This window comes from Idiotropiscis lumnitzeri, chromosome 1 (genome assembly GCF_059441095.1).
Source record: "Idiotropiscis lumnitzeri isolate Australia: NSW breed Sydney's pygmy pipehorse chromosome 1, RoL_Ilum_1.0, whole genome shotgun sequence".
NCBI classification, from domain to species: domain Eukaryota; kingdom Metazoa; phylum Chordata; class Actinopteri; order Syngnathiformes; family Syngnathidae; genus Idiotropiscis; species Idiotropiscis lumnitzeri.
The window spans coordinates 19,717,645-19,789,277 of record NC_142391.1 but is presented as its reverse complement, the minus strand read 5'-3'; the positions used below and the strand labels follow the sequence as shown (position 1 = coordinate 19,789,277).

Here is a 71,633-nt window from a genome sequence, read left to right as displayed (position 1 = left end):
AGAAGGAGACAGATATCAGACGCTCGCTCTCTCGCGAACACAATATTACCTTTATGGACAGGGAAATACCAGTAGTCGAAGAAACAGAACATATTTGCAACCCCTCATTGGCAACACGTAAAAATAAAACACATAATTAAGTTTGTTGCAATATACTATGTTAGGCTGCAAAAAAGTAAGTATATAAGTAAAGTATGTTCTTCCTAATATTCATTAAAGGGAATCCTTTCCAAATTTGGGTTTCAGACTTGCCATAGGCCTGTTTAGAATTTTCAAATTTTATAGGTTGTACAAATCTTATTCTCCATCTAACTTGTGTGTGCGTGAGTGTGTGTTGCCTGTCCCACTTCTTTGCCTTGACCTAGTTGTCTCATTGAACAAGTACATCGTACACCACAGGGGGTCTACTAGGTACCATAAATGAAAGGTGCACCATCTGCATTCTCTTCTGTCTATAAGATCAGTAACACATTTTTTTTATTTTTATTTGGGTGATCCAAGTCAAAGCTGCCAATATAAATATTTTCTGCAACTGCTGTCAAAAGATTGTGATCTGTAGTCTTTATCAAAATTATGCCTTGATGGCCCAATGTGATGATGGCCTGCTATCTATGCTTTCGTTTCCTTTACTGCAGTCTAAAAACAGGCACTTGAGAACCTAGAAAAAACTTAAATACATTTTTAAACACAATTTTGGTCATTTTTCAATTTCTGTGAGGATAAGCGGCTCGGAAAATAGATGGATGGGTGTGATTAATGTTCTGCAAAACCTGCTTTTTAGATCTGGCCCAGTTATCGTTTATAAATAGCAGTGTCACAAATGGAAAGCAATCCACTATACGTGGAAACAATTTGAGATTGGCTGTTTGGGGGATTTATGACCATCGACCGCTCACTCTGTCATCATGGCGGTTGAAACACATGCAGCCAACTATACAACATAAACGATAGTAAAAGTCTTTCACTACACTGTACTTGCACATTTTTGTGCTGTTCACAATTTTACAAAGAAAAACATGGACTGCTCTGATAAGAACAATTCAGACGTTCATAGAATCTCAACAGGGAAATAAAATACTTGATGAAACCACAGCTGCAGCTTTGCAGAAGTACAATCAAAACAATACAAAATCAAAACATACAAGATGCTCAAGTAAATATATTAATTTATTGGCTAACGACTCCAAAGTCAGACATTGTTTTGCTGTCAGATCTGACGATGCAATCCAATACAACTTTATTTATAAAGCACATTTGACAACACCTGGAGCTGTAACAAAGAACTTTCCATAAATCAGCAAGAAGCAATCCCATAAAAGGGATAAGGATGTAGCCATTTTTCAGGGGTAAACCAACCTTTTTGAGTAAATGATCCTCCTGAATTCCCAGATGATCTTAAATTAAATTAATAACCAGCTTGTCCAATTCTGGTTGAGGTAAAACACAATGACAGCAAAGCATAAGAAGCTTGGTAATTAAATGCACAAAAAGATTAGTGAAACAGGAATCTTATGAATCCAAAATGTAAAGTAAGGAAAATCGTTTTGAGGCATTTTATGATTTATGAGTCTAAATCCTCTGAATTCATCTAGAATGCTTGTAGATTTACTTTGTCCTATGTTAAAGAAAACTCATTAAATTGCATTAAAATACAAAACAAAACAACATTCTCAATCATTCACAAACTAAATGCAGCACCCACCCCCACTTCCTTTAAAAAAAAATAAAATTACACCCGCATGCCCATGATTAGATCCACAGCATCATCTTGTGGATGCTCGACAACACTGCCCTTCATTTGGCCCCTTGGCAATTCATACCATGGGTCATTGGATGTCATGCTAATCTCGACCAACATCAGACCAGACAAAGAGATGAGCTGGTGGCCAGCAGGGGTTGTTCATTTAGATCAAAATTGAAATTGTCACATGCTGTTTGCAATTGTTGTAAATGATGAAGCCAAGCTTGACTGCTCTTTTATAGTCCACACATTTCATAACATTCAATTTTTTTTTTTCATTTAGGTAAAGCTCCCTTTTCCTGTGGACCAGATCACCAACTTGCCACGCAATGACTTCCAGATTCTCATCAAGATGCACAAACTGACCTCAGAGCAGCTGGAGTTCATTCATGACATTCGCCGTCGCAGTAAAAACCGCATTGCTGCCCAACGCTGTCGCAAGAGGAAGCTGGACTGCATCCAGAACCTGGAGAGCGAGATCCGCAAGTTGGTAAGCTCAAACAACTTTTATATGTTACGGCGGCCGACAGGGGCGTACATGCTGAAAATAGCCGAACGCTGCGTACTCAGAAACAAAAAAAAACCATAAATACATTGATGAAAAAATAAAAAACAAACCCAAAGAAACAAAAACGCTGCGGCAATCCAAACACACCAACTCAAAAGCGACGACAAGAAAAAAAAGATTTTTATATATATATATATATATATATATATATCACAGAATGTTGTAACATGCCTGCACCCATTATGAAAAAAACGGTATTGGCTGTACAAATAAACTTTTCTTGACTTAATTTTACTCTTTCAACTGCTGTAGGTGTAACTCCTATTTAACTTTGATAGGTAAATAGACACAAATAAATCAAAGAAACACCACACTTGAAGTGGTAGCTTCTCGGGCCCTAATAATAATAATAATAATAATAGTTAAAAGGTAGTAGGAAAAAATAATCACAAATGCGGTAAAGATTTTAGTCAGTTATTAAAGTTCAAAAACTGCTGTAATGTACAATACATCAAGCATCTCAATGAATAACGGCACTTACCCTCATTCGTGTGGCAGGTGCGCTGGAGCTTATCCCATGTGACTTGGCGAGGGGTGCGCTCTATCCTCGAATAATTGCCAGCAAATCGCAGTGCACTTCCAGTCCACTAAACTGTAGACAAACAACCATGAACTTTTACACCTACAGGCAGTCGAGATCAGTGGTCCGCATCCGCCCTAACCCGGGTCACGTTGAACTGGGCCACACAGAGGGAAAAATAACAAAACAAACAAACTTGCAATTGTTTAACAGCCACGAAGAGTCTTCAATTAACCTTGGCATGTTATTGGAACGTGGGAGGTGTACTCGAATAAAAGGCACACACATGCACAATATTTAATTAACCACTAGGTCAGGTGATTCTGCTCATTGACTGTATTGTTCCCCCACACAGGTGTGTGAGAAAGAAAAACTGCTGAGTGAGCGCAATCAACTGAAGGTGTGTATGTCTGAACTGTGGCAGAACCTCTCCTTCCTCTCCCAGCAAGTCTGCAGAGATGTGCAGGACAGCCATTCACCTCCCATCTCCGCCAGTATTGACCTCACATCCAACCGACCTTCTTCACCTGCTGACGAGGCCTCATACCACCCAAAGTCGCCGAAAGAAAAGCAAGCTGTAAGCCTCTCGGATGTCTGCCCAAATGCAAGGGAGCTGAAGGATGGGCATCCGGGGGTGGAAGTCCCAAAAGGCTCACTTGTGTTCGAATCAACAGAGGAGATATTCAGTCCCACCGTAACTGTGGATTTCTGTCAGGAAATGATTAAGAAATGCACAACAGAAGAACAGAAGAGACATGACGGCACTTAAAGTTCAGTGGTAGAAGATTCTTTTTGCGACACATTCGTACCTGTCGTTAAAAATGTTTAAACTGTTACATTTCGAGATGTTTTGGTATGGACGTTAAAATTGTCTGCTCAGCAATACTGTTCCACAGGTATTTTCCGCATTGGGTCAAAAAAAAAAAAAAACAAACAAACAAATACCGGCAGCTTTTTCTGTCTCTTTGTCTGTCCCATCTTGACTGTTTCTTCCTGTCAGCTTCACTCCCTCCTTTGCGCATCGCGGGAGGTTAAACTCAGGAATTTCTCAGAATGTTCACCCAAGTCCTTTTGAACATGTTTAACATGCATTTTACCAGTTGGCTGCGCTCATACAGCAAATCTGGAAACTTGATTGCAGAAAACACACTGCTCAGCCCATTGAAAGTCCAAGTACCTTTTCTCATTTTATTAACCATCCGCATCTCTGTTGGGCTCAGGATGCTCAGCTTAAGTTACCCAACCCAACTGTTTCTCCCCAATAAGTGCAAACCGAGGAGGACACAAAGCATTTTGGTTTCATATTTGCAGTGGCAGTTTAGAAGGCACTCTTTCGCTACAGTAGATGGTATGTCTGTGGTTGGGTACCCTCTCAAAAGGGGACAAAATCTGGTCGAGATGGAATAGTTTAATGGCATTTTGATAATATATACATAAAACATTGCGCACCACACCAAACTAGGCCTAAGCTGCATGGTGGGAATAGGGCTCGTTTTTTGTGGGTCCTATTTTTCAAGAAATACAGTCGTTAGAATGACAGCCTTGCCAAAAGACCATTGGAAGTTGTGCACAGTCACCGTGTCCACATGGAAATCATACTCCACTTTCGTTTTCATCTTCACATTTTGGATTATATCTGTGATATGGTGGTTTCATGAAGTTTCTCTTTGCTCAAGCCTCCCAATCAGTTTGGTTTCAAACTGGGGTTTTCTATATGCGAACCGCACATTAAGTGAGGCGCAGAAGTATCGTGGGTGGGAAGGGGGGAGGGCTCTGATTTAAAAAAGAAAAAAAAAAAAAGATTTTTTTTTTTAAACGTATTTTTTTTTAGTTCCCTCTCTGAGATAAGAGTTCCTTCTTAATTAAGGTTGTCATCAATTTGAGTCGATGTGAACACATTGCTTTCAGTTATATATTTATTTCTTTTCAAATGAATTCCTGAAACACGTATCGCAACAATGACAACAACAATAATGGTCACAAAAAGTTAACCTCCAAATTAGCGGACGCCGAACCGCACGTTGACTCTTAACAAATTGCGCACGCTGTTGATGGGCGTGTTGCATTCGATCAACTAAGATTGCAGTCTTCAACTATTGTGAGGCTCCTTATAGCATGAGACAAATTTGTTTTTCATTATCGGCTCTGGAGATTGATGTGGAGACTGCTGTATTACTATTTGGGTTGCTATGATGGTTTCCACCACAGAACAGTTAGGGGAGCACTGCAAGCGCAAAATGAAGTTCGAAGTGATGGAATTGGAAGTATTAGTGGGTGACAAACAAATATACCGTTGAGTTACAGCAATTTATCATACCTCTGATTTTGGGGAAGCCAGTAACGTCAAGCCACGTTTTGTTTGATAGAATTCATCCACAGTGCATTGTGATTATATGTGGCGTTCCTGCATAACAACATGACTTTGAAAACTTAGGAAAGAGCACTGAAATTACGCAAATGCGCGGGAATGCCGAGTTGAGACAACTTTTGTGATACGGGATGATTCCTTCTTGTGACTGGCTCCCAGTAGGTCTTTAAATCATTGGCTCCAAAATTCCATCGCTAAATAGGCAATATGTCCCAATAGTTTTTTTTTTTTTTCTGGGATTTCAACGATGCTTATACGAGTGGAAAAATTCTCGCTACCTCTAATTACCAGCTCTGCTTTACATGCTGGTGTGCACCTGCCTTTCAGATGCGTTATTTAGAAACACAAAAGCAACTACAGTAATTTGTCATAGAGTTGGTCAATTCCTTTGTGGGTGCCGCATTCATTTATTTGCATATTAGCTGATTGGCAAACCACATTATCACGTGACTATGTGCCACACTTTGAAAATCCCTTGTTTCAGCAAGATGCCAAATTTGTAATCTCTAAACTCCACATCCTTCTTAATAATGTTTCGCTCTTGCGCTCGAGTGATTTCTACACCACAAAGGTTAAGGATGAGGTGACTGCATCCATCATAGTGGAGCTAAAACATTAATACACCTGCATTTTTATTTTATTTTATTTTATTTTACAAGCCTCCCAAAAGTGTCTCCTCATACAGCACTTAATCAAATGGTTAAGCTTTGTCTAACTTTTTTTTGGGGGGGGGGGACAATACATATGTCAACTTGGCTGTAATTGTTGAGTGACACAAGACTTTCAGTGTTCTCAAACGTATGCATATACTTGATGTGTTTACATGAAATGGTTAAACGAACTCTCATTATGCAACATTTCTCTCTCAAACTCCATTTCTTGCCTACCATGACCTACTATTGCTGTATTTTCCTTTTTGTCATATCTGTGCCAAGACTTGATCACCAAGTTGGAACACTGCCAAGCACTTCCAAGAGGTCAACTTGGCGCTGATATTGAGCAAACAATATCATAACAATGGCACTTAAATAGTTTTAGGACTCCACACCGATTAAAGACCATGCCTATCTTAATAGTTCTACAATCCATCTTCCACATTATGCAGAAGTGTTTCTCGAGGGTTTCATGAATTTAAGTATCTCACAAAAGTGACTGCACTCCTCACAATTTATCTAAATATTTGATCATGTGTTTTCATGGGACAATGCTGAAGAAATTACACTTTGCTGAAATGAATGAAATGAAAGTAATCAGTGTACAGATTATATGACATTTGCATTTTTACTCTCCCTTCAAAATAACACAGTACACTGCCAATAATACCCAAACACACTGGCAACAAAAGTGAGTACATCTCGAAGTGAAAATGTTTAAATGGGGCCAAAGTAACCATTTTACCTGCCCGGTGTCTGATGACTTGTTATAAGATCTCCGGTATGGATGGGGAGAAGGTCCTGTTAATTTGGGAACCAAAATTCGTTTGTAGGGCTTTAGGTTTTGACATTTAAAGTGTATTTTAAATACATATACCTCGTTTAATATGTTTACTAAAATTGACGTCAACGTGCCCTGGGGCTCTCTGACAGCAGAGGGAGATACAGGACAAAATGACCGTGCCATGAGATGGATGGATTTGTCTGCTTAGTTATTATTCCACATACACAACATTCATTTTGGGACTAGTAACGTCTTATTGCAAAGAAGGATTTTTTTTTTTACTCTCGAGTCCCGCTTTAAACAACAGCAGTCAAACGCGAGATGGGAGAAGCCTTCACATCGCATAATAGCAAGCTAGCAACCAATGCTTACGGATCAGAAAGAATTATGTCGGGTAAAGGTTAATGTAACCAATCAGAGTTAATGTTGTTATGCCAGCCAATCAAAGGGCTTGTTACAGGAATGTGGTGTTGTAAGGAAAATAAGAGTCGTCATAGTAAACGTTAACAAGCAAGTCAACCTCTCTCTCGTTATTTGGTCACACAATAACGTAGCAAATTATGCAAGCCAATCAGCAATAGACAGATGTGATGAAAGAGCGCGAACGTCCATGGTCAGTGGAATTTCACTCGCAAATCTTTTTGGTTGATATGAAATGATAAACGCGCTGTACAAATGTTTACATTCCACAAAATCCGAAACGTTGTCATTGTCTGCAGAACATCTTTAGGCAAATGCTGTGTTTTCAACAATATATGCAATTACGTGAGTAAAAGGTTGTCTCTAGTCGATGTTGTCCAAGAGCATGGATATCGTCACGTAAATGTACGAGGGATGAAAATGTCGACTATTTTACTTGAGAATTTGTCACTTTGGTTTAATTCCTAGTGAGAAGGTAACAATTTAACAAAGTAACTCAAACCAAAATATTGCTCATCTATCAATGATTTGAGGTTTAAGAAATGTCAAATCTCTTTCCCATTAATGAAAACTCACTATTGCATACTTGGGAGATGGTTTGTTTAAGTTTGTTTAAGACGGCATGCGTTACAAATGGAAAAAAAAAGACCAATGATGCTTAATGCAAGTCAGAACTCTTTTAAATCTGAATTTATTGTCATTTCTCTGTTAATAATTTGATGTTTGTACCAATCCAACTTGTGCCGTGTACAAAGAGCTGCCCTGAAAAGAGTTTGCAACACAATCTCACGTTATCCAATTCACACATGGTACATTTGTGGAGACACAAAACAAAAGTATTGATGTCAACGTGTGAATCTTTCTCCCAAATCGTGTATGTTGTGACGTTCAATGCGAAAAACAAACACGGTGGCACATTATTGAGTTAGGATGATGCCAAATTCATCTGCTGTTGAAAAGTCAATGGAAAGGCACGTGGCAAGGGTGTGTGTTGCTGCGGTCAACACTCTGCTGCCGCTCTGACGGCGATGCAGACGAGCGAGTTAATTCCAGATTGAAGCCGTTGTTGAAGCAGTTGGAGATACTGACTAAAAAAAGTGTTCCGCTCAATACTACAAGTTGAATTAACTCCTGTCACATTTTCCCTTTTGGAATGGATTGTTTTTCACAGTAGTTTCTGATCGGCTTCATATCATACTGTATCATTTCCTTCCTAAATGTGAATTTTATTTGGGCTTTGGGTGTGGTGTGTAGATCAAATGACATAGATGGGTGGGGGATGGGGGGGTATATGGGTGGGGGGCCGACGAGGGGTTAGGGGTGCTTTTCTCAGAGTTGTTATAGTTAACAATTTCATGGAATTACACATCTTTATTTCCTAGTCACACGTGTACTTACATGTAAGTTGTAATCATTTTTCTTAAGACGAGTGAGCATGTTTACAATTTTTCTGTATTGCGTTTTATTTTTGTTATGTAAAGGTACTCTTAAGACCTCAGTATTAAGTAAAATAGTTTTCCTAACAGTAAGTTGGCGAAATGTTGAGGAATTTCTAAGAAACGTAACAAATCGGACACGTGCAGCTAAGTTTTCTTTCTCCTGGCGAAGCAGGAAGGTTAAGATTTGATTTCATGTCAGTTGCTTCACGATACTCATGAATTGCTCGTTTGCCCGAGCTTTGGCCACCCGAAAAAGGGAAACCACAATTATTGTATATATCTTTCCTTATGTAGATATGGAGAACAAAATTGTTCAATCGTAAATAAATAACCAAATCAATCAATCCAAATGAAGTAATTGTGCTTCACGTGAAAATGCAATTGCAATTAAAATAGTCGGTGGTCCGTCCAAATTGTATCCCACCTCTTGCCCGCGGTAGAAATCGGATAAATACGTGACTGTCAATATATTATGTGCTTTCTTTCCTTGTTGTTGTTTTACACAAAAAGTTAAATAAAAGAAAACTTTATAAGACCGTTAATAATGATGGAAATGATTTGTCCTTATTTTTACTTCCTATATTTATTCATTTTGGACGATTTTGTTTCTCCAAATAGTTGACATTTGCGACGCTACTCCAGACCACTGTAGTAATTTACTTCAAAGGTTACTGAGCTCAAGTAAACAAAATAAAAATGCAACGGATCCAATCTGAAAAATGAAGAATCCAAATTTTGTGTTTATGAAATAATAAGGTTCACATTTTTGTACTGTTTTTGTCTGCTTTGCCTTTCGGTTCTAATGAATCCAGTCAACAGATGATGACGCACTCAGAGGTGTTGATAGAGAAATAACCACAGCGATGTGTTTTTTCTGCACAACCGATTCCCGTGTTGCCATCCACCTATTCTCAATGGATCATTTAAACCAATTGTACTCTCGGGAAAGAGGAATTGTTGCTCCAAAATGAGATACAAAATGCTCGCATGGCCCTCTGTGAGCATTCATGTTCATGTTCATGTTTTCGATCAATGTTGTTTGGGACTCGGCGCACCAGCAGTTTGCAGAATTACTCTCAAACAAGCCTTGAAAATATTTGGCTGATTTTGGATTCATTGATTAAAAACTGCAGGACTTATTTATTGAGGTTTTTTTTTGTGTGTGTGTGGTGTGCCGTATCAATATTAATGTAATATCATACGACAGAACAGATTTTACGGGGAAGTGCTAACACCTCTGAATGCAGCTCACACCTACTGTAATTATGACAAATGTTTGCAATGTCTTATGCCTTTCTCTTGGTGGTGACAAACCAGGGCGGAATAGAAAATAAGTACATGAATCTGGATCCATTCCAGTTGCAAACAGCATCATTTAGTTCTCCGATTGTGGCTTTGGAGATTTCTGAAAACCTCAGTTGAACTGACTTGAAACGTATCTACCTGGATAATTCAGCATACCTCTTTTTGTGGGTAAGAACTGTATGATAGACATGTAGTTTCTGTGGAGTTGTTTCTAACTTTTTACAATTCTAACATTGTATTTGTAGATTTTGGTGGTACATTTTTTTACATGTTCTTTTTGGAGTCCCTACAACATGACTGTTATATGCACATTCTGCATTATTGATTTGATTTTGTACCTCTGAATGTCCAAACGCCATGTTTAGTTTCGATATATATTTTTTTTTCGTAAATGTGCAACATGTCACATTTATTTGATATGGAAACATGTTTTAAGGACAAACCAACTCTTTTGTCAAGGCAATTTTTTTCCCGTTGAGAAATAAAACAAAAAGCATGATAATTATGGTGTAGTGTGTATTTTGATGCCTTTGCCATTTGAAAAAGCAGTAAGAAGCATTTGTTTTAACAACTTATCATAGATCGACTGTATGCAAATGCTTACACAGAATTACAAAGGGATTATAATTAAATCTCATTTAGAAAAAAAACTGTCCATGTTACAGAAACGATCAAACATCCCTTTAGGAATGTGCTTTGAAATCCACAATGTTCGTGTGGTTTTGTTGCTTCAAAAAGTCAACACAGAGAGCGTCTCCAAAGAAAAAAAAAAATACAATCCTGCTTCATGCTCACATACAAGCAGTTTAAGGTGCTTCTTATCCCCAAAAAAAAGAAATGTTCAGAAATGTGCAGGAGCAGCCTCAACATGACTGACTCGAGTACGCCGTGAGACCCGTGCGACTTGAGTCGAGCATCATTGTTGACGGATGAATCTTTGATACCCAGTTTGTGATGTTAGTGAGGTGTTGAACACAATTTATGTGGTCAGGATGCTGACCCTGTCTCTTTACTTCTTCATGATAGATGAAATATCCAGAAACACACTCTATGGAAGAAAAGAGGACAGTTATTGCTCTATACGCTCCCTGTAAAGCATGTCAACAGAAACATCTTTTCAAATCTCAAACCACATTTAGTTGCACTATTAAATTTTAGAATCTGGGTGCTCATAAGCGATGTAACGCTGCAAATTAATTTTTGCACTCCAGTTCAAGTCTGTCAATAATGTTGCTCAGTCAGTCAGCTTGACTGCAATCAGGCATGTACCTCCTACTTGTTGAACTTTTATGAAAAAAAAAGGAAAGACAATAAAGTCATCCATTTAGACAGGTCACTAATACTAGTATCAGAATACATTTTAAATGTAATTTTGGAAACAAACCTTAGAATTCTCTTGAATGCACCGTTTCGTGATTTATTTTAATTCATGTAATATTAAGATTCTAGTCTAATGGACTAGACTTGTATTTAAAGAAGAATTTATCATTCGCTAACATAAAAAAATGTAAGACTTTTCTTCTTTCAACATCACAACTTTGATTTGTTTTTGTTGTTTTTTCTTGTCATCATTGCCCCCACCAGAGGCCTCAGGGCCGCCCCAGCCCCAAGTTATGCCACTTCTTCTTTCTTCTCTTTCAACGAACCACTCATTTCTATAAATGAATTGAGCCTCCTGCATGTTGACCACCATTTAAAACAGGGGTGGGCCACAATGGGTTCTAAAATTTGACAAGAGGGGCCAGACCAGGAGCAGATGGATGGAGTGTTCTGGTAACTTCACCTCATCGGAGAAAAGAAAATACATTAAATTTTAAATGAAAATGAACAAAAGAATTACAACAATATATCTGTGCTTGACACACCAGAGTATTTAGAAAATAAAACATTAACAAGGGTATTCATTTAATTTTTTTTTCAAATTTGGTGGGCTGGATTCAAACGTTCAACGGGCCGCATGTGGCCCGCGGGCCATAGTTTGCCCACACCTGATTTAAAAGAACTGTTTCTCACTGTAGCTCCCTAAGTTGTAACCTGTAATCTCAGTAAAAGTCGATCCCATTTCCCGGCGTCTTTGTGAATTCCATTCATTATACGTGATACTGATTAAAACTCTAAAAAACACACTTGGCAATTCTATTCAAATATTTGGGTGACACATTTGTTACTTGCCATTGACATTCTTCGGCCCGCGGCAGGCGGCATCATGAGCGTGTCCCCCTGGAGTGAGCCGAGCTCATCTGATTCTTCTGAGGAATGTAAGGAGGAACTTGTGGAGCGACTGATTGATGACAAACTTTCAGATGGTGGTCTGAACATGAAGCTGGTTTTTCTAGCTTTGGGTGGAAGGATCTCACTCTGCACTGAGTCCCTGCGATCACCCTGAAGGTTATTAGTAGAAGATGGTTGTACGGCGCTATTACACAGAAGAACCTCTAAATGGCTGGTGTCGCCATGTTCTCTCTGATGGGCGTCCTTGTGAGGGCTTCCCTCTGTTTTGGAAAGCACCGTTTCCAAGCCATGATAGTTATCCACTCTTGCTGTGGGCACCTCTGGACTTTGATGAGTTTGGGAAATGACAAAGTTGTGGGTAGTTTGGTGTTGTATTCTGGGTTGGGAGCAGATATAGTTGGTCTGAACGTGTGTCAGATGAGCCATGCTGTTGTTCCTTGGAGCTTCATGGCTGGTTTTGAGTCCGGGGTAATGAGGAGGCGTGACCTCTTCTTCTGGTATCACGTTGAAGCTCTGAGTCAAAGGCCCATTGTAAGGCGCAACGTGGCTCATCACACAATGATGTGACAACGATACCTTCCTCTTGGACTTGAAAATTAAACTGTCATCTTCCATGTATTTGTCACCAGATAGGGCCGTTTTGATTTTCCGGATGCCGAGGTGAGATATTTCCAGAATGTTGAGGAAAAGTGAGACACCAGCAATGGCGATCATGAAAACCATAAAGATGGTCTTCTCTGTCGGCCGAGAGATGTAACAGTCTACACTGTTGGGGCAAGGCATCCTCTCGCATTTATACAACGGGTCAAGTTGGACACCGTAAAGAATGTATTGTCCAAGGATGAAGAACACCTCTACCAGAGAGCGTGCAAGGATATGAATGATGTAGGTTCTCAAGAGGGATCCTCGAAGAGGTGCCTTTTTAACCTTCCGCTGTTCGTCCAGCTTCCTCAGCTCCCTTTCCATTCGTTTATGTTCATCCAATGGCAATTCCGCCTCATCCATCTCCTCCTTCAGCTGTATCCGTTTCCTATGGCGCTCCTTCTCCAGTGCTCGGATGCAGTAAAGGGCATGGCCCATGTAGACCAGTGAGGGAGCAGAGACGAAGATGACCTGCAAGACCCAGAAGCGAATAAGCGAGATGGGGAAGGCACCATCATAGCAGACTGCCTTGCAACCTGGTTGGTCAGTGTTGCAGACAAATTCAGACTGCTCATCATCCCATACATCCTCAGCAGCTGCCCCCAGGATCAGCATGCGGAAAATGAAGAGAATGGTGAGCCAGATCTTGCCCACTATGGTTGAATGTATGTGGACCTCTTCCAGGATGCTGCCCAGTAGGTTCCAGTCACCCATCGTCAGGTTCTCGCGACTTTATTGCCACATGTCTTCAAGCTGAGGAGACAAAGGGTGGAGATCTTGATCAGCCTTTTTACATGTACTCACTAAACTCTAAAAGCCAGTCTTGGTATTTTTGCCCATACCATTTATTTGCAGATATACTTGCAAGGCCATTTTGAAGACGGACATGTCAGGAGACGCGAGCTCTCGTGAGCCGACATCCAATGCCCCGAAGTGCCCAAGTGTGTGTCGGTATATTATTTGTCCAGCTGTGGAGTCATAAATGATGGTATAATGTGGGGTGTTTATTCAAGTCGGACTAAGGGGGAATTCACAAAATTTTCCTTCTCCTCTTTTGCAGGTAAAACTCAATCGGGTTTAATTCTTTTTGCCAGTGAGCTTTGAGTCACTATCTTATTGCATGAATGAATGATCTGTGGCCGCGTGGCTCAGTGGTAGAACGGTTTCCCAACCTCGAGCTTGTGGGTTCGATGGGTGTCTTCAACCTAAAGGTGTGGGGTTATCTAAGCAAGCAGCTGAAGACACGTGATGTTGTTTTTCTATGCAATAAAGCAAATGTGTGATAACTATTTCATAATTATCCTTTCATTTCCTTCCTGTTTATCACACATTTGTACAATTTATTTAACTTAATTAAACTTAATTACCTTTCAGTTTTTTCTCCCCCCCCCCTCTCGAATCTTTGGAATTATTAATTGCTCAAACTTGACAATGCTCAGAAACCCCTTTAAAAAGATATTTAACATCACAATGTTTACTTGACCAAACAATGTTTGTAAACCCGAACATCTGTTTTACCGGGGCCAAATTTATTTACCTGTACCAGCAAAGGATATACCTCTTCCAACCTGGCTGCAGCAGGAGAAATTGTTACAGTTATTAATCGATTAAAAAGAGCCCAAATACATGGATTGCAAAAATATCCACACAAACTTAAGACAGCTGCGAACATAGCAAGAGAAATTAACCCGTGAACGCCAGATTCTGGTACTTGCCAAACATTTTGTCCCACCACTCTTGACCACATGGTTGTGTGACTCCAGAATGCTCCTTCCTCTTTCTGTTTAGGGACAAAAGGCCTGTAATAGCTCTTGTCAGCGACCCATCAGAAGAGGTGTGCTCGATAGGCCACCATGTTGCGCATACACCATTGGTGTCAGCCAGGAGCATAGCTACCGCAATGCGCTTCCGAAAAGCCATCCGATGTAGCTACCAATTGTTCTTTAATGGCCAAAAAGCCCTCTTCAGTACAGTTACCCAGCTTCTAGATGGTGTAGTGGACTCAATTACTTCTTTAAACTTTTTGTTCGGCGTGACCCACTCAGAAATGAACTCCCAACCTGGCAGCAATTTCATCTATCAATTTGAAGCTCCTCTGGGTATCTCAATTGCATCAATATATGCGGGATCCCCATTTTTCCAACAGCAGAGCTATGCAAGGATGCTCTTTGTGGACTACAGCTTGGCATTCAACACAATCATCCAGGACATCCTCGTCGCCAAACTGGACATTCTCGGCCTCCCTGCCCTCACACGCATCTGGATTAAGGACTTTCTGACCAACAGACCCCAGACTGTGTTGCTCGGCCCCTACACGTCCTCCACCCGCACGCTGAGCACCGGTTCCCCTCAAGGATGCGTGCTGAGCCCTCTCCTATACGCCCTCTACACCTACAACTGCAGCCCAGCCCACGGCAACAACACCATCGTCAAGTTTGCTGACGACACGACAGTGGTCGGTCTGATCTCGGAAGGTGACGAGACAGCCTACAGAGAGGAGGTCCAGAGAGTGACGGCTTGGTGCGAGAACAACAGACTGCAACTCAAATTGCAAAAACAAAGGAGATCGTCATCGACTTCAGGAGGAACAAGACGGTGCCGCCCCCCCTCTGCATCGAAGGCGTGTGTGTGGAGAGGGTCCACAAGTTCAAGTTCCTGGGAGTACAGATCTCCGACGACCTTTCTTGGACTCACAACACCACAGCAGTGGTAAAGAAGGTCCGCCAGCGTCTGCACTTCCTGAGAGTCCTCAGGAAATTCTACCTGGACAGGAAGCTGCTGCTGGCCTTCTACCACTCGTCCATCGAGAGCCTGCTGACGTACTGTGTCTCCACCTGGTACGGCGGCTGCACTGAGGCGGACGGAGTGAGGCTCCAGAGGACAGTCAAAACAGCGCAAAGGATTATTGGCTGCCCTCTCCCCTCACTGTCGGACATCTACACCGCCCGGTGCCACAGAAGGGCTCTCAACATCGTCAAAAACAATACCCACCCAAACTCACACCTGTTGTACCTGATGCCCTCTGGCAGGCGCTACAGGTGCATCAAATCAAGGACCAATAGACTGAGAAACAGTTTCTTTCCAAGAGCCATCTCCATTCTAAACTCTCACACACACACACACGACCACCCTTACCTTGCAGAACAGCAACGTGATGTGTTCTTATATAGCCTATTCAGTATTATTTTCCATTGCACTAACTATTCTCTTATTTATCTAATTTATATATTTATCTGAATTATTGTTGTATTGCACCGGAGAGGGGAGCTCTCTAATCCCGTTGCACACTTGAGTACAATGACAATAAAGGGATTTCTGATTCTGATTTCTGATTCTGATTTTCCAACAAGACACTTCGCTCTTAGGTTCCCCCTATTTGTCCCGTAGGAAAGTGCCGCCGTCTCAATCCGTTTTATCGTGGATGAAAGCATAGTAACAGGTAAAAGCAGTGACTCGAATACACAGGCACCAGTAAAGTTTTAAAGCGTATAGCTTATTTGGTGGATTTATTATTTATTGTTTTCCTTTTTAGCTGTCATCACCTCCTCGAAACAAGAAAGACATCAAAACTGAAGTCACATGTCATAACGGTCATGGCCTCATGCGAGTAACACAGCTAGAGTTTTTCAGTTTCATTAGACAAAAACAATTATTGCCTTCCAGTGAAACACCAAAATTTTGTCGTCTGTAGTAAATTTACTCTTTCACTTAATAATGAAAATTTTAGCAGTTGGAGCCTGAACCTTGATCACGGTTTGCGCATCTTCCGCTGTCAGAAGAGCAGAACATACACACATACAGATTTTACCATACGGATGAGCAAAGCTACTATGTGGACATAAATAAAATTTTAAACATGAAATATATCCTTTAGTTGTTACTTCCAAATGAATTCCAATGAGTGTACTTAACATTTTAATCAGTACCCAAACTGACTTTGCACATCTGTACATACTACATATACATTCTTCTGTCTATAAACCTCAGCAAGCACCTGCCTGGCCTCACTATGATGGCCACCAGCGGTGCCTTCAAGGTCAGGTGATGTAAGGAAAATCTTGTTCCACTTAATCATCACCACAGAAGTGGCGTTCTCTCACAGCAAAACATCAATTTCTGATGATAACATGAGAAAAATCAAAGTAGCTATGAAGACAGCAAAACTACAGATATTCGGTTAACAGAACCACCTAAATATCGCCATGTCAGACAGAGACCCCCTAATACGGAAAGGTGTCTTGTGTCAAGCTCCCCTTTCTGTCCACTTTTAAAATCGTTTGAAGATACCCTTTTTATTCTTTAGCTTTCTTTTGGTATCTTCTGTATATGTATATGTGTCTGTGTTTTAGTTTGTTTTCTAATTTCCTGCTAATTTATAATACACGAAATGGAAAGCTCTTTGCGACAGCTCCAGCTTGTTGTGTCGTATTGTAAATGTAAGCTGGGTGATTTGTATATGTGTCATATATGGTTGCTTTCGTTTCGCTCTTCCACTCTTTCCATTTTTTTTTTACTTACGTAATAATCACATGGTTTTGTTTACGTAGTGACTCTACTATTAGTTTGCTAGCGCTACGTCTGACGTCATTTGACATTCAATTCAAGGCGCAAGTCGCACACCAGCATCGATCTGTTAACGGTACGTGACTTTTAATTCCTCCAAAAGTATTATTCTTGTGCGATTCAGACTATTCTAATAAGATATCAACTGATGGGTGCTTCAACCACAGAACGGTCATATCACTCGGTACCCCAATATACGGGAAAAAGTAAACAAGAGGGTACTGGTGAGCTCAATCATTTGTTTGTTTAAGCGTGCTAACAGTAGCCGCTAATTTCTTATTTGGTTGAACGGGACCCGGACGGATATTAAGGGGAGCTAGCACCGATAATGTCGTCCTGAGTTACCGGTAGTTTTGTTTGTTAATACCTACATGATGTTATTTCGGTATTCGTTTTCTTAAAATAGTTTTGAGTTGATTATGTTTAGTATTTATGCCGTTGTTTTATTTCATTTGATTTAGAAGTTGACACCATTGTCCAGAATGTATTTTGTAGCGATTATGAAGTACTGATTTGAAATGAGTGACGAATATATTGCAGATTCTTGAACATTTGATGTACGTTAATTAGATTTAAATTGACAAAAGTTGTCATTTAGATAACATAATTATTATTAATTGGTCCTGTTTCACGCAGACCTGGTTCCATTTATCTACCTCAAAGGGAATTTGGAAATTGACAGCGAACGACCACAGACTTCCTCATGAAGAGCAACAACTACAATAATCCAGCAGTGTGGTAGGAGGCGCTACAGCCAACTTTCCTTCAACATCGGCCACTCAACTACTTCCACGGACATCAATTACATTGATATTAATATATTAATATGGACTATACAACTGTGCAGGACTCTCTATTCGGGATCATGAATGTTTTTTTTCTGTAAACTGTGTGTGTGTGTATATATATATATATATATATATATATATATATATAATCTTCCAAGATAATGTCAGGTAAAATTGCGCTGTACTTGAAACCGGCATGCTCACAAAAAGCATTTTCTGCCTCTGTTGTTGATTCTAACAATGACATTTTCAAATCTATTCCATACATTTTAGGTTGTTTTTTTTTGTGATAGAGGGGTGGAAATTTATGCATAATTTGGAATCCACCCCCTGCAATAATTTGTAAGTCCCGGAAAGGGCACAATTTGCCTTTTCATTTATTTATTTACTTCACAAAGTTATTTTTCTAACCCCCCCTAATAGCCCAGCCCCCCCATGCTCAAACTATGTCCCAAATCTCATATCTGATGCCTGCACAGCTGCAATTTTCTTCCTCTAACTTTATGACCCTGATCAAGCAAAGGCATACTTTTCCTCCTCAAACCAAGGGACAGAGAAAAAAACTACTTAATATCTACCCTGAAACAAGAAGACACTTTCCATGAATGGCTGAAGTCCTCCCTGCTATCCCTTAATTCAATATTAATTTTATCCAATGACGCAATGCATATTTTCTCTTGTCTTCATAACTTTCGACCAAGGCCCACCTCGCGGACCAGTTTATCGCCCACAGTCCTCATGTTTGACACCACCTAAAATTTCATTTCATTATCTTTCAGCCTGCAGCTCTGATAGCACATACTTTATCAATCCTTCTTTTTTTTCCACAATTTCTACGTTTATAACTGTCCTTTCCTTTTGACACACAAATAGATACAGACCAACGTGCACACACCAACGTGCAAACGGGCCCCATTCATGACTCACACAGTTGTCAACACTGAACAACTACAAACAATAATATCATAGCACACATGTGCCTGTCTTATCGATTCCCCTATCTTTTTCAGGGTTCTTCCTTGACTTTTCGAAGATAATTATTTCTTGCAGTACTGCTTTTTTTTGTAAGTATTTAACTACCCCCGTTTATATTTAGTCACGCATTTAAGACATTGGTTTCACTGCAGCCTTCCAGTCCTTACAAGTTAACATCTTTTTCGGATCCTTTTTTTTCGTTCATACTGTTTACTTCCCCCATTTTGATTTAAGTCAACAATTCACCTAGGGTGCTCTACGCCAACTTTACCCTGAACAGGGTGACATTTATCTCCTGTTTGGGGTAATTCTCAAGCTTCTACCACAGAATTCTTGCCTCTGCTTCCCCAACAGTTGTCACGCAAAGGCCTGTTCAAAATGGCAGCCATTAGCTATCAGCCAACCTCCCCTCACACGTTACGCATCCACTCTTCATACCACTAGTTATTTACTTGCTCAAGAATCACACTCGGAACATCAGTGCGTCCACCTGGGGCTCCGTCACCCCCCCCCCTCTCTCTCAGTTTTAACGACTAACTCTGTCAATTACTTGATAGGGACTAGTATTCTCAAGGTTTAACTCAGTTTTATAGACTCACTCTGTCTTCCGCAGTTTTAAAGACTACCCTGTCTCTCACAGTTTTAAGGACTACACTGCCTCTTACACAGTTTTAAAGACTGCTCTGTCTCTTACATGACCGCACACATCCAAACAACTACGCATCCACCACACCTGCCATTCCTAAAAGGTGTGAACTCACCAGAGCCGTCTTCCTCTTTGGCCTCACGTCAACCCTCGGCTCCCAGAAGCAGAGCTGAGGTCCAGTTCTTCCAAAAAAAAAAAAGGATCTTTAAAGTCTTACTGGAAGTCAACTCAGCTCCAGGTATGTTGTGGGTCGACTCGAAGGACCGAGAAAATTTCAGGTTCACCAATTGCACATTTCAGAAACACACCATCAATGAAGAGAAAGACGCTCAAAATTTGTCTGAATCCAATGCTTGGCTCTCTCCCTTCCCTCCCTTTTTTTAATTTCCAGAAGTTCCTGAACATAGATGTCTTCAACCTAAAGGGGGGGGGGGTTATCTAAGCAAGCAGCTGAAGACACGTGAAGTTGTTTTTCTATGTGTGCGCATGTCTTAAAAGATTACTTTATACATGTGATGAAAAATGTGTCAAAGCATTACTCAGCAGAAACATCTCAGTCTCGTAACAATCTTCTAACTTCAAAACATTGCGCTGCCACAAACAGATAAGAGAAGCCATCATTTTGCTATCTTCCTTTAACATTTTCATTGGGGTGATTTTTATGAAGACTAATTATGAAAGCAGAAGCAAGTTTCTTCAATGCAAAGCGAGAACATTTCCCATCGATATTTATTGCAATCTATCAATAGTATTGCTCTAGTTTTGAACTACATGTAATATCCTAGCAATAAAGCAAAGGTATGATAACTATTTCATCATTACTCTTTCAGCATGTCATCAGTAGGTAGATGAGGTAAAAGTATGAAGCGCTTTGAGTACCGAGGGTAGAAAAGCGCTACAAGTGAAAGCCAAAACCATCAAGATACCTCCATGATGTTTCACAATGAGACTTAAATTTGTGATCATGAGCGCAACTCCTCTCTCAGCTTCACTAGCTTGTTTTTCCACCGAGAGACCGTTCTCTGGTTTTCATATTGTTCGCAACTCTAAATATAAAACCCAGTTCCAATGAAGCTGAGACATTGAGTTGAAGCTCAAGAAAACTGATAAACTCATTATTTCATATTTTTTTTTGCAAATATGCACACATGAAACAAATTCCCCAAAAGCGGTGCCAGGCATGTTTCCCACCCTGGTACATCACTTTTCCTTTTAAATAACACTCATTGAGCTCTAAATATATTTGTGGACAGTGCACATGCGTGAAAACTGATGCATCTTGATTTTTGTGCATGTTTGGGAATTTGGCAGCCCACCGTGCAATTCTGGGCATTCCAGCAGGCCGAGGGTGAATTTCTCACAATTTGGTGGCTGAAAGTAGACTCAACTCCAACGCCTGCTGTAAACATGTCTAAATTGTGGAACAGGTGGTGTGACGCAATTTTGGTGAATTTGGTCAAGTTGCAGACAGACACATTTTGAGCTCCGCAGACCTGTGTGGTGGATATCATCCTATTTCATTCATAATTGCGACCACCGCGTGCATGGAACCCTTTGAATCATTGTAAAAATGTATTGAGTGCATCTGTTGCGACCGAGAAGTGCATTCTTGTGTGAAAAAAAGATTAATTTAGTCATTATTCTGTCATATTGGTATTTTCACGCATTCTGTAATTATCTTAGCTTCGTTAGGACCCGAAAGTTTGAAGTTGAAGTGGCTCATGACGGAGGAGGGGACAGAATCGACAAAGGCCGAAAAAAAGACCTATGGAGTGACTGTTGTCAAATGCTACACGAAAACTCCAAATGAACAGAAGAAAAAATTAAAGTTGCTCAATCGAAGAACGGAGATGTCTTTTCAGCGTGCAACACCTCACATCACACTTCTCACAAGAGTTGCAGGGGGGTGCTGGAGCCTATCCCAACAGTTTTCGGGCAGTAGGCGAGATACACCCTGGACAGGTTGCAGACAAACAAACATTCACACTCACAACCACACCTAGGGCCAATTTAGAGTGTTCCATTACCCTGCCATGCATGATGTTGGAATGTGGGAGGAAACCGGAGTACCCAGAGAAAACACACGCAGGCACCGGGAGAACATGCGAACTTCACAGAGGAAGGCCTGAGCCGGCATCAGACCCTATACCGCTAACCAGTCGTCCACCTGCCGTCTCATTAAACACATAATAATAATAATAATTATTATTATTATTATTATCATTATTATTATTATTATTATTATTATTATGCGATTGGCTGGCAACCAGTTCCGGGTGTACCCCGCATACTGCACGAAGATGGCTGGCAGAAGCTCTAGCACGCCCGCGACACGTGTGGGGAGAAGGGGCTCAGATAATGAATGGATGATAGATTATTATTATTATTATTATTATTATTATATTTAAATTCAAGCTACTTAACTACAGCACAGAGATGGGAGGGGTTCGCGCCCAGACACGAACAATTGGGATGGAAAACGGCCTACACGTTCCCACTTGACTGCAGTGATCCATGACAGCCTGGGCCAACTTTACATCACCCACCCATACAGTTCTGCTTGCAGTTCCTCATAAACGTACATTGTGACTGCACATCAAATTTAAAGGGAATACGTGGCGCCGCTTCCGTTGGCCATGAAGCTAGTCAACTGTGTTCACGCCCACAACGGCGCAAACCACCCATGTCTGGCAAAATACCAAAAAAAATCAAACTCCATCCATGTACACAGTAGCTCGCGCTTTGCGTTAGATTTGAACTACGCATAAAATGGATCCCAATAAGCATTTGCGAAATGAGGACACGAAGTGTTGAAGCTTTCCAGATAGAATTCTTTCCCATCCTTGCTTGATGAATTTCAATTGGGTCTTGGTTGTCATATTTTGCGTTTCATAATGCACCACATATCTTAAATGGGAGACAGCCCCCGGACAGCAGGCAGGCCAGTGTAGTGCTTGCAGTCTTTTAATTTGAATCTTTTAATTCGCGTTTCTTGTGCATCATGAGCTTGGGCCCAGAAAAGCGGGTAGTGTTTCTGGGTGTTGTTCTTATACAGTATGGCTTTTGCTTTGTATGGTAGAGTTTTGCATTGTGATTGCAAATGTTGTGATGCACTGAATGATCTCACAATAATTTACTTAATTGTGGGGCCCAATATGGCAATATGCTTTATTCCATGATGCTGTTTTTTAATGATTCTGTTTCAATTTTAATTTCAGGATACTTTTTTTTTCTAATTGGACCTAAAAAAATCTCAATTGAGCACCTGTGGGCAGTGGGGCAGCGTATTGTACAAATTAAATTCAAATTAGCTCAGTATCAATTTAGCTTCCTGCCACAAGTTGACAATAAGGCGCCAGCATGTTATTTTCCTATACGTAGAAGTTGAAATAATAGAAGAAAAGTATTTAATGGGGAAGTCAACACAAAAACATTATTTGCAATAATACACTTTAAACCCAGACTTAATATCTGCTGAGTAATGTGTTGCAAACAAGCGTGTCTCTTTGTTAGCATAGCAAGCTATGCGCTAGCTTGAATGGCATTGATGACGTCTAGCGAGACGATTTTATACAGACCCCTCTGATATAATGAATGACGATTTACACCGTTGAAGTAGTGATCGATATGCTGTGTCACCTTTCCTGTCATGAGACAAAGATTAATTGAGTTGAACGTTGAATCCATGCATGTTGAATGCAGCCAACATGTTTCACCAAACCCGAGACAAAGTTAATTAAAAGAGTTGAGGCGCTTGATGGCATCCTAAATGTCGTATTTCTATCAAGTGGCCATCCCAGAGCTATATAATAAACAAAGCAACGTCTTCCCAAACAGAGCTATTTGAGTCATCTGGTGAAATTCTCTCTAGTTTCAATATCGCAATGTACATTGCAGCCTCCCCAAAAATCGCAATGTCATATTTCCAATATCGTGCGCTCTCTCTCCCTTAGAGATAAGATGAGGTGTTGGCATGTCCCACGTGCAGGAGGCCCCGGGTTTGACCCCCGACACGCTGGAGAGATTATGTCTCCAGGCTGGCCTGGGAATGCCTGGGGAGAGGGAGGTCTAGGCTTCCCTGCTGAAGCTGCTGCCTCTGTGACTCAACTGCAGATATATATTGGATGGATAGATGATGGATATTAAAGGCGTTACAACTTGAGGGAGGACAAAATCAAAGATGGCCCATTTTTCACTAACTAAAACTCTGAAATTGGAAACTGGAATAAGTCATCATTTTCTTTTTTTTTCTATTTATTTTGGAGAACTTGGGAAATAAGTGACGACTTGAAAAATTTCTGCTTTTAATGAGGAATATGGACACGCCCCCCTCCACTCTCACCATGTTCCTGAGAGAGTCACTTCAGGGACCTATTAAAAACTTTCCATTGGAAACCATTGTACTTTCATTGCTTATGATGCCCAAAAATGGTGATCAATTGGCACCAAAATCCATGTGGTAATCCCTTCCTATGACCACGTCGAAATATCAAAAGGATGAACCTCTCTGTGTCTGATTTATATAAGAATGAGGAACTGCGGAAGTGAGCAGAGGTACATAGATTATGCTGTTCGGATGCGGCACACTGCTTCTTTCTTCGCTGATCACAGCATAATGATGAGGATTGGCTGCCGTTTTTTTTCTTCAGGTGACCTAACTTCAACATGCCTACTTATTCTTTGGAACACTTTATTTCCCAACAGCACTTAGAAGCAGTAATCTAGACCTCCGTTATATCTTGGCTAGATTACTGTAATTGACTTTATTTTGGAGTCAGCCAGTCCTCCCTTAAGCACCTCCAACTGGTCCAAAATGCTGCTGATCGTCTTTTAACTGGAGCTCGGAAGACGGATCACAAAACCCCAATCTTGGTCTCTCTTCACTGGCTTCCAGTGCACTTTAGAATTCGTTTTAAGATACTTTGGTTTGTCTTCAAATCTTTTCATGTCCTGGCCCCAGCGTACCTCTCTGAGCTCCTCCACCCCTACGCACCTGCCCGCTGCTTCAGGTCTGTGGAGCACATTCTGCTGGAGGTGCCGAAGACTAAGCGCAGCCTCAGGGTGTAATTGCACCTTTTTATATGAGACTCTCGCCGTTCTGCTGTTCTTCTGGTTTCTATTGTTTATGAGTTTTACTTATTGTTCAAAATCCCCGCTAATTTTTATGACACCATATAGAAAGTGCTTTGTTACAGCTCCGGCTGTTGTGAAATGCGCTATACAAATAAAGTTATATTGTATTATATTGTAAATCCCATCTAGGATAAGGTGAACAATAGTTCTATACCTAGTATCTGTGCGTCACAATTTTGCATGACTTCTGAGCTATCAGAATCAGAATCAGAAATCCCTTCATTGTCATTGTACCCAAGTGTGCAACGAGATTAGAGAGCTCCCCTCTCCAGTGCAATACAACATCAATCAATTAAAATAGTTGACAATATGAAGTCACTTGACCTGGCAACTTGATGGTGTCTCTTCATGTAGAAGGATTTCCTACTCATATGGACCCTATGAGGAAACTGTGATGAGGCCTGCGAAAATAAGTTTGACACCCCTACACGAGAAAGTAGCCCACACTTGGAGAAGAATTGCTCTCGGCTCCACATATCTCTAAAAGAACAGCAGATTGACGCATAAAAACAAACAAAATCTTTTAACCCCAAAAATGATTTGTGTATAAATATAGTATTACTCAATGATAATTAATATTAATGGGAGGAGGCGGAGGGCACGGTAGTCGACTGGTTAGCACGTCCCTCACAGTTCAGAGGTTTGCGGATTTGATCCCGGGCTGCGGCTTTCCTGCGTGAAGTTTGCAAGTTCTCCTCATGCCCGCATGGGATTTCTCCAAGTCCACCGGTTTCCGCCCACATTCTAAAGCCTTGCATTGTAGATTGATTGAACACTGAATTGTTCCGGGGTGTGATTGTGAGCACGGATGGTTGTTTGCCTTTATTCGCCCTGCGATTGGCTGGCAACCGTTTCAGGGTGTGCCCCGCCCACTGCCCAAAGTCAGCTGGGATAGGCTCCAGCAGCCCTGCGGCATGGCTATTTCGTCTTCTTACTCTATTTATTGAATAGGCAAATGTAATAGGACACACCAGGGCAACAAAACACATCTGTCAGTAATAACCCAATATTTTGTTCACATGATAAATGGGTGGGTTGGAACACTTAATGCTGTCTTCTAAATTATGCATCAGTCCCAGATGTTAGTACCGGGATTAAAAAATTCAAATGTTGATCTCTAGTCTGATTTTCATCTCTCGTCACTATTCCAATACTTTTGTCAGGAAGTGAAGATATTTACAGCATGCGCTTCACTGCATCACAATAAATCATAAAAATCAGGTAGCAAATTTTATTATGGAATAAAATAAAAAAACTTTGTACCGATTATCTTCATTTGGGCCGCATGTTTGTTTCTCTATTCAATCTGGCTTTTAAGATACACATTGTCCATGTTTTTTTGTTTTTTTTTAGTGCTTCAAAATCAAGCTCATGAAAAAGTTTGACTGCGAGATTCTCTTCTTGGGCCATCATCTAAGTCTTACGGAAATCAAGTTATTTCCATTTGTCAGTATCTCTGTTTCAGTGTAACAGAACTGTTTGGTTTGTATTTTTGTCAGAACATCACTTTTGTCCAACATTTAAAATGTATATTTATTTAGTATTTGGACCCGGGGAAAAATGTTACATTTAATAATAAACTAAAATACACAATAAAATGAATAGTTGTGAAATCATGTTTATATGTGTGACTTATCAGGAAACAAATTACTCACAAATATATGGGATCCCTTTTTGCTTCTTGCCGTACTTCATGATGATCATTTAAATATCCAAGGAATCCGCTGCGTCTGCCCGGCTACCCCATGGAGGTCAACTTTTGTTGATATCAAGTTATAATCCACAATACTTTGCTCCGCGCTCACTGTGAATGTGTTTGCGATGGCAGGCAGTAGGCTGGGAGTGCTCTCCCGTGTTACGTGTGGCTCGGCTCACAGGATGTGTGCATTGATTGCATCTCGACGGGACAATGTACCCATCCCCCTCCGATCTCACACGCCAGCAGTGCCAACTCCAACCAGTGCCATCAATATCACCCTCTCTGACAGAGAGCTGTGATTGTTTATGCTTCATCTTTCACATGCAGCAGAATCCTCATCTAATGGCCGGAACATTGACAAAGTGGGAAATTAGCAAAATCAAACTGTCCAAGAATCATGATGATGTTCTTCGTATTAGTCATACAACCAGTTACCAAAACAGATTTTTTTAAATTTTTTATTTATTTGTAGAAATTGTGGCAAAGTAGTCAAAATGACACCTTTGTGTGTTCTGTTTTTCAGGGAATGTCATGATCTGTGTTTTGATTATCTTTTGGTTTTCATTCATTCATCTTGGAAAAGATCATTTTTGTTTCGTTCAAATTTGAATTAGAATAGGAAAAAATATTCAAAAACCCACACCTCCTATCACATAATATAAACCCATACGAAAACACATCCCCTCAACCTTAAACAGAGACGTCACTTGTCTCCGTGATGGCGAGCCTGTCCTAATTCTCACCCTTTTCACAGTACGCTATTTATATATATATATATACATATATACAATACATTAGTATTTTTTGGTACTACTGGAATTTGTTTTGCACATTTTGGTCATTTTCAAACAAACAATCTCTCCTTGAAACAAATCTACTTGTATAAATGAACACACCTTAGTATTTGTAACCATGTCCTGGGCAGCCAAAGTCTACAGACTCCATGAAAGTAAGGCAGTAGTAGCTATTACTGGCTTGATTTGAGACCCATGGTGGCTCCATAAAATGACCAGCTGTGCCTAGAGGGCCTTTAATTGGGTTTCCATTGTGTGCTGACAGAGTCAATGGAGCATCGATTTGATTTTCCCTTCAGATGCTGCTGCTGTTGTTGCTGAGGCCAAATGCTAGATGTCACACCAGGATCATTGGGTTATACAACCAATGGTTGTCTCCTCTTAAGCTCCGCCCAGTGGCTAAGCAGCAAAGGCGGGAAAATCTGTTACGTTCATGCTACACCTAAACCAGGGGTGAAAAACAAAACCAAAAAAAAAAACAAAGAAAGTGGGGATATTTTGTTTTCCAAAATTAGCCAGTTTGCTTAGTGAACATTAAGTTACAATACTCTAAATCAGGCATCACCATCACCATCCCGCGGGATGGTTCGGACCGGACCCATGACCAATCTATGATGATTTTTTTTCAGGGCGCATTCGCAAACGTTGGCGCTGCAATTGTAGTTAATACGGAAAAGGCGTCACTGATTTGAGCCAATTAAATCTTTTGTTTACGATCCACTGCCAATTGCGCAGCAGACCGGAAGAGAGTGCTGCTGACAGTTTGCCATGCTAAAAAAGTTAGCGAGGTCGATGCGTGTTGGTTTAAATGGACGGAGAAATTTAGTTTCGTTCTGGCTGCAGCCGATTCAAAACCAGTGTGCATCATATGCTCCGAAACCGTCGCAACATTTCGAAGCGCCACTTTGAGAAAAGGCAAAAGATTTTAACTCAATGCTTGGCACTTGATATATATAGGAGATATTTTACTATTTTTTCCGGAAGTGGCACCCTTAAGTTCCTGGAGCCACATTTTCTTGAATGTGAAATAAACGCCTTATATTTGTTTGACTGGAAAAGGTGTTTAATGGGAACATTGCTAAATATTTCGTATATAAGTGCGCTCTGTTGAAAATGACAAAATATTGAAACTATATAAAAATGTGAACATAGGCGAGACATTACGGGAAGTCGGACTTTGGTTCGGACCTTTTAATTGGAAGAAATTTTCATCGTGGACCTCTGTGACTTTCAATTGAATACCTCTGCTCTAAATCATGGATGACAACCGGGCAGATATGGCAAATTCAGGTCTATAAATAAATAATAACCTATCAGGTTTATATTGCGCTTTCCTGGGCAATCAAAGAAACTTTGCATTGGATGCATTATTCACTCCCACAATCGCGCTCTATTGGTGGCAAATTACGTATTTAGCCACAACTGAGTATGAGCATGGCTGCCAGTCTGTGCCAATGGCGCCTCGGACCACCATCAGACATTTTACCCGTATTTAGAAAAAGCAAATTATCTTGTTTCATCATGTCCACCATGACAGGCACCGTCGTCCTTACAGCGAAAGCTCTGTTCAGCCGTCTCAATAATGGAGGCACGAAACATGGTCCACACAGACTCAATGTCCTCTGCCTCCCCCAGGATGTGGGCAAAGTTCTGCCACATTCAGTCTCGAAAAATATTTCTACCGGATGAATTCATTTTTAGTTGGCACGGTATTTGTATATGAAGTAGTACTCTAATTCATTCTCTTGATAATTCTGAAATGAATATTGCTGAAACTTGGCATCTTTTAGCCTTCACGATTGCATCAATCTCAGGTGTTGAATGCTGAGCAATCGTCAGTCAATTTCAGACGGTTATTTTGTTGTCATCAGTGTGACCTCCATTGTACAATATTAGCAAAACAGCAACAGTCAGTTTAATTGAAAAATTGCATTTCATTGTGTTCTATCCTCACGGGCCAGTTGGGACCCTGTGATTGGCAGGTTGTGGCCCGAGTGCTTTACGTTTGACACTTCTTCATTCCAACACAAGTATAACACAACATAAAAATAGTCTGTGGGGAGCAATAGTAAGCCAAAACTCACATGTAACACGAACATAAAGACAATACGGCAATGTTCCCGTTGACACTCACTAGGCCACGACACGACACTACACAACAGCTGTTGTTGGGATTTGGCTTGTCCCAATGAACAGTATCAAATCAGTTGTGTTTTTATACAATACAGTTCGCTTTTTTTAACCTTTGTAATGTTTTATGAGGGCGCTGAAATAGAATTCTACAAAAGGGAATATTGTTTTGATATGCAAGTACATTAAATTGTGAGTTTGGTCATGAAACAAATTAAACTCTTAAATCTATATACCATTATAACGGGGTCGTTCTGTGGGGAGTTTGCATGCTATTTCTGTTTCTCTCTATGATCCTCCCAGCTTGCTTGCTTGCTTACTCTAACCATCCCAAAATGTCTCAGGATTAGTCCATCTCCTTAACTTTAGGCACCAGAGAAATTGAAATGGATTGATGGTATTAGCACAGACACAAAGAATTTTTTTTTTTTAAGTTTCAGCATTCGTGTCAGTTTTCAACTTCTGGAGTTCCTCCTCTAATATGTTGATATGTTGCAGTAGGTCCTGCCTCTCCTGCTCCATTCTGAGCTTTGTCTGCTCCTCCACTTCGAGGACCTTTCTTTCATACCAACGTTCCAACTGAATGGACACCGTCTCAAAGAATTGGTGCGTCACCTGTTGGGCACATAATAGGACAATCGGAAGTTAGCATCAGGTTCTGGTATGTTACCTCATTTTCTAGCAACCGGAAAGTGTTTAGAAATATACAGCCATTTTTCATTTTGGAATAAATATTTCAAAACAGATATATGTGAAAAAATAAATCAGTTATAGTAATAATTATAATAGTATTAACTCATTCACTGCCAGCACAGGTAAAATGAAAGTACGTCTATATCCGTCAATGGTAGCGAATGAGTTAATTAATAATAGTGATGGTGACGATGATAATTTAATCATTGCTGATTTGTCATTGTCATTTTCGAGGAAAAAGTTCTTTGGCAATTACAAAAACTGAAATAATACAGAAAGAACTATCGAAATATTGATGTTAATTTGTAAGACATGATTTATGTTTTTTTTTTTTCTACTAAGCCATTTGCAGCACAATAGCTTCACATCACTTACCTCCATCGCATGCAGATGATTTCTTTCTTGAATTAATGTGGGCTCTGACTTCGGGTCAACAAAGAACTCCAGTGTTCTGGTGCGGTCTGCTTGTATCTGCGTACACTTGCAGTCACTTCTGAATTCTCCAATGCATCTATCCGTTCCCTGCCGATGAATGCTGAAGGGGCCCTGGACACTTAGGCCGGGCTGCCTACTGCTGCTTGAGAAGCTCCGACCACACTCGGGTACTCCTGGAGTCTGGCAGCAGAGATCATTCGAATCCACAAGGAATCCAAAAGCATGCTGGTTATGTTTGGAGCAGATGGCCGTATGCTCATTGTCATCTAATGGGAGAATGGGGAATTACAAGGAAGGATTTTTATTTATTTAATTTATTTATTTTTACTTTATTCAAAAAGAAAGGAAAATTATGTTGACTGTGTTCTGTTTAAATCGGGAATGTTGCACTTCCCATCCAGCCAGATAATAACAAAAAAGAAAAAAAAGGAGAATAACTAACTTACCCCTACTTACCAGGTGTCCAATTTGCCTTTAATTCAAAGTATTTCCCACTCCCAATCAGCTTCTGCTTTTCTCCTCCCAGACTCTGGATAGATTTGGCTGGACATATGTTGACGTAAGTGGCCAGTGATGTGCTGCTATCTGCAGATACTACAGAGAGCAAGGGAGTGGATTCTAGTCCAGTGTCTGACTCCTCCGCAGAGGATGAGGGCAGCAATTTATAGTGCTGGGATTCAACTGAAATCGGAATTTGGGCCATACACCACTTCTTTAAATCACAATTCATTGCTTTCTGTTGACAGAAGGAAAATGTTTTTTTTTTCATTACGAACAAAGGCATATAACTGAATTATAGTACGTAAATGTAATTGTCATTCGTCCTCAAGTTGTATTTATTTATCTTAACTTAGAAAGCATTTAGCATCAATAAATGCAAGATGTTTAATTTGTACACTGCAGCAGAAAATACTCTCTTCAGTGCACTGACAATCAAATGTGCTTCTTTTTCGGATGAATGCATGGTCAGTGGGGATGGCTATAAAATGCTAATACACATGATCACAAACACTTTAGAGTTTGTGCGTGCGTGTGTGACTACTTTAACAATACTTAATATACTATTTGTTGTACGTTACTGTGTACCTGAGCAATCAGGGCTTCCTCTTTGCCTTGTGCAATCACCTGCTCAATCCTGCGCATCATGTTGCTCCTCTCTGATGCTGCCCTTTCCTGATTCAGCATATCCAACACTTTCATCTAGAACCAAACCATAAAAATGTTTTGGGCCATTTCATATGAATCACATGCTTCTTTATAAAATAGGATTCACATGAAACGACTTAGATGGGTTGAGACACCCATTTTCGCCATGATCCACAATGCCGCAATAATGGCTGTCATGGTTCTGTTTGTTTTTGTTTTCTGTCTCAGCTGGAGTGGAGGGCATTCCCTCCAGCAGCGCACCTGTCCCCCATCTCATCAGCGCACTACTTAAGGACGGCTCTCAACATGGCCATAATGGTCTTGTTCACAACTCTGTCTCCCAAGACCTGGATTTGTCTAGACGCTCTCATTTTGTTCCGTATTCTCATGCCACATTATTCCTTTTTTCATTTTCATCTCACCGAATCTGTGCCACTTTGCAAAATGTTTGCACACCCCTGGTACAAAGCATACCACGATATTGCCGTGCTTTTACTGGTGCGATGGCGGTGCGTGGTTAGAGACATGACAAAGGATCTTTCGCGTACTTAACTCGCCTCCAGTGACAAAGTTACAGTCACAGCTGTTTTTCGGGTGATACAATGTGCTGTTTTTGGTCTTATGCTTTTGGTTGGTGAGTCAGCGAGTTGCCTCATCATACCGGGAAAAGTATTGTAAGTGCTGTGGAACAGTTGAATAAGTAAGATCTGACAATAGGAAAAGCTGGACACTGACTTCCCGTTGCCACGCACATTTCTGCCACATCTGACCGAGTAATTGCCCGTATTGCTCACAGCTGATCATCATTATCAACCTGAAAGCCCCTGAGGGAGTGAGGGGGTATCTAGGAGGGTGGGGCATATAAGGTGGCGGTTAGAGGGAGAGTGGAGGGCTGACGTCGATGGTTTGCTAAAAAAAAATAAAAAGTAACACAATAAAAAGGCAAAGCACTATCCTAAAAATAAAAAGGTAGAACAAAACATCCAAATTGAATGGTAAAACACCGATTTATGAACAGAACGCAAGTATTTGCTATTTGTATTTATTAATGAGTAAAAGCAGACCTGGTGTTTGCTCTTGCGGTCCATCTTGCGCAGCCTGCTGTCAACCTGTTCGTGCATGTTCAGTATGTGCAGTCGCAGCTCCTCTTGTGTGCCCTTCAGTTTCTCTTCGAGCTTTTTAATCTTGGGCCTGCAATGGCAACCGTTTGCTGGTGCCTGGAGAGAATAACTCGTAGTTATCGCCCCAAATTGTAAATTAAGCTGTGATGTTTTCCTTATTCACCACATCTTACGAGACTGGTTTAATATTCGATTGTTTTACATTGATACTGATTGATGTACCAAGCACTGCACATTTGTCTTTTTTTGTTGTTGTTGTGTTTATAACATCTGTCAATTACCTACCGTAAAAAAGAGAAAAGAAAGCTAACCTGTCGAATGTTTCCATCTGTGTCACGGTACAAAGTATAAAGCTGGAAACTATTTCCATGGTGAGTCCATAAATTGTCTCTAGTGATTGGATCCTTTTTTAACCGGAAATCCTGAAAAAAAACAAAATATAATGTATTAAAACAAACTAAAATGTCCAAACTAAGCACCTTTTATTTACAATTTCCCCTAATATGTTGAAAGCACATTCAAGCAAAATCAATCGCTGTAAATTGTGTATTGCTGACAAATGAAACATTGCCTTACAATATTCTGGTTAAAAAATCCCTTTTTTATTTTATTTTTCTACCAAATATTGGTTTCTATTCATCATGAATCATATCAAGACATTTGAGATGTCTCTATTCTTCAAAATTTTCATGAACAGTTTAAGGGAGGCCCTTGTTTTGTGACCAGAACCAAGTCCTGACTTCAACCCAATTATAGAGAGAACTTTGGGATGAACTAGACCAGGCATCACCAAATGGCGGACCGCGGTCCGGATCCGTACCGTGCGATGGTTCGGACCCATGACCGCTCTACGATGAATTCTTTTCAGGGCGCATTCGCAAACGTTGGCGCTGCAATTCTAGTTAATACGGAAAAGGCGTCACTGATTTGAGCCAATCAAATCTTTTGTTTACGATCCACTGCCAATTGCGCAGCAGACCGGAAGAGAGTGCTTCTGACAGTATGCCTTGCTAAAAAGTTAGCGGGGTCGATGCGTCTTGTTTTCAATGAATGGACGGAGAAATTTAGTTTTGTTCTCGCTGCAGCCGATTCAAAACCAGTGTGCATCATATGCTCAGAAACTGTCGCAACATTGCGAAGCGCCACTACGAAACAAAGCACCGCCCTTTTGTGCACAGTTATCCGCTGAAGTTTGAGATGAGCGCAGGCAAAAACATCGAACTTCGAGTGCAGTACAACAGATTTTTACATTTTCGTTTACATCCCAGCGGCATTCAAACGAATATTCAGTAAAAGTATCATGGATTTTGGGGAAACATAAAAAAAAAAAGTTGTGAAGGAGTGCTTAAATGCGGTTGCACAAACATTATTTAAAGGAAAACACAAAGCCCAGATGTGTGAAATAATCAACCAAATTCCAATGGCCCTGACTCCGTTCCAACCCAGATTTAAGTCACTGGCTGGGCAGTCACAAACTCATTTTTCTCATTAAGAGAAGTTAAAAAAATATTCAAAAGAAAAAGTGTTGTCAAAGCTCATTTTGAATTCGTTTTTCATGAGGACAGCCATTTTTATTGATTGTGTACTGAACATGTTGACCTGGTTTACTCGGATAATTAGGCTTTCCGTTTTTTTAGGCTGATAACTCTTTGATTTGAGAAAAAAAAGGTAAAAGATGTTAACTCAATGCTTAGCACGTGATATATTTCTGCAGGAGATATTTGACTGTTTTTTTTTCTGAAAGTGGCAAACTTAAGTTCCTGGAGACACATTTTCATGAATGTGAAATACACGCCTTATATTTGTTTGACTGGCAAAGGTGTTTAATGTGAACATTGCTAAATATTTAGTATATAACTGCGCTCTGTTGAAAATGACTAAATATTGAAACTTAAAATGTAAACATAGGCTAGACATTAAGGGAAGTTGGACTTTGGTTTGGACCTTTTAATTGGAAAAAAATTTAGTCGTGGACCTCTGTGACTTTTAATTGAATACCTCTGAACTAGATGCTATTGATGCATATCCCAGCTCTCTTTGGGCAGTACCCTGACCTGGTTGCCAGCCACCATGTAAAAATCATTTTCGATTTTTTTTTGGGGGGTGGGAGTGGGGCAGTTGTTTGGGTGGTCTCAAATGATTTAGTGCCATTTAAAAAATTCCCTAATTGTACATATGTACATGTAACAGTTTCAAATATAAGGACAAAAGATTTTAAAAATCGGTGAGTGTCAAAAGTGTCAAATGTACTTACGTGGTCTTTGCCTCTTTTGCTTGTGTGGGTTCTAATATGCCTGCTGATGGGAGCGGGTGTCAAGTGGTTTTGCAGAGGCTCGTCCTGATCTATCTTGTTTTCCTCGCTCTCTGTTGGTTCACTAGTGTGTGTTTCCCCCACCAATGACACGTTTTCTTGCTAGAAAAATAGAATGAATATCCTATCATCAATATTTTAAATTCGACACATTTGTGTTTTATATCATAATCACTCCTCAACAGTTTTCTTTCTACATTTCATGTTGCTTTTTTGGGACTAGGCTGGGTCCTGTGCTGAGCTATCATTTGTTCCATTTTCTTTACAGTTCTTCCATGTACAAATCGATGCCGGTAAGGCCAAAATGAGCCAGTCTTATGGCATAATGTTTGATCTTGAACTTCAGTGTTTAATTTCTGCTTATAAGTCGCCTTTTTGAGTGATTAAATTGGAGCTATTTAAACTGCTACAAGAACAAGAGTTGAGGATTATGTATTGAAAATACCAACCTGCTGATCCTTGGCCAGCATAAGTACAACATGCCTGTGGTTATTTTTTTTGGCTATGTCCAATGCCATTTGACCTGCCTAGAGTGAATGGAATAGAAAAGCCTTAAAACACATTTTGTACATTTGGCAAATAATAATGGGTGTGGAGGTGTGTGTACGTGCATGCATGCGCATGAGCATGTATTTGTACATTTGAATACACACATTCATTTTAGGACACAATGTACTTTGTAAATCGAGTACTGTATTTTGTCTTTGTAAGTGTATATCATAAGATGTATGAAATGTATTGCAGCAGTCATCGTGTAGCAGTGTTTCACTTTCCTTAAACGAGGCACAAATCTCGAAATGGCTTGAGTGACATGTTGCTACATGCATTAAAATGTTTTTAAATATAAACTACGGATGCACTTCACATTGTTCCTGATTTTTCCATCTGCGCCAGAATCCAATAATATTTGAACTGTTCTCTTATGGCTCAAAGCAGCTGCCAGGTGGAGAGCTGTGTCCCCTTTCTACAGTAAAAAACAGAACAGACACACACACACACACACACTGTAGTTAGTGCATATTTGCAATTGTTGCATTATTCTTTATATATCGTTCATATTGTTTTAAAGTGTATAGTATGTGTATATAAGAGTAAGCCAATAAGATATCCGTATGGAGTGTGGCCATGATTTGAATTTGAACAAATCCGGATCCTCATTTAGTGGCAATTTCCTAGGGGCAATTTAGTGTGTCCAATCAACCTGCTATGTGTGTTTTTGGAATGTGGGAGGAAACCAGAGTACCCGGAGCAAACCCACGCAGGCATGGGGAGAACATGCAAACTCCCCACAGGAAGGCCGGAGCCGGTATATTATGATCATAATTATTATTATTATTAATAGTAGTATTCTAAAAATCCTATGTGCTACAGATAAAAACCCTGTAGATTTGAAATTAGCGACTTACCTGCATATCAAAATAAAACATTTGGTAAAAATGTGTTTCTTGTTTCTTTTCACAAGAGTATAGGTTACATTTTTCTTTCTTTTTGAAAAACTCATGTACATGTCTAAGCATTTTCCCCCGACTGATGGGCTGTCCTAATCAGGTGTATTTTATGGAAAACAAAGCAGAAACGCTTGGCAACCTAGTTCAAACTAGCAGTTATTGCGACAGAGAGTTGTGGAGAGGGTGAAATATTTCTTCTTCCTTTTACCCATCTCTCAAGGCTGCCATTTTAGGCATTGGTAATGACCGTCATGGCTTGCCTTTTTTTTCTGGATTTGGCCAAGCAAGCTGAGTTTGTACTCACTATGATGTCTTTGTCAGTCGACAGTGGCAGTAGAACGCAAAATGAGATTTTTCTACTTAATTAATATTGAGGGCGGCGTGTTTAGGTAGTAGAGTGGACATTTCCCGCCCCAGGGTGTGGGAGTTCAATTCCTGGCAATTGTGACCATGTGTAAGTCCCCTTGTACTAGATGCTGAATCCCCCAGGTGCCCCTGATGCTGCATCATCAGTCGGTGAATGAGGAAACAGTGTTGAGCGCTTTGAGTACCAAAGGTAGAAAAGCATTTCACAAGTGACCGCCCGTGTACAATTCCTTTTGAGAACATTGTAAAGAAAAGTGAGACTTGACTTCCCCTTTAAGGTTATGGAGACATTAGGACAGAATCCCAAACTCACGTTGTTCTTTGTGTTTGGTGTGGCTCCTCCAACAAGCAGAAGGCGAGCAGTCTGAACGTGATCATTCTGGCTGGCCAGATGAAGTGCTGTGTTCCCGGCCTGCATTAACACAATAAGGCAGTAGGATTTGGTTTATTGCACCAAAATCACCAACCCTCTTTTCCTTGGGTCCTAAGTACAATCAAGGGCACCAGGACAGTGTCCAACAACCAGACGGGCACCTCTCGTTGACTTTTATATTAATCACCAGCAGAACTCCAATCTGTGACTCCGCAGTTCTAAAGCACAAGACTTTAGAGATTGTTTTCTCATCACATCTAATAGATTTTATTTTTCCAGAGGGATGTTCCGAATTGCAAAAAAAAAATTCAAATAAGTGACTTTCTCCCCATATTCATAGGTTAATCGCTACATAGCATGATGCCAAAACACTTTAAAATAATTTCAAACACTTTTTAATTACTTACTCCTAAAATCATTGGCTCCCTGATTATTTATATTCAGAACACTTAACAATTACTGACCTACGCTTGCCTCTCTCCAAGTGTCCTTTGTCAACTGGACCTGATGTTCATTTTCTGCTTGGACAGGCTCCTCTTGTCAATTTGGCTTCTCCAGCAAACGTGATTTTTTTCTGAACATCGCACGTTGTGCATTTCAGTTAAGTGCTTCATGGCTGATCCATGTTAGTTTAAGTGAAGACTCAAGTCAAGACTCGTCTGCTCATTCATGTGAGTGTAAACTTTTGTTTGTCTTTATTGCCTGTGTCATGACTGGAAACAGCTGGAATACGGCCCAGTGCCCCCGTAACTCTGAACACAATAAGTGGAAGGAAACGGACGGAAGTAATAATTTGTTACAGCAATAAATAAATAAACAAACACTGAAATAAATGTATTTGTACAACTATTATGTATCACCACGTATACCTTGTTCTTGATTTGTACATCAGCTCCAGCCTTGACCAGCAGTTTCACGCACAGAAGGAAACCATGCCACGACACCTCATGCAGAGCAGTGTTGCCATCCTTAAATACATGCACAAAATGATTGAGTTGGACATAAAGTATGCGCAGACTTCTGACCGTAAATGTTTCTTGTTGTGGAAAAGTCCAAAACTCACTCTGTTCTGGAGGTCCAGTGCACAGCCACCTTGAATGAGAGCCGAGATGGCATCACTATTTCCTGAGACGGCAGCTCGATGCAATGCTGTCTTGTGGCCTGGCAACTGTCAAAATATTGGAGAGTTAATACATTTTTTGCCTCGACATCATTCATTGCGCGCACCTTTCAATACACAGAATTGTTTATCATGCACAATAAGGATAAATGTATTGAGATTTGCTTTCTAGCCTTGGGAAAAAAGAAAGAGCAAAACAAATCTGACATTCAATCGTTGACCCTGCCACTCCAGTTTCGTTTGCCAGGAGGATATCATTTCAAAACTCATAGCAGGGTTGACTCCGTGCAATGCGTCGTCTTGAAACCTGACTTGAAAACCTCTCTGACATTGTTTGCATCCAAAAAAGATCTTAACATGCTCACATTTGCATAAAACCCAAGAAAACAAAGACCAACATGATTATCATGCATTATACCGTTTACTGATGTTTAAATATATGACATATTAGTAGACAACACTCAGAAGACAAAACTGTGACTTCATCTATATCTTCTTTTTAGAATATCGTAACAAGAGTTTTTTGTATTTAGACAACAAAAGCAGTTTGTCAAACCAGATATAAGTCAATGTTACATTTTATTCAAAATGGTCTTACCCTCGTCTCCATATGCTGCAGTCTTCTTCACGCTGTTGAAAAAATGAGCATCCCAAAATATAAGCCCCGGAACTTTTCCAAGAGCGACTGGCTGTGCACTGCTAGAGGTTAACACTGTTGCGCCAACATCTGAACGGCTGCTCCATCTGTGAAAGTGTACTGAAAGGATACCAGCTGGTGAAATGTATTGCAGCTTAGGGCGAGAGAGAGAGAGAGAGAAAGCGTGTTTGGGACATTGCATGTCCATCTCCCCATACTTAATCCATGCTTGGATACTGTCATGTTAAAACCTGTCCTCATCTTCACTTCAGCTGCGCTGACAAATGACAACAAAAGCATGTCATCTGATCCATTGCTCATCCTCACCACGCACACTCGCATGCTTGCGCACACTTCTCACACGTGCACACGCGTTATTAACGCAGAATGCCTTTGATGATTCTTTCTCAAAAGCTTTTTATCCCTTAGGATTATGATCAGAGATGGCCAATGGGAATCTTGGACTCCATCTGCTTTTTCCACTAACTGGTAACTAAAAATCAGGGTGATGCAAGCTCAGACTGATCTTGCTTGACCCAAGAGAAAATGGTTTCGTTTTTTTTTTTTTTTTTTTAAATGAAGGAGTGCAGAAATTGTAATCAACTGTGGTTTTACGATGTTCCCCGTGGATGAGCATACTGTATCCATTAATGATGCGGTCCTGCATCTTTCCATTTTCTATACTGCTTATCCTCACTTGGGTCATGGGTGAACTGGAGACACAAAATGAGAGGAAGATACATACACACACGCACACACACACACCATTATACAAAGTGAGTTACCCAGAGTGAGAGCCGGATATACACACAAAGTTACAAGGAAAGTAAAAATTCATCCTAATTAGAGCCATTGTGGCTTTTACTCTGGTGTTTTGGAGCAAATTTTCTGACATTAGCCTTTCTGCATGCACAGACATTTTTTGCGCCTTTTTTTTTTTCATGAAAAAGAAGTAAATAGTAAGGACAGAACGGTGTCCTGGTCACGGATAGCGAACGCGGGACGAAATGGCAAAATAGTGACGATCGAAGGAGATCACGTTTAACAAAATGAGAGGGAGATTCATGACCTGTGAACTTTGGCTCCTAAGGCTCAATTTAATTTACTTAGGCTTAAACTTATTTCAATTGTTGAGAATGTTAAATGTTTAATTTAAATTTTCAAGGCCAATTCATCTGTATTTGGAATCGGATGGAGAACCAGAATCAATAAACGTGAAGAGAAAATTTGGAAAGGCACCAGCTGTCCGTTCTTACGGGACGGAGATGAGACTGCCAATTATGGCATTAACTGCTACGCCAACTGTACACATTTCTCATGTTTAATTCCACTTATTTGTCAATGCAATGCCAGAATCCAGCAAGTGTCCCTCAGAAGCGAGCAGTGGTATGTCATTACCTATTAAAACAGTCCAGACAGAATTTAGCATCTAAGCTTTAATTTAAAAGCATTTTTTCCTGTGTCAGTACATTCAAGCACTGTTGTGACAAGTTACTTTGAATTACAAACTTTGTTACGGTTATTAGTCACTTATTTCAAAAGTATCTCAGGTACATTGTTCACAATTTTCAAAGTAACTAGTTACACAAGAAAGTAACTTGACTGGATGGCCAAGCTGGCTGCCGGCAATTTGGCTTTTTTACATATATTATACAAGCACGATCATCTTTCTGGTGACCTGAACCTAGTGCAGTAGTGTATGTGGAAATAAATTAAATATTTCGGTTTCCAACCCTCTACAAATGAAAACACATTAATTTGGGGTTGATGTGGCAACAAAACAACTTTAAAATTTGATTATTGTACCCAGTATCACAAACATAGATTGGTTGAAGTAAAAACAACAGTAAATCCGCGGAGTAGAAATTTAATGTGATGAATTTAGAATCCACGCAAGTCAACAAACTTTCAGTATTGCTTTTTGTCCACTAGAGGGAACCAATTGCGTAGATAGACAATCTACCAAGTCCCCTCCTTGTTTATTTGTGTGCAGAGATCAGTGACTCGCTTCACTTGAAGGTAAACTCAACTTTCTCCTCTCCCGAAAAACTCTGTTGTGAAATTTTACGATTGTTTAGAGGGCCAATCCATTATTTTAATCAGAACTGACACGAGTGGCAGGTGCAACTGACCGACCCCAAAATAAGATGATTGAATTCACTATTAGTCACTGAGAAGTGTTTTAGTTTCATGTTTTTTTTTGGTGTGTCTTGTCATGATCATTGTCTCCACTTGTGTTCGTCTTAAGCCCTTAACCAATCAGGTCCTTTCCAGCACTTTGCGTCTTATCCAGGTGCTCTTCGTTGTCTCGTTATTTGTTGGCATTTGGTTCCGTTTACATTCAGTTCTTGTCGGCGCATTGTCCTTGTTAGATGTTCCTGTCAGTGTCCACGGCAGTTGTCATCCTGCCTAACAAAGCGGTTTTTCCATATAGTGTAGAAAAAAAATAATTGTTGTATGTTTCTTTATATGTGGATGGAGGAAGTGTCTACAGTTTTTCCAAGAAATCCAAGGTGCAGTTAGTGGAAGTAAGGCTCACACAACGGAGAATCAATTATTGCAACAATTATTTGATGCTTTTTTTTTTTAATGAAAAACAAATCTTCTCAAAATAAAATATTTTACTGCAATATAATTGGATATGGAGTTTTGTAAAATGCATTCAAGAGTAGAAGTGGAACAAGTTTTCATAATAATGATTAATAATAAGAATTTAATATGATATCAATATCGTAATGTTTAGTAATATTAATGAATTAATTTTTGGGGGTTTGTTTTTCCTGACACAGCTATAAATCACAATGCATGGTAAAATGTGTTTTGCACAAGCTTTTATAGGTCAAACATCTCAAAAACCTGATGTTCTTGAATAAATGTAAAGATGGTTTTGCAATCTGCAGAAAAAATATTTCAGGACTCATAAAGCCACCTCTGATTCAAATTTGGCGTCGATCAGTGTTATCAATCTCTGTTTCTCTTTTTTTCCAGATAAAGTGAATCTGCATTAGAGGCTTACATTTCTCCAGGGATTCCCATTTGTAAGTGTGTTTTTTAAAACCATATTTCACTCCAGAACAGAATTTCACAATTGTTTTGATGGCCGATTTTTGTGTTTGTATTGAACACCCTATGATCTGTTTGTTTCCATGTTCATGTGTCTTTCCCGCGTCTATATTTCATCGTGTGTTTGCTCGTGTGTGTGCGTGTGTGTTTGTGAGGTGTGGGAGATCACACATGCTGATTCTAAGTCATGCAGGCAGTTGCATAACAACTGCTGGTGGTTGTCGTCTGCACTACCATGTGTTACATAAGACAATTTTATGTTCAGATTTAATCCGACCTGTGTTGCCTGAGCATTTACCATCTGGGATTTCCAGCCTGTCCTCATATCAAGCGTTTTAGTTGGTTCAACTGACAGCTCTCAAAGCAATTCCCTGTCTAGAGGCTCACTGACTGCAGTTGCAACGTGTTACCAATTCTAGGCTAAATTAAATATTTTTTTTCTATTATAAGGATTTTTTTGCTTGAGGTTGGGATGGGGAGGGGATTACCACCTGGATATATTCAAAATTGGTTGCTACCATATCAGGCACAATGATGATATGCAGCATATGACCGGACTATTTCCTACAGCGCTTCTGTCAAAAAGTCATTATTTTTTCAGAAAATTAAATATAAATATCTGAAAATGATCTGCACAATATTTTGCATTTATTGACATCAAATGTGGCATCCCATTAGAAAAAGCCACTATCACAGAAACAAAATGAAAAATATTGTGCTGATCTTTTTTGCTTTATTTAAATTTTTACAGGTTGAAGTGGACAATATTAGGAATGCGCATATGAATTTTGGTGGCAATTGGTCGTAGTTTTCGGGACATTTAGCGAAGCTAAAGTTTTGTTACAGCTCCGTAGGCAGACAGGCAGGCAGCCATGGCTGTTAGCTCCTGCTAGCTCCCTTGTCTTATCGAGCCAGAATTAGCCATCAAAAGCTAATTCTGGCTCGATAAGACCAACCCCAAAATTTTCCGCAAGTCAATTCATACATATTTCCGCATTGGGGCGTGTTTCACGTCTCTATGTGAACCTAACCACAGCCGTGGAAACAAACAACTTGGTCAGTTTTCAGTTACCTGACTGAATTTACATGTTCACAATCACATAGTGTCGTGACGAATGAAGTTTAATGTTGTTTAAGCATTAATCGGGGTCACTCGTAGGACTGTGTGTATTTAATAGTGACCAGGAAAAATGCCACTTATGTCACGTATCAGGGATTACAGTAAACAGGTCACACTAACCAGCACCGAACTAGTTAAAAAAAAAAAAAAGCGTCTATGTCAAGCTGTCGTCCGGATTTGCGGCTGCTTGCATGCTCGCCGCCAAACTGCCTTGTGTATATGTATATATATATATATATATATATATATATATATATATATATATATATATATATATATATATATATATATATATATATATATATATATATATCAAAGCAAAGAGAAAAAACTGACCAAGCTAAAAATAAATAAATAAAACGTTGAGGCATTTGTCAGTCAATCTCCCACTGTATAGCACATCAAAATGCTTGGCTTTTATGACTATTTCCAACACTTCTCAGTAAGCTTTTATGCAGCAGTTTGGCATAAGCAGCAACTGGACTCGGGAGGTGACCTTCACCTGTGTTGCGTCTAGGTTTTAGGCATTACCCTGTGGGAATAAAAAAAAAAAAAAGTGTCATAACTCATAATAAGCAAAGTTTTTACCAGTTGTGGTTCTAATGCAGATGCAATGCTGCAGGTCATAACAAAGTGAAGCAGAAGGGTACTGTCCTGGATTAGTGAGTGTGCTTTTCTGCTCAGACTACACGTGTAACAATTCCAGTAAAAACAAATCTGCAGATAATTAAAAAAGGGGAAGTAGTTGATAAGTAAAACCGACAAAGCACGGGAATCTGGTTTGAATCTGAAATGATTGCTGACCACTTTAATAATTTGGAAAAATGTCTGCGCTAAAAGTCGTAAAGCTGTTCTACAGTACTGTCAACATTGGAGGACCACAGAGGCCTTTAAATGGCCTCTATCATGCCAAATCAAGTTGTTTGACCTTTGAGGCGAGTTAAAATGCTAATTCATCCCCAAAACACCCCACAAAGTGGTGTTTTCCTCCATTCCCCCATGATGAGCATTCCTGCTGTCTTAGCACTTGCTCCCCGCTGTCTAAGAAAGCAATTGGGTCCTCAATGCTATTGCTAAGAATTTAGAAAATCTAATATATAATCATATATATATATATATATATATATATATATATATATATATATAGAATTAACTGTGGAATGCTTAAAATGTATAGGACACAAAAAAGTCACCCAAAGAGTTTCTTTGAGAAAGAGTATGAATAATAAATAATTACTCTGGTAAAAACGCAATGAACGGGCGAATAAAAGATGTAGAAAACATGAGCTTTCCGTGAATTGGCCACCCCACCTAGTTTGACCCCGTGTGCGCATGACGTCATCGGCCCACGGGGTCGTCTTCAGATTCGGAAAATGGCGATGACAAGCTTTCTGTAAATTGGCCGCTCTGTTTCTGTTTAATTTGTCTCTTAGTACGCAAAAGTCAAGGACATAGTAGTGTGCAATGCAGTCAATTCATGCCTTGTAATTTGATCGATCTTGTTGATATGGATAGAGTCGGATTGTGTTGTACTGCGAGCTAGCTTAAGTTGAAATATGATGACATGACATTATTTTTTTTTTTTACGAAGTAACGGGTGGCGTGTACACGCACGTGCGTCCGTGCGCTTAAAAATGCCGTCGACCCTCAATTTACCACTAATTATCTTAATAGTTGCAAAAATTCCTGCTCAAGCCTTACTGTATTTAATGCCTTCGTTTTTTCATTCAATAAATGCTAAATTTAATTCTAAATCCATATGTGTTTGAAATTGCCCCACTGAAAATGTTTCTACACAAACTACAAATTGCTGCAATGCACAGTTTGGATTTGACAAATAAAATCTGTTGCTTAAGTAAAAATGGAAAACAATTTTTTTTTCCATTATTAAGTGAGATGCATGTCATGTTGTTGATGTTTAATGAAAAACCTTGCTTCAGATTCCAAGAATTGACTGAAGAAATGACTCCTTAAAATTAATCATAATTAATCATTTGCGCTTCAAATGTCCTTAATTAGCATATTTCAAACCTTATCTGTAAACATGACATGGCCGAGTGGTCTAAGGCGCCGCGTTCAGGACCCAGTCTCTCCAGGAGGCCTGGGTTCGAATCTCGAATTTCCCCATTGTGGGACTAATAAAGGAAATATTAAGTGATGTATCACTTTTGGAACGATACAATTCAATACAATAAAGGCTATTTTGATACGCCTCTATGTAATATATTTCTATGATGTTACCTTTTTAAGGCATTAGCCCGACAGTATTGAACTCAACATCCAGTTTTGGCTACACTTACCTCAAAACGACCACCACTAATGATTGCTTGGCATGTATTGCAATTCTCAAACCAATACTTGTGTATTGTATTTATCATTCTTCCAATAGTAATTTAATTTTATCCAGTACCTCCTCTTTTTATATAATCCATTATCTTCTGTTGTCGTTTTTTTTGTACTGTTGTTGTTTTGCGTTTTTTTTTTTTTTTTGTCTGCTTGCCCAGGGACATTACATGCAAATTAGTCGTGTTGACCCTGTAAAAAAATAAATAATAAAATTAAGAAAAATGACCTCCCACGTACAACAACCGTCAAGGACAATGTTTAACACTTACATAACATTAAAAAACTAATAATAATAAAATGCAAAATTGCTTGTTGATAATACTGCCCGTTTCTGTCTCCACTGGGCTTCATTATTCGAACTCTCTTTGAGCAGGCTCTCGTTAGTCCAAAATCCTGTGACCCCAAGAACTAACGAGAACAAAGAAATAAGTGACATCAGAAGCAAAATCATCTTTATTCGCCATAATGTTCAAGCTGTATTCTGCAGGTTTTTGAATTTCTAATCACTACTGACACCTGTGGCTGAAACAGGAAAATGCACATGCCTTTCTTCATGTGCACAATGCACATTCTTAATGACAATAACAATATCATTACTTTTTACCTTTGGAGTAAAAATAAATTAACGTGCATGTCAATTTTCAAGCACAGCTCCGATCTTAGTGCTCTTCAGTACTCAAATTTCTGGTTGCGAATCTCGAGACAACAACGAGTATGTCCATGACGTCACATCTGCAGAAAGAACGTGACACAATTCCAGTCTGACAATTATTTTCCAGAGGTTTGCAAGGAATGCCCATTGTAAACAGCTAAGTATTTATTTACTATTTAAAAGATGTGTGAGTCATAAATGGTCAAATGAAAAGGTTATTGTGGGCTCAAAATGTATCGCGACTGTCACATGATCAATGTCCATACCAAATGTGAAAGAAAAGCTGACCGCGGCATTTTGCGTCTTAGCGTTGGGTCGTTCCTCAACGATTCGTTCAAAAAGAACGAATCTTTTGAGTGAGCGCGTGTGAATGGATCACTTCCTGAAGTGATTTGTTCTTTTCTCAGTTTATTTGAGCGCAGCCACGCGCATGTCGTCAATCTTCACGAACGACCAATCAGCAGCCAACGTCCAATGTACGCAGGATTTACTGAACCAACGTACATACGCTATTGGCGTTCACGAAGGAATCACGGTGCGTGTATACAGTCCTTTGCTGAATTGACATATTCTTGTTCGTGATTGTCCTTGTCCGGTTATTTCTTTCTTTGGCATTTTGCCTTAGTAATTTCATTACTCAGTACACACAAGCAGTCTGGGAACAAAAACTGCAGTTTTTGTTTTGGGAAAACGGGTTGCGCTTTAACATCAGGGTTTACGTTTGTTGAGCAAAACAGTTCTACAATCCTGAGGGTTTTTTTTATTTTTTTTTTTTACCAGAGGGAGGCATAATCTCCCTCTCGTGTTGTGCCATGCGTAGCCACAAATAATCCCAATGTATTTTTTTTTCTCTCTCCCCTCCGAGCGGGGCGTCAGCTGTTCATTCGACTCCCCTCCTCCGCCCTGTTGTGGAAAGTGCAGACGGTGAATCGGCGCACACATGTGCATACTTTCCTCTGCGACTGCAGAGAGTCTGATGCCATGACTGAGGACTCATCCATCCTCAGTTGAGAGTCATGCTCTGCCCAAGTCCTGCTGGAATGAAATGCATAGAGGGAGAGTTCACAAGTCCTACCTGTGTTTTTTTGTCATCAAAATGCCCAATTTTACCAAACCTTTGATTTTATTTCTGTGTCTACTAATAACGGGGGAATGCCGTCATCGGGAGCGGCGATGGACGGGTCCTGTGGAGACACAAAAGCATGGCACGTAAGTAACTTTAAATGTTACAACCCCGTTTATTGCCTGATTTATCTTTGTTGTTGTTCATTTTAAAAAAATGCGAGAAATTATATCATTTTATTTCCAATTTTCTAGACTCTGCGCATTTCGTTGCAATGGTTTATTGACTTTATGAGCTTACTGGCACAATAATTAAAACTGGCAATGACGAATATTTATCCACCATAATTTGAGGAGGTGAAAGAATCCTAAAGTTGAATGCAATCAAACAGGTGGCTTCATCACACTGCACTGGAAAGTGAGCTTGATGTGAGTCGTCAAATGGGATATGAGATGATGATAATCAGATGTCCAGTAGCAGTAGTAGACTAAAATCCTTCAAATTTTAACATCTTTATAAATATTTATGTATTAGCACAAGTGTTTTTGAGCTTTTTGGGCGGCTGCACTTTTCTGGATTTTGCCTCAAAATGTCAGATTAGTCAAAGTAGGTTCAGTAAGACAAAATGCAAAATAACTACAAACTTGGTTCCAAGCGAAGACAACCTGGCGATGTCCCAGAGCTTCTGAAATAGCCGCAGTGATTCGGAAGATTGAATTCAGCTACTGGCAACTCCGACACACTGAACCTACAAAGTTTCCAGGCACACACACATCTCAGGGTGCTGAGGCAGCACACCTGACACAAAACCCTCATTGTTCACTTAATTAGCATTTTGGCAACTTAGGGTGAAACAAGTCATCAAATTATGTCTCTTGTCCCGACAGATTGGGACAGACATGTTAAGGAAGCTGCAAACATGCTCAATGAACACACCTCCTCAGAAAAGGTTAACTTAAAATAAAGCTTAAAATAATAATACACCGAGGCAATTGGGAGACTGTTACTGTGAACTTGGCCCGCGTGGTGGCGTAACAGATCACTTGACTTTCATTTTTTACCTTTCGGATTTCCTTCTCGGACTTTTCATTGACATTACACAGTTGCCACCAAAATCATCACGCCACCCCGTGATCATATTAAGTTGCTAATTTAGAATGCAAACAAATCGCTAGTTAATTATGCCGTCATTGTGTGACGCGGCACAACTCTCCGGTGTTCGTGGCTAGCAGCTAGCTGTTAGCATTGCCAACAAGTGCTAGTAGTTCAATAGCTGTTCCTTGGCTTACTTTTTTTTCAAATTCTTTTTCAAAATTGCAAACCTAGATTACTTTGTAGTACACTCTCCGTGTTTACAGGAAGGGAAAGTGCACTTTGAGTTCTTTTTCATTGAATTGAATTGAATTGAATTCATTAAATTTTCACTTAATTTATTGAATGAACACTGATACTCATTAAATAATTTTATTTTTTTAACATTTAGCTCAAAATGTCTAGCAGGATATTATTTTATACACTCTACCACGTATCCTGTCTTTTAATTGTGTTAAGTTACGTTCCTAATTACTAAAAGTCCATATTGGACATTAGGAGATTTTTTTCTTTTTTTTTTTTTAAATGAGCATACACGTTTGCTAAAATAAATGAACACATCTTCTTTTTTATGTTGATCTGTAGAACGATCCGATCTGTGACTCAAAATCCATGATGCGATCCGAACAGTGTCTTACGTGGTACGCTGCACCACTACTCTTGACATAGATGCTAATTGTCTAAATTACGGCAACAGCAAAATGAGTAAAAACAACAAAAACAAACAAACACGCATGAAGGCTGCTCTGCACAATTAATGGCTAATTCATCCCCGTCTTTTCACATGCTTTTAAAGTGCTTCGGCCCTTACATTTCACCTGTCTATCCCCTTCCCTCCCAAAAAATAAATAAATAAATAAAGCTGTCTGTACATGTTGCCGTGGGAGAGAGGGTAACGCCAAAGGGTTTTTTTTTTAGGATGAGTGCTTCTCTTGTCTGCTTGAAGCAAAGTGAAGTCACTCCCTCCCATATACAAACACGGTGAACACGCAAGAGCAATCGGCAAGTTGTAAAGTTTTATATTCTATCACGGGCCCTACGAGTGCGAAAACAAGTCACATGTCCACCCATCCATTTTCTATACCGCTTCTCCACCTGGGGATTCCTCTGGAGGAGCTAGAAGACGTAGCTGGATAGAGGGAAGTCTGGGCTTCTCTGCTGAAGCTGCTGCCTCCGCGACCTGATCCCGGATAATCGGGAGATAATGGAAAGATGGATAAATGAACTTTGCTCATATTCACATGGACATTCTGCCTAGTTGGACAAAAGAGCTCAAAGACGAAGTAATTACTCTTATTCATTGACTATCGGCGCCAATCTCATGGAGGGGTACTACTTGTGACTTATGTGCAGAAGTTGCGGAGTATGCGTCAATGGTGTTTTGAGACCAGGAGCTGTCAGGCTCTCCCACACCATGCCTTGATGGATCTCACTTTGTGCCCTGGAGTAAAGTGACTGGCTATCATTTCAGGGTGTTTCCTGCCTCTTGGCATTTGGAATACAATATTATGAAAATAAAATTGGGGTAGGATCTCTTAGCCATATAAAATTAATAAAATGATTAATCAAACAGAGAGGAAAAAAGTGGTGTGTATTGCCATTGTTAATTCTGTAAAAGGTACATCAGGATACATAATGCTCTCCTCATTGTCTTCCTCTAGCTCTTTAGCAAAGAAGCCTCCGGATGTGACCAAGTCTCGCAAAATGAAGACAGAGCATCTCATCAAAGTAGATGATCATGACTTCACCATGAGGCCAGCATTTGGAGGTAGGTAGCTGCCATTTGCTTGCAGATTGCGTGATGATGCCTCTCCAAGTATTTTGGATTATTTTCGTCAACTCTTTCCACAAAAGTTTTGGAAAAAAAAAAGGCTTAATGTTTACCGTTTTGACCGTTTGACTCATCTCTTTCGATTGGGTATGCCTCGGGACGATTTGGATCATGAGTGTGCACCAGACTTTTATACCATTATTGACTCGGCAAAGTGATGTGCAGTGGACACAATGAGCTGCGCCACGCAATGGCGTTACTACACCCTAAGTTGCCACTGTTGAATGCAGAAGAAGGAAATGAAAAACAACTCATCAGGGATGGCCGATACCACACTTGACAGATTTGATATGATACCGCACTTTTTCTTGCAAAATAATCAATACCAATACCGATACATTCTTCTTGGCATATTTTTCAGTCAAATAATTTTTATACAGGCAACTCACATGACAAATTCTGGCCATTTATAAAGTGTATTTTGTGCATATGATGTGCAATTCATAATATAACTAAAGTATAATAAACAATATAAAGTCTAATCATCTTCAACACCACTTTTCTTGCCACTTAGAGTCCAAGGTTATTTTAGTTCATTAAAACCAAGGAATACCTAAAGCTAAAATTGAAAAAACATTTTCATTAATGATCCATTCCGGCTCTAGCCTTCCTGTGTGGAGTTTGCATGTTCTGCCTGTGTCTGCGTGGGTTTTCTCCGGGTACTCCGGTTTCCTCCCACATTCCAAAAACATGCTTGGCAGGTCGATTCAACACTGTAAATTGGCCCTGGGTGTGAATGGTTGTTTGTCTTTGTGAGCCCTGTGATTGGCTGGCAATCAGTTCAAGGTGTAGCCAGCCTCTGCCCGAAGATAGCTGGGATAGGCTCCAGCATGCTCGGTGACCCTTGTGAGGAGAAGTGGTACAGAAAATGGAGGAATGGATTTTCATTAATGAAATAAAATAAACACCAAAATAATTACCAAAAAAGTAAACTAACCTGTTGTATAGTCACGTAAAGGAGAAAGGAGCAGAGAGAGGAATCCTCAAAGCTGCGGGCTTCAAGACAACACCACACCACACATCCTTCTTTTAGGAATAACCTTCCAGCAATATAGATTTTTCTTTTAAATGAACACTCAAACCAAGTAACAGACTAGTCAGCAATCAGTTAACTGGCAGCAAATCAAGTAAGCCCCGAATAATTCAGAAATATTTCAGAGATTCAAAACTCAAGCTACAGTTACATCTATACTGAAAACATCTGAGAATGTCAGTGACTTCGGTATAGAAGGATTGGTAACAAATGAAAAGCACCTTTACTAAACACGAAAGATGTCCCTCCAATTGATTATATGATTTCATTTTTTTTTCTTCAATATTTGTTTTCTCCTTTTGTGGCTAAAACAATCAAACTAGTTAGGATGCAACAATCCATAAATGTAAACCGGCCATGGGTTCCAACAGTCTATAACACTGAACCCACCCCCCTAAAAAACACAGAGTACATAGTCTTCCAACCAAGAAGGAGGGCGAATCTGCCTGTGGCCTCGCTGGAGTACAGAAGATGCATGAGGAGGCGGAGCAGCAGGAGGGGGCATGTAAACCTCCTCCGGTCAGGCCACGAACTGTGGGCGTGCTGCAGGGGCTGTGGTAAATGCAGGCGACAAGTGTACAGTTTGTAGGTTGCGGGGCCGATCTTTGCCATCACCCGGAGGGGCTGTGTGAACTTGAAGTGCCCTTTCTTTTTGATACCAGGCTTCTTAACCCGGACTTAAGATCCCAGCTGAAACGCAAGCAACTGTGCACCAAGATGCACATCTGTGTACGCTTTGACTTTGAGTTGTTTCAGTGCCACAGTGTGTCACATCGAGTAGAAGCAGGAGTGGGGCGGCAGACCTTTGATGTTCAAGCTTGTACGGAAAGGACAACCATGCAGCAGATCAGCCAGAGAGACTTGAGTCACTGCATGGGTATTGGCTCGGTATGACAGAAGAAAATCTCAATGTCAGCAGTCTGGAGACGGTCTTTCAGGACTCTGTTCCATCTCACAACTTCACCATTGCTACAAGGATAATAAATGGAACTGCGGCAGTGTGTAAAACCCTGGACTGTCAAGTAATCCTCAAACTCTGCAGACACGAAGGAAGACACGTTGTCCTTAACTTGTTTGAGAGGGTTGCCCTTACGGCTGAAGACGGTGGACAGGATGGCAATGAAAGTGGCAGACAAAACATCTGCGAGTCCAGATGCCATGGAACATGCTGTCCACATTCTTCCCCAGCTCTGAAGGTGAAGTCTCTGGCCTTCAACAGCCAATGAACGTCTCCTGTCAACCATGGCTTCTGGTTAGCCCGGGTGATGATGTTCCTTGTGTCGGTCACATCATAGATGTCCTTAGTGATTTAGGAGTTCACGGTGTCTGTGTCCTCCTCAATGTCTGTTTGGTTATTGTAGGTGTCTCCAGGTAAATAGTCAAACAAATGAGAAATGTGAATGAAACTATTAGTGTTACTATGACTGGACACTGCTGCTTTTGACTGTAAGCATAATGTTAAGTATGGACAAAGAGCTTAAAACTGTAAAGCCTCACGCAACCGATCCGGAGCATCATGATAGCTGGTCTATAATCAATGAATTTCAGGATTTATGACAGATTTTCGTATCTGTTGAGGAGTCTGCTACGATATGATCGTATCTCTCTCCTTGCCGAAAATGTATGCTGTTGAAGGGGTTTCTTGTTCCCAACCTCAGTTCCTACGCCAGCATTTCGTGGGTCATCCCCGGCCCTTCCTTCCGGTGGGACATGCCTGGAACACCTACGGTGTCCAGGAGGTATCTAATTAGATGTTAGAACCACCTCATCTGGGTCCTCTTGATGCGGAGGAGCAGCGGCTCTACTTTGAGCCCCTCCTGAATCACCAAGCTACTCACCCTATCTCTGAAGGGAGATCACAGACACCTCACAGAGGTAACTAATTCCAGCAACCTGTATACGGAAACTTACTCTTTCACCAACAACCCACAGCTTGTGACCATATGTGAGGGTTGGAGTGTAGACTGACTGGTATGGTTCTGCCTGGAAATACTGTCTATATTTAAATAGTCATATTGTACTGTATTGTTCTGAATGGAATAGGTGAACTCTCACCGGAAATGAGTCTGACTTACTGCCGGCAATGCGGACTGGGTTTGGGACTCGACAACCCGTATCATGTACTCCATACTCCCGTAGCACCCCCCACAGAACTCCCTGAGGGACATGGTCGAACGCCTTCTTCAAGTCCACAAAACACGTGAAAATTGGCTCCAATGGGGTCCTGTCAAGGGTGTAGAGCTGGTCCTTTATTCAACGCCCTGGACGAAAACCACATTGCTGCATCTGAATCTGGGATTCAACTCGACAGACTCTCCTTTCGAGCTGCCCTGAACAAACCTTATTGGAGGTTGGAACATCGAGAGACTTGAAGACGTCCAGGCCGATTTCGTGCTGGGGTCACATTATGGTGTACAGTATTTCGACTTTTATTGATTTATTTGTCCATTTACATAAATTATTTGTGAAGTGACAATGGGTGCGAGGACCTTCAGGTTAGTTTTAGACAGCTTGGTTCTCGAGGCAAAAACAAGCACTGGAGTCTTTTGTTACGGCGCACATTGTCTACTACTCACTTTTTTTTCCGTAAACTACAGTTTCAACCTCTGCGCTGCTGGGAAATTAAAATAAAGACCATAAAGAAGGATATTTTTGGAAAAATCTCAAAATCTACATTTTTGACCAAACTATTTGTCAATAAAATGAATCTCCACAACGTATGCCTGATTCTGTAAAAACACATTTTTTCTCTCTCTCTCTCTCTCTCTCTGTTTCTCTCTCTCTCTCTCTCTCACACACGCCGAGAGAGTGGGGGGAGAGACTGACATGTGGTATGTGTTATTGCTTTTAATCCTCAGTAGAATAACACATTAAACTTGTTGTTAATCTGCATAGAAGGAAGAGAGGGAAAACCCATCAGCCAGATCACTTGATGCGTGTGCTCAGAGTAATGTCGTTTTGTTTACTACGGAAGAGATCATGTGCTTTTTAGAAAATGTGATGGTTTAGCAATATTCCAGATTTAGCCTTTACATTTGAAGGCTTTGTGATTTTGTAATCTAATAGCCCAAGTTTCTCTTGAACAGTAAGAAATAACCAGTGTATCACTCACTCTGAGACTGAACCCTCAAAGAAAACACTTCCATTCTTCCACGCAATCCTCACTTTTCATTTGTGTGTGTGTGTGTGTGCGTGTGAGTGTGTCTATGTATGTGTAAGAAAAAGTTAAATTACGTTGTAATCAAGAAAACTTGTGAATTTAGCAGGTGATCAATAATTATTCTCCCCACTGTAGGTACTAAATAGATTTCCTTTCAGTTTTAATAGCACTTGTCCTCATTAGGGTCATGGGTGACGAGCACCTATCCCCGTTGACTGAGGTGGGATACGCCTTGCACGAGTCACCAGCAAATCACAAGGAACATCTGGAAATGTTTTTGGGCTGTGGGAGGCAGCCAGAGTACTCAGAGAAAACCTGCACAAGCATAGGGGCAACATACGACACATGTAAATAGTGCAACTAGAGGAGTTAACACATTGGACAAGGCTTACAGTAACATCCCGCTGGGCTACAAGACCCGACCTTCACCACACTTAAACACTTTGGACCACATCACCCTACAATTAATCCCTGCGTATATACCCCTCCGAAAATCCTCCCCCACCATCACTAAGACCATCAGGATGTGGCCAGATGGTGCTTCCCAGCAGATGCATCACCGTTTCAACCACACTATATTGGGCTATCTTTGTGGACGAGGTCCTGGATGTCTTCACACACACTAAACTGTCTGGACATGTGACCACCCCAATGAGAAGTGAAGGACAAAGTTACCATCTTCGGTACAGAATGTGGTTATTGGACATCAGCAATAGCTGGCAAGCATGGATCGCAGTGCAACACTTTTCCAACTACAAACCGGGCTCCAGAGTCAAGTCAAAGTCAAAATTATTTATATAGCCCTTAATCACAAAAAGTCACCTAGGGATTCACATGCACACCGTTAACTAGTATTGACAACATTTCTTGATTTCAACCCACAGGAGGGCAAGGAAAAACTAAAAATAAATTAATTAAATGGATCTAATCCACCATCCATGATGACTAATCTCTAAGGGATGCCAAGTGGGCAACATTGTAACGCCATCTCGTGCGATGCAATGTTAATTAGAATAATGTAAACGTAAATTTACCAAGATGAATGCTGTAGGAATATATCTTCGGAGAGATGGGTCCTCCTCAAAACCCGGCCCGGTTGGTAAATGATAAATCTCCATAGCACTGCCTCCGAGTAGGTCCACCTCAGATCTTGTCGAGACGTTCCCAAGGCATCTGGGAGACAGTCTCTCTAGCGTGTCCTGGGTTGTCCTTGGGGCCTCCTGCCAGTGGGACAGAAAGGAGCAGGAGTTCTTCTCTGACAAACCAGGAGGACTTTAGTGGAGCCAGAACTTGGTCCTTGACCTGCTCATTTTGTTTGGTGAATCGTGCAAGGTTGAGCTGCTGCTGGTTTTAGTTCATAGGGTACTGACCCACTGGGGCCTGGTGCTGTAGGGAACTCGGGGGACAGACCTGCTCGATAGTCTTAAACGTTTTTAGCCTCCGCGTCTAAATGATTTTCCACAAGTCACGCATAAACTCTCTCCGCTCAACATCAGCAAAAACATATTGAAGTGGCACTGGGGAGCTTGTGTTCACTGACACTAGAGAATGCATATGAACACAGACTGCAGGGGAAGATAATCTAGATAACGAAAAAATGACTCATGCACATAATAAAAAATGGAATATACAAATTGGGGTTCCATCACCGACATAAAAACGGATTCCGTTGTAAATCTATAATCTATTTAAAAAGGAACAAATTGACTGTATGAATGGAAGTATTTTATTGCGATCATAACTCTGTTGCCATGCTCAAGCTAACGCTCATTGGAGAAGAGCCGTGATGTCATCTGCTTTATCCCAGAGCATCAACGTGTCATGCAATGTAATCTCGTTGGTATATGAACTTGTCACACTGTCGTAACAATGACAACCAGTTTACAACCCAAGACCATCAAATATTTTGACTCAAAGTACAGTCGGCCTTTTAGCTATTAGTTCCATTGAATGGTGTTGTTTCGGTGATTTGAAATCCAACTCTTTCGGTACATAGTTATGTGGAAGGCTCCCATGGCAGCAATGCTGAGCAGATTAAGCTGGCAGCCGTTCCTCCTGCTTACAGTTTAGATTTGCATTGGCACCAATCTGTTACACCATCAGCCAGATGTTACTCTGCAAATAACACTTTGTCACAACTAAGAAGCAGGCGGCACAAGGATTCAAAATATTCCAAAAGCAATTGGAGGTGAATGCAGAGACGAGCGAATCGATGCAATACCAAGTAAATACAGGACCAGTATCATTTGCATCAACTGAACTGAACTGCATCATTCAATTCATGCAATTCATGACCTTGATTGAACTTCCCCAAAATTATAATCTGTCAAAACGCAAAGTCTGGTTAGGAAAAGCCACTTCAACCTGCCTACAATGCAGCAAGAATTTTGAAAATGGGATGATTTGAGCTTTGAAAAAAAGCACACATTTAGCAATACTGAATTAGATCTTGAACATATTTCTTACAAAGACGCTCATTTGAAGGGCCTGATTAGCATATATTGTTCCACCCCCAATTTTTTTTTTTTAAAGGGATGGGCTGTTTTTTTTTCTAGAAGGAAAATAATGATGCCAAGATATTCAAATTTTGACATGATATATAAACCCATAAGTTTATTTGAACAATATACAACATTTTAAATCAATTCTTTTTCAAGTACAATGTGTGTTCAGGGAATGAGATGCAAATATAAAATGACATTTCTCCCATTTATTGCATTCCTTTTCTCTTCCTGAGAACAGCAACAAATATGATAAAATGTCAACAAATAAGCCAGTGCTTTTCAATTATTTTCTGTTAGCAAGAAGAAAACAATTTGTACCCCCACCCTAACACCCCAACTCTCCGCCACAACTATAAATAATAGCATTTTCATTGCAAAACAAACCTACACCACAGAGTTAATACTCGCTGCACAAAATGGGCAATGAGAGCGCCGCTGCCAACTACTGGAGTGGCTGTGCAATTACGCTTTTTTTAGTACGGCGGGAAAAAAAGCATGAAGGTTCACACGTGTCCCCCTCAGATCGCACCCCCTCCAATGGAGGGGCCCGCCGCCCCACTATTTGAGAAGTATACTGAGTTTAACAAAACTGAATGAAACACTTATCGGCCTGGTAAAAATTTTGAGATTTTAAAGTTGTCATAAACAATGAAAGCAACGGTGAAAAAAAACAATGGAAAAAAAAACAAACCAACAAAAAGAATGCTGGTATGTCCATTGCAGCCATAGTCTATGAATTTTTGAAAGTCCAAGTTTAACCCATTTTTGCACATTTACCTGGGTCATACTTTTGCACCCGTAACCCTTCGACTTTGCCATTTGAAGGCTTGGGACTACAACAATGGAAAACACCCCGAGTTTTCGAAATATTATATAATTATGTTTCATACATCCTTCTCCACAAAAGAGGAAATGCTTAATAACTCCCCTGCACATGCTCAAACTACCCATGTGTATAGTCAGGCCTGAAGACATCTATATGACAATAGTTTATTTTTTTTGCACCACCTAGTGGCGACAAGAAATGTTTTATTTAACAAATATGCACAAAATGTAATAAAACTTTGCACACACACCAGCTGATGCTTTAATGTGTCATTTTGTTTTTAAGGTCCTGCCATCCCTGTGGGAGTAGATGTTCAGGTGGAGAGCTTGGACAGTATCTCGGAAGTTGACATGGTACGGTAGCCTCTGTGTATTTGGGGTGTTGCATAGATTTTCATTGTTATAAATGTATGAATTAAATTATAAAATTATAATTATAAATAATAAAATTATTATATTTGAGCATCCGTTTCATGAATGTGTCATTTCATTTAAATAGGAAACTAATACAGAATTTAAATTTAGCTTATTGTTATTATTATTATTATTAATCCCCGCTATATTGCGGTTCATGCTCGGCGCTATATTGCAGATTTTCCATGTAAGTTAGAATTAGAATTTCTCTATTTTTTTAAAACCGTTTGGACAATATTTTTGCTTTTGCTGCCTCTAAATTTATGATATGTTTTAATGTGTTTGTATTCATTTAAAAGTGTGCACAGAGCAAAATTGACACCAATCTCGTCTTATTCGAATTTTTTTATGCAAATTTTGAGATCAGCACCCGCAAATTAAGACATAACAGCCAATGATTTATCGATGGTGTAGTACCACAAATAAGTTGTGTCCACCATTCCTAAATGTTGTCGCCACCTGTCAATATGTAAAGTAGTATGTACAGTATAAGCTTTCCTTTGCATTCGAAGAATAAAGCTGCCTTGCCTTCCCTTCGAACAATATTTGCTGCAATGGCTTTTGACTGCATCTTCACTGTTCTCTGATTGACTTTCACGCCATCTTCCAACAGGACTTTACCATGACACTGTACCTGAGACATTATTGGAAAGATGAGCGTCTGTCATTCACCAGCAGTACCAACAAGAGCATGACATTTGATGGCCGTCTGGTGAAAAAGATCTGGGTGCCTGATGTGTTTTTTGTCCACTCCAAGAGATCCTTCATCCATGACACCACCACAGACAACATAATGCTGCGTGTCTTTCCTGATGGTCACGTTCTTTACAGTCTAAGGTGTGTATCAAGTCATCATTTATTGATATTATTTAAGTTCATCTGTTGCAGTAGAATTTAAGATCATGATAGTGATCAGAGATGAGGTTTTTAGATCTGTCAGCCAACAGATACCAACCGTCTATTCATCTTCTACCCCTTATCAGAGGTCTCTTCGCAAGGGCATAAGCCTTATCATGGAGACCGGGTCACTTAATCCAGCTCTTCCATTTGCCAGGCCAACTGAGAGAAATCATTCCACATTAAAAAATGTCCAAAACCCCTCATCTGGGGAGCTATCCAAGGAGGCTCAGCCACTTCAGTTGGTACATCTGGAGGAGCAACAGCTCTAATCTGACCCACCAAAATGTTTCATCTTTTGGTGAGGTTTGATTGACCACATATCTATGTGGCTAAATGTGCGACCTGGCCTGAGATAAGCCGCAGGAGATGGATGGATTTGGCTGAATTTTTCTCTGCCTGCGTGTTAGTCACTGTTTGTTTCTCCCTTCTCCTTGGTAAGCGCTGGTGGCCACAGCTTACTGAGCAGCACCTGCTGACAATGACAATGCGCTTGCTTAATAGGTACAGCAGCAGCAGAAGAAGAAAGGTGCTTTTACTGCATTGCTTCCCACCATCATCTCGAGGGTTTTTGTGTTTCTGGCTGATCTCTTGTACTTTGTATTTCATGTGTTTGGCTGTTTGTGCTAACATTTTGCTTGACTGTTGACAATATTTACGTATATGAGTGTTTCTATCCTTGTGTAGAATAGATTTCCAATATGTATTCCCGTTGTCATTTCCTTCAGCGGTGGCTCTGTTTACCTCCTTGAGTAAGTTTTTGTTTGTCACTTGTTTGTTCACGTTGACCTTTTGTTGTCATTGTTTTCTTTTGATAAGATTGTTTCTCATTCTCTCTTGGTTTAATAAATTCAGTTTGATTACTCTCTTCTGTTGATTCTGCTTTGGGATCCAGGATTCAGTATTCACCCCTCTCTGATAGTACTGAAGAATGGATGCAATGCCATGATTGTCCTTTTGATGTGTCTTAGAGTCACAGTGACTGCAGCTTGTAACATGGACTTCAGCCGGTTTCCGCTGGATTCTCAGACTTGTTCCCTGGAGTTGGAGAGCTGTGAGTTGAAAATCCTCAATGACATAGTCATACATCTGTCATCGATATCCACCATCCTCATCTTGAGTGCTTCTTCTATTCAGAGAACTGGAGAGGGAGGGGGGAAGAGTCAAAATCCATCCAATGTCCTTTTTGTTTTTTTAGGAATCACAAGAATCTGATCAAATATGAATATCGATATATAAAAAAATAATGCTGCATGTAAAAAAAAATAACGCAAAAATTTGTGTACTTTGGAACAGAATGGTGGTATGCCGTTCTTTGTGAGTGTCGCCGACATTTCAGCATTCCTTCAGCCTCTGCATACTCAGAACATACCTGGCACCCTTCTGCATTTTCCACGTACATTTGTAGCAGTCGACACTCCGTACATTGGCATGATTGTACTTGCATCTCCAGTTCACCCGACACACAGTCCTTTTCCCAGGGGCAGGTGTGGGAGGTTGTTGTCAAAGCAATTGTTCAGTGCAGCTTCTTCTTGCATCCACAAGCAAGTTTGCAAGCCCCACCAGGAATTCTACCTGTCTCTCCTGTCTTTCGGTGTGTTCTTGGTGTCGTATGATGTCTTGGAACCAACTTCATTGCTTCAACTATTCAGAGTAGAATTATCTCAGTATGTTCAGCAAATTTTGTCCCGATGGGCCAAGCTTTCATTTCTTTGTTGATGGTTCTCACAACATGATGCAGACAAATCTTTGCGTAACACTAGTAGCGAAATCAATGTATTCAAGTTTGGCACGTTTAGCGAGTGGCAATATAAGATGGCCGCCGGTGTCTTCACTTTTGCACCTAAGTGACATTGTTAGTCCCTTAAGATATATCCATGATCCATATATATCCATCCATGCCCATGTCTCCCACGTCAGCCCCAAAATGTTGTCATTGATTGGACCACTTGGACTTGAATATATCAGTGGTGGGCCTTCAAGGCCTTCTCTGCTGGCCTAACATAATCAAGAAATCGTGAACATATTCTTCACACTGATGTCATATTATATCCTATAGTGTTGTATTTTTAGGTGAGAGTTTTTATCGAATCAGAATTCAGCTAGCTCGTGTTGCCAGGCAGATTTCACAATACCAGGAGCAAGCACTATTCGTCCGAAGCCTTCAGATACAATTGTGCGAGCGTCTGTTCTATCAAAGTCAATGAGCTTTCAGAGTTGATAGACAGTTGCGATAGTCAATCAGATCACAGCTTGGTTACAGTGAGCCTTCTTGCTGGACTTGCGCTGAAGGTGATAAACGCATCTTGTGATTGGATACTCACTCGTGAGGGGGCAGCACTATGCGCAATCAACACACCCGGAAGTCGTAACTGGCGACCGTTCGAAAATGTAAAATATATTCTTGCCTTTTTAAACCACAATGGCCGAAGGAGGCAAAAGTGTGGATTTAATTCCAGATACACGTGCGAGGTCATTTTCAAGACGGACCTTTCAAAAGAAGCCTTGGTGGGATTTATTCAAGCAGGACTAAGTAGGACGTCACTGAAGGCCTGACGTGTGAAATGCACGGCCGCCATTGATATATATATATATATATATATATATATATATGTATATGTATATATATATGTATATATATATATATGTAGTCTGGCTGGCCTCTCCTCTTTGCCTAGAGTTATAATTTTGAATGAAAATATGTGGGAAAGAAGTAGATTTAAAAAAAAAAAAGCTAATAATATGAGTTTAAGGGGTTTCTTGCAATGGACATGTCTGGATGCAATCTCTGAACATGGTCAATGACTTTTGCCAGCTTTCCATATGTGAATCCTAGTTTGTTAGTTAGCGACAATCCTGAAATGAACCGCATCACAAGCATGGGGGAAAAGTTACGGCTCTCCAAATTATGGTAATTGATCTATAACACATGTTTTAAAATTAGTGCATCTATAACAATGCTGTCTGATATTTTACAGATGCATACACAGATGAAGACTTGATGCTTTACTGGAAAAGCGGTGATGAGTCCCTAAGTACTGATGATCGTATTTCATTATCACAGTTCCTCATCCAGAAGTTCCACACAACGTCTCGTTTGGCCTACTACAGCAGCACAGGTAGTTTAATATTGTAATACTGTGTTTAAAAAAAGAAATGTATTTTTATTTTTTTTTTTAAGGGTGTCCCGATCCGACATTTGGATCTCAGATATCGGTCCGATATTAGCCAAAAAAACAGTATCCGATTTTATCGGGCGGCACGTTGGTTAAGTGTTTAGCATGACAGCCTCACAGTGCAGAGGTTGTAGGTTCGATTCCGGTTCCAGCCATCCCATGTGGAATTTGCATGTTCTCCCCGAGTCTGCGTGTATTTTCTCCGGCTGCTCCAGTTTCCTCCCACATTCCAAAAACATGCACGGTATTTTGATTGGACACTCTGAATTGCCCCTAGGTCGTCTTTGTGGGCCCTACAATTGGCTGGCAACCAGTCCAATGTGTATCCCGCCTACTGCCTGTAGACAGCTGGGACAGGTTCCAGCGTGCCCGCGATCCCTACGAGGAGAAACAACTCATATGGATGGATGGATGGATTTTATTGGACTACATCCAAAATCTCTTATATTAGCATTCATAGACGATCAGTCCATTCAGCAATCTGTACTACATATATATCCATCCATCCATTATCTATACCGCTTCTCCGCACGAGGGTCGCGGAGGGCGCTGGAGCCTATCCCAGCTGTCTTCGGGCAGTAGGCGGGGTCACCCCCTGAATTGGTTGCCAGCCAATCGCAGGGCACACAGAGACGAACAACCAAACCGCGCTCACACTCATACCTAGGGGCAATTTAGAGTGTCCAATCAACCTGCCATGCTTGTTTTTGGAATGTGGGAGGAAACCCACGCAGGCATGGGGAGAACGTGCAAACTCTAGTGAGGAGAAGCGGTACAGAAGATGGATATATATATGAAAATATATAAAATCTTGAGTTTCAGTTCTTTCTCAGTTCAGTTTGTTTTTTTATTTTCTTTGAAACCAATTGAGAGCTTCCTTGCCGGTATGTTTTGGATTATTATCCTGCTGAATTTTCAACCCTCATTTCATTTTCATCATCCTCATAGATGGCGGCAGAGTTTTAGCAAGAATGTCTCAGTACATTTGACAGTTCATCTTTTCCTCAATCATGTGGAATTTTCCATTACCATTATCTGAAAAGCAACCCTACATCATCATGTTCCCAGTGTTGAATTTCACTGTTGATATGATGTTTTTAGGGTGATGTGCAATACCATTTCTCTTCCAAACGTGGTGTGCATTATGGCATCCAAACAGTTACATTTTGCCCTCATCAAACCAGACGATATTCTATTTAACTGGCTTATCCAAATTATCAAGCAAGTGGGTTATATTTTATATAAGAAGAGAAGTCACAAAAACACAAATGTAAGCTCAGCTTCTCCATCACGTTCTCTAAAAAATAAGGTACTTCATTGATGGTAGAAAGATTTTTGCAAGACAATATGTGGTCGCCTTCATGCATTTTGTTTAGTGTTTTGGGGGAGAACTGATAGCATGTGGTTTTCTAAAAATATGAGGTGCAAGTGAAAAAGCAACAATGTAGCAATTTGAACCATGCATCAATCTAGTGGAACTCCTCAATGACGAATATGTTTTTATGTAGTTTAATCTTCCTTGGACACCCAACTGAGCTGTTATGGCACTGTGTTTTCAGGCTGGTACAATCGCCTCTACATCAACTTCACGCTGAGACGCCACATCTTCTTCTTTCTGCTGCAGACATATTTTCCTGCCACACTCATGGTCATGCTATCATGGGTGTCCTTTTGGATTGACCGCCGGGCTGTGCCAGCCAGAGTTTCCCTAGGTAAAAGTAAAATCCATTATCGTCTGAATCAAAGGGGGGAGGGGGGGGGGGTGAAGGAATCTCCCGAATCCTGATGTGATTTCTCTCGCTATGGGAATTTCCAGTTGTTGCATATATTCAACATTTTGAGGGCCTCCTCGTGACCATATGTAAGGGCCTTGTGACACAATATAATTGCAGTGTCTAAAATAGCACCAGTGATTGAATTATATGAGGAGTCAGCACTTCAAAAGTGGGGGGTAAAAATTGTTAGGATTAAACAAATTTCTGAGCAAATTCTAATCTTCTCTGATTCAACTGACTGCTTCTCTTTGTTGTGGCCTAACAGTCTCGCGCCGATTTGAGCTTGCATTTTTGGACACTAACATTCAAGGCTTATTAAATTGATATCAAGGAAGGGGTCCTTTAATTACATGCGACTAGGCCTGTTTATTCAAAAGTTATTTCAATCCAAAATATTGAATTTTATAAGATCTTAATAATGCTGCAAATTCAACATTTAACCATTTTGAGTTCTTTACAGCCTATAAAATATCTTGAAATGCTGTTGCGCTTAATAATTTGGAACAATGGATTTATTCATTCTATTTATTTATTGTAAAAGTACTGTTGTTTCAACATTTCTCTCGATGCAATTTAATATAAACAGTCACAGCTGAAGACTTAAAAAATATAGTGACTAAAATGCCCATCAATTATTCATGAAAATGTGAATACAATGTACTTTGCATAATAATTTGAAACACGTTTTAGAGATGCCAACATCAATTTTGGTGACTATTGATGGCAGTATTTGCACATTAGGCAATGTTTTGTTTATTTTCTTCTCCTTCCAAGTGAGGAGGGACATATTTATATTACAATGGGCAGCTAAAGAGCCATTTGAACAGTTTCCACGAGAGCCACCAACTCTACAATGAAGATCATTTTTCTTTTGTTTTCACTTTTTCAGCTGACACCCAGGTTGAAGGGAAACCTTACATAGACAAGGCAGTTTCTCTTGGTCAATTCACTCAGAAATAAACTATGGAGGATTGATTGAGATTTTGAATTTCAAACAGCGTACCTACGACAAGCCACATTTCGTATATTTGGTCTAATGTTACAAAATTGTTTTATGGCTAAAAGTTAAAACTCTTTAAAAAGTGCCGTAAATCTGCAATGGCAATTGGCATCGCGTGAGACTCATAAACTGAAAGGCAGGGTTAGTTTGTATTTACAAACAGATGAAAAATCTGAAATCTAGCATCTTAGCGTGTCAAACAGGTGTTTAGGCAAAGGTATTCCCAAGACCACCTTTTTGAAATGATATTCTTTTGTCTAAATCACTATTCCAGTACTGATCACATATTCTATCGACACATTTTCGATTAAAGTCCAAGCGAACAGTTGATTTGTTAATAGTTGATCAAAAAAAAAAAAAATCAGATCGAAAACTACTCATCTGCATCGATGAAATGTAGGCTGTAGTATCATCACGTAGGACGATGGGCAAAAGTCGCTCGATGCCTGAGGTGAATGGCCGTTATGCAACAAAAATATTTTGGCGACTTTTTAGACGACGACATGAAATGCGGACCCCCACAGACGATCGGACACTCCGCACAGTGCGTGATCTGTGTTTAGGGACGGGTGCCCCTGGCAGTTGAACCACACCATCTGGTGTCAATGAAGATGTTATTGAATTCACGAAGCTAGACAGCACACTTCTCACAGTGTATCCCGTGAACTTAATGTAATGTCATCTTCTGTATCTTGTGTCTAGGCATCACCACTGTACTCACCATGTCCACCATCATCACGGGTGTGAATGCGTCGATGCCTCGAGTCTCATACATCAAGGCAGTGGACATTTACCTCTGGGTCAGCTTTGTCTTTGTCTTCTTATCTGTGTTGGAGTATGCTGCAGTCAACTACCTGTCCACTGCTCAGGACCGTCGGGAACGTAAAATGAGAGAGCAGGCACGATCCCAGGTAGGTTGGTCTCACCTGGTTGTTTGGCATGATCCTGTCTCAGCCCCCTGCTTTCTAATGGAAGGAGAAATCTCTCACTCTCGTGCCAACGGAGGGCAGAGAAACTAGCAGATATTAAAACAGCTTTATGGAGAAATCGATATTTGGATATTGGCATGCTTGGTCTGGCTCGAAATCGAGATGAGGAACTGTTATTTGGTCCTCATTCTTTTTTTTTTAACTGAAAGCTCACAGGATGGACAAAAGAGCGGGCATGAATAACTTCTAACAATCAGTACAACGAAACAATTGGCAATGGACAGTTGAAGCCTGTCACAGCCAGTTTTGATGGCCAGTAAATCTTTGGTGTGATTTCAGTGACAGACCAGCCGCCCATCTGCATTTGAGAAAGCAAGAAAGATATACCATCCCAGCAAGGGGACAACATGGGGCTCATATTAGATTCAAAGCAAGGCACTATTAAAATGGAGCCATCCATTCACATTCAGTATTATGTTGTCTGCACCTGTCGTGTTTGTCAAAAGTAGAACAACTCACATTACCTTTCCAGCTGGTGCGGATGTTTTCCTCTCTCCCTGTTGATTCAAATCATCGGAATTGTTATCCGGCTTCTGCGGACCTTGCTGACTATCTGACCAATTAAATCAGGTGTGTTGCAGCCGGGAAAGATGGAAAGCATCCGTGAAACGGGCCCCTAGGAACAGGATTGACGACACCCGCTTTAGAGTGAGATTTGTTTGATGGATAAATGTGAGGATAGCTTCAATTTTTATAGCTCACATTTATTAAGGCTTTTGGTGCTGCGCTACTTTTTTTTTTTTTGCAATTTAAATAAATTATATTATTTGAGAGTGACTATGCTCTATTAAATATTTTTAAAATATGAAGTCCTTTCAAAAAAAATATTTTCTAAAAAGGTGGTTTTATGTATTTGTTCTGGTATTACTTTGTCACATTATCTTCCCGTATTTTCTCATGAAGTTATTGCCTTATTGCTTCTTTCCTGGTAGTCACTGCCCTGCACATGTGGCATTTCCCAGACAAGAACCATGGCAATGTTAGATGGCACCTATAGCGAAGCCGATACCAACAGTCTCGCCGGCTACACTGAAGAGCCCATGGTGCCCGATGAGGAGCAGGAAGAAATGCATGATGTTTCAGAAAAAACAGAACATATGGTGGTTCATCTGTCAGTGAGCAGTGAGTCCACCACCACCAAGAAGAAGAAGAACCTACGTGCCCTAAACATCATTCAAAACACGCATGCCATTGACAACTACTCACGGATGATTTTTCCCGGGTCGTACATTTTCTTCAATCTCATCTATTGGTCAGTTTACTGCTGAACACACATCCCATTTATTTAAGGCTGCTGTCATTGAAATTGTGACAAAGACGGAATACAAACTTGATTGAAATGTTACAATTCTGAACAAATAAAAAAATGCCTCCTGGACAATATGTTTGTTGCTTAAGATGCTGGAGAGTGACGGGACACAACACAAATCAATTACAATACAATACTATTTACATTGAATTGGTGCTAGACGGCAAATTCACGCACACACAACCCGTACGGGTATGCGTGGGTGTGCATGTGCTTGTGTGTGTATGTCGACACACATACAGTACACGCTTATTTTTATCTGGTTGCTATCATGTACTCTTAAGTGTTGGAATTCTTTTTTTGGTGTTAAAGAAAATTCGCATCTCTTATTTCACATTCTTGGAACAGATTTTCCGATAAGCATAAGTCCTAAATATTATCTGGGAGTGAGCGATTTAGGTGATTCCTTTTTGTTCTCATGTGCTGAAATAAAAAGGTGTTTTGCTTTTCTCTAGGTAAGGATTATGTCAGAATTGATTGGAATTATTTCTTGAAATGTGTGGCGTATGATGGTTGCAATGAATAGGATGTCTGAAAGAAAGTTCAATGTTGTTACATTCTGTCTGCTCTAATTCTAGTCAATCCTGAATTTCTTCATTAGGATGCGTTCATTTGATGAGGTTTTTGTAAGATACTGAATAGACAACACTTGAAGTTGAATGCATCAAATCCCCCCTTGAAAAAATATTTTAAAGAGTGATTGTTTTTTTTTTGTTGTTGTTGTTCATAGATTAAACATTAATTTTCCAAAGTCTTATTTTTGGAACTACTTTAATTTGAATTCAAATGGGATTACTGGAAAAACAAGTCTTGATTATTTATTCTACATTTTAATTTGAACTGTAGTTATTCGTTAAAGCGGTAAAATAGGAAGGTTATTCCAACATTTTAACTCGTATGTGATTCAGAGAGTTTATCTTTAAAAACAAAACAAAAAAAACTCAAATTTCTCCATTGTGGGACTAATAAAGGACATCTTTATCTTTATCTTTAATTCTGTAAGTGTCGGTGAAATATTGTTTAGACATTTAATGTTACCTGTGGGCAATTTTCCATGTGTCTTCCTATTCACACAAACTCTCTGAGAATTCCTTGGACTACGTTGAGCAATATCAGACATTCACAGGGTGGGGAAACTATATCACACCTGTTCAAAATCTGTGATCATAAATGATGAATGTAAGTGTGGTACAAAAAACATTCAAATTACCTATATCAATATAGAGGATATAATTGAATAGACATTTGTGACACTGATAAAATGAGACCATATATTAAAGAATCCGTCAAGGATTTTATACCACTTTATAATGTGAAACCGCCCAAATTGACTTGAATTGTCCAGATATCAATTTAGCAAATTTTGTAATAATTATAACTTTTAATAAATTATTACATCAATATTTGCTATTTTATAATACGAAATATATGAAGAGAAACATTGGGTTTTCTCATCAAGAAACGGAGTATAAAAATGGTTGAAAGGTACACTATGTTAAATGGTGTATAATCTTATTACTAATTACCGCAAAAGTGTAGAGATGCTTCACTTGTCAGATAATAATCCTCAAGTATTTCAAGAATTTACCTCGTCTTCGAGATATAAGAATTTTCTTAATTTAACACTCTTCAGATTCAATCCATCCATTATCTGAGCCACAGACAAGATGATTTTAATCATTAATATTCAAAGTCTAAGTAAACTAAGTTAAGATGTCACATTATTGTAACATATTTTAAAATTAGGACAAAGTGATCTACATTACATAACTCACATTTTATAAAACGAGCAGCATGGTCGGATACTGGTTAGCACAATGGCCTCACAGTTCAGAGATGCAGCGTCCGATTCTGGCTCGGCCTTCCTGTGTGGAGTTTGTATGTTCTACCCGTGTCTGCGGGGATTTTCTCCGGGTACTCCGGTTTCCTCGCAAATTCCAAAAACATGCATGATAAGTTAATTGAAAACTCTATATCGTCCCCTGGTGTGATTGTGAGCGCAATTGTTATTTGTCTTCGTGTGCCCTGCGATTGTCTGGCAATCAGTCCAGGGTGTACCCCGCCTTCTACACATGACATGCATGATTTTTCTCTTGACACTTCCCCACTAAAGGTAGTGAGCATTAAAATGTCCCACTCAGACCACTGGGTGTCGCTGTTGATCCATGATTCTAATTTAATTCGCCAACATCTACTCCAGCAGCTAACGGCATTTATTTCAAAATAAGACACGTCTTTTTTTGTGTGTGTCTTGTGTGAAGTCTATTTTGACGTACAATTTGTTAATAATTTAAATATGTGTTGATCAAAAATGTATTTTTTTAACGGTTTTTGCTCATTGGTTATATCTCCGTCAGTTTGTTCAAATGTGCCCCGCCTCAGAAATGCGTTTGACGCGACAACCAGGTTTAATCTTCTCGTCCATTAAGTTTGTAAAGAAGAAAAGAGGAAAAAACTCTTTGGTGATAATTTTTCGTTAAAAACAGGAGAAATTAGTTTGAAGACACTCTGATTTAGCTGATATCGATTCGAACATGTCCATGTGCAAAACAAAAACAAGATTTGGCGAAGATGTTTTACAAACTGCATTAAAAGATTATGTAACGCTTAGATGTATAGATGCCTTACATTCTTAATCTCATTTCGACTGCAACAAGTTGGTAACAATTTACATGATGGCATTTTAAGATTTTATTACGGTTTTGTATTTTACAATGAGTCATTGAATGCAGCGTCACCTCCTTTGCCTAGCTCTGGCAGTGAACGCTTTACTTCCTGTATGCTCCAACTTCTTGGACGGAGAAAGATCCCGCAACAGCTCTGCGTATATTCACGAGTTACTGTCAACTGATGAACAAAACGTAGTGAGTATTACTTTTATTGTTGTTTATCATGAATAATTTATAAACACATATCCAGCTCCCCTTAGCTAAATTTTAATAGGCCGAAACGGCAAGCAGATGACCATGTTTCTCGTGTCTCTGTGGCGCCACATAAGATTATAGCAACGTCTTCACAATTTGATGCGGTAAATTAAAAGTGAAAATTTTCACATTTAATTGCCAGTATTACCCCACTTCGGTGCTGCTCGATCACCGAACACGAATTTTGCGTTTTTCGTCGCTTCTTTGTAGCAGAAAAGTTTGCGTGTTCATTTTATGTACAGTACATGTCAATGATGCGTAATGTAACAGTTCAAGTGTAGCGCGTTACAAAAACCAAGAAACGGTGTTCGCCGTTGGGTTGCACGGTATAGTAAACGTGAACAGATATAGTTAGTGCGAGTTTGGCGTACGAGCTGTCAAACACATCGAGGCGGATTTTTAGCGAAAACACGGTCAACAACAAACTCATGTTCAAGTCATGGTCACATTTTATTGAGGTATACAAAGTTGAGGGTGGGACGGGATTGTGGGTGACACAGGAGAGGATTTTCACTCCCTTCTGATCCCACTTCCACGGTCCACAGTATAAAAATAAATAAATACAAAATACCTGCCCCATCCCGTGAGTGAACCCGACTCGCGTCATTTAATACACACACATACATATATACCCTGACTACTCTTGTGCTTTTCAGGCCTAGAACTTAATGATCATGACTGAGCAGGAGCAGCAGACGTTCACAGAAAGATTGGAAGTGGCGCTCTCTTGGATGAAGGCTGTCCAGGAGAGGCTGAGGGCAAACGATAACACCCAAGGGCCATGGGATGCCCTTGAAGCCAGACTCAGAGAGACGGAGGTGAGCCCCCAGTCGATCCTTTAAAAAAATCATACCAGCAAAGGTAATGGAAATTAACAATAAAACAAATCAGAAGCACAAACTACAAATTTTAATAGAAGTGAGCAACTATATCATGAATGTTAATGGACGATATACCAACAATGATAAGGAAATAATTACTTTAATACAACTAAAACAGAGTGTTGACCTAATTTTAAGACCCAATATCCAAATATTGTAACCAGGCCATTTGTTTATACAATTATTTGAATCTGTGAATACTTTGGCTTTGTCTGTGTTCTGCATCCAAACTGTTGCAAAGTTTCACTCCACATACAGACACACAAAAACTTTTACATTTAGTTCTAAAATTAGGTATCATAAACGTGTCATTATCTTCTTAAATTATGATGAACATTCCCACTCATTATGAAATTTTGATGTAAGATAGTTGGTAAGTAATTTGTGGTATGGTTCATGTAGAAGTATGAATGGATTAACACCACAGACAATGTCAAGATCTTGTGATATACACGCCCCATTCCAATGAATTTGAGGCATTGTGTTAAACATAAATAAAACAGAATACAATGATTTGTAAATAATTTTC

General features: G+C 40.0%; 5 protein-coding genes across 11 annotated transcripts in view; 3 read left to right on the top strand and 2 right to left on the bottom strand.

The window, feature by feature from the left end:
* Positions 1-4,596, top strand: part of LOC148343548 (transcription regulator protein BACH2-like) — a 22,781-nt gene extending 18,185 nt beyond the window's left edge. For both annotated transcript variants that reach the window (XM_088317868.1, XM_088317786.1), the window contains 2 exons: positions 2,025-2,231; positions 3,185-4,596. In XM_088317868.1, coding sequence (XP_088173994.1) covers positions 2,025-2,231; positions 3,185-3,598 — 621 coding nt within the window. In that variant the 3' untranslated portion in view covers positions 3,599-4,596. The remainder of the gene's footprint in view (positions 1-2,024; positions 2,232-3,184) is intronic.
* Positions 4,597-11,770: 7,174 nt separating this feature from the next.
* Positions 11,771-26,626, bottom strand: gja10a (gap junction protein alpha 10 a). 3 transcript variants are annotated; one of them, XM_088318065.1, is made up of 3 exons: positions 26,433-26,626; positions 19,760-19,826; positions 11,771-13,425 (listed from the first exon to the last, which is right to left on the bottom strand). In XM_088318065.1, exon 3 carries the CDS (start codon positions 13,384-13,386, stop codon positions 11,935-11,937), a length of 1,452 nt encoding a protein of 483 aa, XP_088174191.1. In that variant the 5' UTR covers positions 13,387-13,425; positions 19,760-19,826; positions 26,433-26,626; the 3' UTR covers positions 11,771-11,934. The 3 variants fall into 3 exon arrangements, with proteins under 3 accessions (XP_088174191.1, XP_088174119.1, XP_088174254.1); XM_088317993.1 differs by lacking the exon at positions 19,760-19,826; XM_088318128.1 differs by lacking the exon at positions 26,433-26,626 and having other exon boundaries at positions 19,760-19,931.
* A 373-nt stretch (positions 26,627-26,999) lies between these two features.
* On the bottom strand, positions 27,000-39,155 carry ankrd6a (ankyrin repeat domain 6a). 3 transcript variants are annotated; one of them, XM_088304651.1, is made up of 13 exons: positions 39,012-39,155; positions 38,357-38,461; positions 38,163-38,261; positions 37,234-37,332; positions 35,972-36,070; positions 35,556-35,633; positions 35,050-35,208; positions 33,107-33,217; positions 32,739-32,891; positions 31,615-31,728; positions 30,985-31,264; positions 30,469-30,794; positions 27,000-30,015 (listed from the first exon to the last, which is right to left on the bottom strand). In XM_088304651.1, the coding sequence occupies exons 1-13, from the start codon at positions 39,021-39,023 to the stop codon at positions 29,830-29,832; spliced, it is 1,821 nt and encodes a 606-aa protein (XP_088160777.1). In that variant the 5' UTR covers positions 39,024-39,155; the 3' UTR covers positions 27,000-29,829. The 3 variants fall into 3 exon arrangements, with proteins under 3 accessions (XP_088160777.1, XP_088160786.1, XP_088160796.1); XM_088304660.1 differs by having other exon boundaries at positions 31,654-31,728; XM_088304670.1 differs by lacking the exon at positions 27,000-30,015 and having other exon boundaries at positions 30,512-30,708.
* A 2,883-nt stretch (positions 39,156-42,038) lies between these two features.
* Positions 42,039-68,050, top strand: gabrr2a (gamma-aminobutyric acid type A receptor subunit rho2a). 2 transcript variants are annotated; one of them, XM_088317578.1, is made up of 11 exons: positions 42,039-42,088; positions 46,639-46,766; positions 47,108-47,440; positions 50,048-50,154; positions 58,026-58,093; positions 58,767-58,990; positions 60,022-60,104; positions 62,029-62,169; positions 63,786-63,938; positions 65,704-65,912; positions 66,923-68,050. In XM_088317578.1, exons 3-11 carry the CDS (start codon positions 47,277-47,279, stop codon positions 67,256-67,258), a joined length of 1,485 nt encoding a protein of 494 aa, XP_088173704.1. In that variant the 5' UTR covers positions 42,039-42,088; positions 46,639-46,766; positions 47,108-47,276; the 3' UTR covers positions 67,259-68,050. The 2 variants fall into 2 exon arrangements, with proteins under 2 accessions (XP_088173704.1, XP_088173788.1); XM_088317662.1 differs by lacking the exon at positions 66,923-68,050 and adding an exon at positions 66,463-66,916.
* Positions 68,051-69,788: 1,738 nt separating this feature from the next.
* Positions 69,789-71,633, top strand: part of syne3 (spectrin repeat containing, nuclear envelope family member 3) — a 17,676-nt gene continuing 15,831 nt past the window's right edge. Inside the window, exons 1-2 of the mRNA XM_088317461.1 lie at positions 69,789-70,163; positions 70,880-71,041. Coding sequence (XP_088173587.1) covers positions 70,892-71,041 — 150 coding nt within the window. The 5' untranslated portion in view covers positions 69,789-70,163; positions 70,880-70,891. The remainder of the gene's footprint in view (positions 70,164-70,879; positions 71,042-71,633) is intronic.

Excerpts from the sequence above, each read along its gene's own strand:
- gja10a (XM_088318065.1), bottom strand. The coding sequence starts at position 13,386 with ATGGGTGACTGGAACCTACTGGGCAGCATCCTGGAAGAGGTCCACATA.
- ankrd6a (XM_088304651.1), bottom strand. Across the intron at positions 37,333-38,162 it reads ATGTACAAATCAAGAACAAG|GCCGGGAACACAGCACTTCA; the intron begins GTATACGTGGTG and ends GTGTTAATGCAG. Across the intron at positions 30,016-30,468 it reads ATCATCTGCATGCGATGGAG|GTGACGCACCAATTCTTTGA; the intron begins GTAAGTGATGTG and ends TGTGCCCAACAG.
- gabrr2a (XM_088317578.1), top strand. The coding sequence starts at position 47,277 with ATGCATAGAGGGAGAGTTCACAAGTCCTACCTGTGTTTTTTTGTCATC. Across the intron at positions 58,094-58,766 it reads GTATCTCGGAAGTTGACATG|GACTTTACCATGACACTGTA; the intron begins GTACGGTAGCCT and ends ATCTTCCAACAG. Across the intron at positions 60,105-62,028 it reads TTCCCTGGAGTTGGAGAGCT|ATGCATACACAGATGAAGAC; the intron begins GTGAGTTGAAAA and ends GATATTTTACAG.